Raw genomic sequence first — 72,089 nt, 5'->3', positions numbered from 1 at the left:
AGACCTTTTTCAGACATTATGTTGCCGACTTAGATGCTTTGGGCACTTTGCCACTGCTGATCAGTGTCAAAGTGCAAGTGCTTCCTGTATAAAGTGTTATGGTAATTGGTTAAAATGTAAATGTAAATGTAAATGTAAATGTACAGGAATTTATATAGCGCAAATCACCAAGCGGTTTCTAAGCGCTTGCTTAGGGAACCCGTCCTGGTATTCCCCTGTGAGATAACCCCGGCAGGGTATCCGCAAGGTGAAAGCCAGGCATCCCGCCGCGAGGGGCCGTGGTGGAGATTAAGCAAGCTATTGCCCAGAGTCGCAGAGTGTGAACCCGTGAATCGAGTAGGCACCGGAGCGAGAATTGTCGAGTCCATGGACATTTTTAGGACTCAAGACCCCGCCGAGCCGGGAATTGAACCCTGGTCCCGGGCTGACCTCTGCTTCCAGGTCTGCCTCCTCTAACCAGTGAGCCACACTTCTCCATGGTTGTCCATAACTGGTATGTTTGTCTTATTAGTAAAGTCCCTAGTAAATTGCACTATGTGTGCCAGGGCTGGTAATGCAAATGCTACTAGTGGGCCTGCTGCACTAATTGTGCCACCCACAAAAGAAGCCCTAAAAATAGATCGCAGGCCTGCCACTGCAGTGCCTGCACGCAGTTTGTTAACTGCCTTGTTGTCCTGACAAGTGCACTCACTTGCCAGGCCTTACCTTCCCTTTTTATGCACATCAGACACCCCTATAGTAGGCCCAAGGTACCCCCCCTGGGCAGAGTGCATTGTATGTGAAAGGTAGGACATGTACTGAGGTGTGTACCATGTCCTGACAGTGAATTACCGCCAAATTCATTATTCACTGTGGCAAGTCCATCTTGCCTATAGGACAGAATGGGGAAGGCTGTGTCCCATGTTTCCAGCATATCCTCCCATAGGCATAGGATCGAGAGGTGGCATTTAGTGTGCCTGAACTCAGAATTTAATAACACATATTTTTTGAAGATGGTTTTTAAATTGTGTGCTTAGAAACCACGTTTTTAAAAGTGGCTTGTTTCTTGTCTTAAACCATCCTGTGTGCCTCTGCCTGTTTGTGTATTGACCATCTGGGTTTAGATGTGACAGGGTCTTGGAACTGTCCTGACCCCAGGGAGGAGAAGGTGAGACAGCAACAGGCTGACCTGCATTTGATGTGGGGGAAAGGAGTAGCCCCCTGGATGTGAAGAGGGCTGTGTTGATGCCACAAAAAGATGGCTCCACCTCCTGATGAGCGTCAGGGCCTCAGACCCTGACTATCAAAGGAAGAGGGCGTGCACTGTCAGGAAGATACCCAGGTCTGGCTTGGACTGGGCTTAGAGCCCCCTGAACACAAAGACTTCAAATGCAGTTAGGGCTATAAATGCGAGAGCTGAAACCCCTGAACTCAAGATTGAAATCCAGACTGAAAAAGGACTGAACCTACTTTGTGTTCAAGAGGAACCTCTGCCACAGAGGAACAGCTGAAGAGACTGAAGAGAAGGACTGCCCTTGCTGTGTATTCTGTGGCTGGCCTGCAGTTTGCTGATTTGACTAAGGCGAGGCCAAGGAACTTTGCTGTGTGCTGTGTCCCCCTGCTTGTGAGGACTTTGCTGTGTGCTGTGTCCTGAAGTAGCGTGTCTCCAAGGGCCCGAGGAGGACTGGCCCCTGTTGTGGAAATTCAGGAACATAAAAGTTTCCAACCGTGTCTCAGTGACGCTTGGTGCGTGGTGCTTTTGCATGCCTGAGACTGCAGTGCAGTCTGTGGTAATGTTTACGAGGTGCCCCGTGATCGCATTGGCCCCACAGCGTGAAATATCGTCCACGCTACTGTATTGCTGTTTGTGCCTGAGCCGTCATCGTAACTGAGGCTGTTAGCAAGAATCACCGCCGCTGGCCCAAGCTGCCATGTGCTACAGGATTTCTGGAAGACTACCGTGTGGTTCGTGGTACTGTTTACAAGGTGCCCCGTGATCGCATTGCTCCTGCAGCTTGAAACATCGTCCACGCTGCTGTATTGCCGTTTGTGGCCCGAGCCGTCATCGTAACTGAGGCTGTGAGTAAGGCTCACCACCGCCGGCCCAAGCTGCAACGTGCTAAAGGATTTCTTGAAGCTAAGAAAGCTGCAAGGTGAAAGGGATCGTGATCGCTGTTCACTGAGAGGAATCTGCCCAAGATCGTCAACGCAGGAGAAGGAAGCGCCGTAACCCGTCCGGCTACAGCATCGCCTAACAATGGAGCTGCAACGTCATCGGGGCCGCCCAGCAGGACGTCCGACAAGCGGGGAGAGAGAGAGAGCAAGGCAGCCCACCCCACCAGGTAAGGCTTGGCCTCTGGTTGGGAGCCACAAGTGTGTGTGGCCTGGGGAAGCGTGCAGGAGGAGAACAGGAGTGCTTCGGGCTCTCTCCCGCTGCACCGCGTTAGATGTGCTGAGTACCCGAGCGGCCCGTACCTGCCCAGCAGTACCGGGGCCGCCCCTTTAAGCTTATGACTGTTGTCTCTGCTGTTGGGGCCTAGTGGGGGCCCGAGATGACCGCGAAGATTGGCGTACTGCATTATTCTTACACTATGAACTGCCTGATTCTTGCATTACGAATCTCATTATTTCTTGCATTACGAACAGCCGGATTCTTGTATTACGAATCGCATTATTCCTTGCATTACGAACTGCATGATTCTTGCATTACAAATCGCATTATTTCTTGCATTACAAACTGCCTGATTCTTGCATTACAAATCACATTACTTCTTGCGTTATGAACTGCCTGGTTCTTGCGTTACGAATCGCATTATTCTTGCATTACGAATCACAATAATCCTGCATTATTCCTGCATTAGTACGTGCATTGAGGAGTGTGTTATTACTACATTGCGAACTGCAATCCGAACTGAATAGCATTCCATTAGGACAGCATTAGATCATTGTGAACTTCTCATTAATACCGCAAGAACCTATATGTGATTGCTGGCTTAATAACCGGCCAAGTGAAAGATTACGAATACGCATCTGATGGATTTCTATCGTTTGGTCTCATTGTATTTCTTTTGATAAAGATACCGCTATTTTTATAAAAACCAGTGTGGTGTACATTTGTGGTGTTATCACTGTGTTACTGGGAGTGTGGTTGCAAATACTTTACACCTTGCTTTGGAGATAAGCCTGGCTGCTCGTGCCAAGCCCAGGGGGTGAGCAGGGGTTATCTAAGAGGGTGTCCCTCCTTTCCCTGACTAGAAGCAAGGGTCCCTATTTGGACTAAGGTACCTACCTCAGCCAACTAGAGAGCCCCAGTTCTAACACATAGGAACACAGCAAAAGATACTTTCCAGTCATCGGTCCTTGTAAGGTTATACTATGAAATGCTCATTTGAAGCACATCTCTATAATTCCATTTAAACGACAGTGATATATGTTCTTTAAAAGAACATGTGCAATATCCACTTAATTTACTTAAAATGCTTGCCTTCACAAACTGTTACTAGCTTTGTTTCACTTAATACCTAGCCTTGGATGTGTTTATCCGCATTTGCATCTTTTATCCTTGAAAATGATTTGTTCTTGACACACATTTCTACCTGTTTTCAGTTACAAAGGATACAAAAGGATCTTTCAAACATTTGTAGATGTGTAAATGAGTAATTCCTTCTTCAATGCCTGCTGCGTAAACAGAGACACTATGACCTAGATTTGCAAAACTATCATCCACGCAGTGAAGCAGCCGCAAATGCTGCACTGTGTCAAAAGAAGAGAGCAGGAGAGCACCATATTTACAGAAATATGGCACTCCCCTCCTCTCTCCCTAGGGCTTGCGCAGACGTGCTGCTGTGCACCCCACACACACCTTTGCACCATAGTGCAAGCGTGTCTATGTGAGTCTAGCATAGGTATCTTACTGGAAGGATACTGTTTCAGTAGAAAATACTAAGGGGAGTATTTGTAAGGGGAAACAACCTTTACAACGCAGTCATTACATCGCACTACCTTTACATAGCAGTCATTACATTGCAACATCCTTTACATAGCATGTCATTACAACACAGCCATTACATTGCATGTCACTACAACACATGTCATTACAACACATGCCACTACAACGCAGGCATTACATGGCAAGTCATGCATTGCATACCATTACAGCACATAGTACCCTTACACTATCCAACACTTACCCTACTGTTGCACTCACTGGAGTTAGAATAGTAATTTTTACCCATATACTATCCAACACTTACCCTACTGTTGCACTCACTGGAGTTAGAATAGTAATTGTTACCCCTACGCTATCCAACACTTACCCTACTGTTGCACTTACTGTAGTTAAAATAGTACCTTAAATGTGATGTAATGCAATGTAATGCGATGTAATGGTATGCATTGTAATGGTATGCATCGTAAAGGTATAATGCGATGTAATGGAATGTGTTGTAAAGGTTGTTTCTGAAAATGCGATGTAATGGCATGCAATGTAAAATAATGCGTTGTAAAGGATGTTGCAATATAAAAACTGCGTTGTTAAGGCATGCATTGTAAATGTGTGCGTTGTAATGTCATACATTCCTTGTGCCGCTGGTGCATCACTTTTTATGATTCTCCAGCACACAGAGTGCAGACCCATATCTACGAGTGGCTTTTCATGGTCTCGTAGATATGGTGAAGGCAATGCAGTGCAAGTCACTGCGCTGTCTTAGACTGCGTCAAGGAGACGTTGCATGGGCCTTGCAGTGGGTGATGCATGCAACACTCATTGGCTTTAAAGCAATCCCAGATTTTCAAGGATCTGTAAACCTGGGAATGTGTTAAAACTGTATGCCTTCCCGGGCAGGAAAAACAAGGAGAAATATGTTTTTTTCTCCTCGTTTTTAGGTAGAGCATTCGAGACCTCTTGTATATACTTTAGTATATACTTATATGTGTATGTACTTTGTGGGCTATGGCAATCAGCCCTAGGACTTGCCTGCTTCCGCTCAGGGACTTTTTTTCTGTTCAGCTGCCTCTATTTAACTGTCTTGATAGAAAATGACCAGCAGAGGTCAGTAAAATAACAGAATTGCTTTCTGCTTGTTCAACTGCCTCTATTTAACTTTCTGGATAGAAAACGACAAGTAGAGGTCAGAAATATACCAGAATTGCTTTCCGCTGAGAGACTTTCTTTTTTATATTTTTCTGGCAACTGCCTCTATTTAACTTTCTTGCTAGAAAACGACCATCAGAGGTGAGTAAAATACCAGAATCACTTTAGCATTCTCTAGATTCCAGTCCATAGAAATTGTCTTCCATGAGCACCTGTAGACAATAATATTTGTTTCAAATATTGTATTTTCAGTAATATGAACACCGAAGGCCCTGATTTTATTTTAATAACAGAGCTTTGGACTATACCATTTCCGTCTGGAAGGCAATATTTCTCTCTATGTGTTCCCATACATGGTGTGTCCTGCAGTTTGGTGCTTACTTTCCCTCCATGTTAAAGAACAGTAGATGTTTCGGCACCCAGGCTAATGTGCTGCATAGCTAAATACATATAAAGTCCCAAAGGCGAGACCGGTTGCATTGCAAATGCTTGTTTCCTCTTTCTATTTGTGTTGCAATCTGTCCCTTCCTGCACAAAAAACTATCCTGCCAACAACACAGACACCCTTGCAACATGGTGCAAGGGTGCCTGAATTGGTGCTAGGCACCAAATTGTGCACCAGCTCTGTCCGAAAGGATAGGAATTCACTGTATCTTGTAAATGCAATGCATTCCACGCCAAATATTAGTAACACAGGCCCCCATCTTAGACTAACTTTAAAACTTTTCCCGCCTTGTATGTGTGCTGTACCACATGCAAAGTCAGAAAAAAAGAGAAAAAAAATCATTTCTCTGTGATGGGGCCTGGTTGAAGTGGGCGCTTTTTTTTACACAAAACCCTGTTTCTTTTTTTCAGTAAATAGGCTTTTGTCTCGGAAGGCGGGAAAACTGATGACAACAAATAATAAGGGCTAATACTGCCACGATTGGAAGAGAAAAACTAACGAAGAAAAGGATCTATTTAGGGAAACCAGGACGGTATTACAACAGGCTAAAAGATAACACTGACCATACCGACGAAACAACCCTGAGGAAGTCGCGGCCAACAGCCCACATAGAAGGAGTAAATCGCCTTTAACGATGGTTTATGTGCAAGAAGCTGTCCCTTCCTGCACATGAACAATCCTCCCTGCACTGCAGGTATCCTTGCACCATGGCACAATGGTGTCTTATCTAGACAGCTTTTTTAGTGCCGGTGCAAGAGAAAACACACATTCTGTAAATGACACAGTACCGCGCTGCAAAATTGCTTGCAGCGCTGCACTGCGCCATTTCTTTGTAAATATGCCCCTCAGTATGTTAGGTAAACAGGCATAACCGCAGCTAGGCAAAGCCATTCTATACCTAAATGGTACGGAATCAACTAGTGGCAGGGTCTAGATGAAGACAGCATATCGCTCACATGCTTAGTCCACTCCAATGACTCGCAAGTTTTAGGCACTGGCAAGAGTGCCCAAGCTCATTCACAACCCATTGCCTCCTTTTCTTGCTTCTAAATTTCAGGTTCACTTACCCAGATGCACTTTTCGTTTCATTGGCTAGTTCCTCCTGGAAATACCCAAACGTAAGTGGCTCTCGTTTGGGCACAGAGCTTTTCTGAAACTGCCACAAGTAAATGGAATAAACTCCCTGGAGAACAGTGCACAACCCCTTTCATCTTGATCCTTAAAAAAATTGAAAACTCTGATTTTAAATCAAAAAAGTAGTGCCCACTTGAATTTTACAGTCCGAGGTTGTCTTACTGTCTTCTACAGCACCAAGAAGCCTAGGGTAATCGAGCACTCTACGAATACCAATAACAACGCATGACGCACTTGACAGATATCACCTTGAATAGGTCCTATCATGTAGGCTTTTCCTAAAATCAATTTTGCCACTGCGTGGGCCTTGAGTGTTCCCATCTACTAGTCACAAAAATAAATAAAAGAACAAGAACTCTCACTTGGCATGTGTTACAAGCTCTTATTATACATGCCCCACAAAGATATAATTGCAAGGGGGATATTTACTAGAACGTGTGATAATCATCGCAAAATCAGCATGCCGGAAGTGGGCTGGCTTCTCACAGGAAAAGTTTAATAGTGCCCTTTCTCAGGGTGGGTTACCAGGGGGCATAGATGCCGAAAGTGCTTGCTCAAACTTGGATAGGCGGATTGCGGAGGCACTGGATAGCACTGCCCCCTGGTCACTAAAAATACCGGGAAGAGTACAAAAATCTGCTCCTTGGTATAACGCCACCTTGAGAACGGCGAAAGCAGACTGTAAACGCATCGAAAGCTGGTGGAGGAACCAAGGGAGGAAGGAGTATAAAGATACGTTGAAGAGCTATCATGGGCTCATTAGAAGAGCTAAGGCAGCTTATTACCAAGAAAGAATTGAGTCGGCGGAAAATTCGACAAGGGAACTGTTTAGGGTTTTCAGAGAGATATCTTCCCTAGCAATAATGGCAGTACCTGCAACAGGCTCAGAAGAGTTATGCAACCGCGTGGCAGATTTCATTTCAGACAAGGTGGAAGGAAGCAGTGGTCCTTCCGCTACCCAAGAAACCGCACATAAGCCCAGACCAACTTGGCAATTTGCGCCCAATCTCCTTACTGCCGTACTTCGCAAAGGTGGAGGAGAAAGTGGTAAACATGCAACTTATGGTGCACATTGGGAAATATAATCTCCTGCATCCCACTCAGTCGGGATTGCAGGCCTTCCACTCGACGGAATCTGCCCTGCTTTTCGCCACAGAAACCATCAGGCAATATGAGGATGCTGGACAGACGGTGGCCTTAATCCTGTTGGATTTAAGTGCCACCTTTGACACTGTTGCCCGTCACATTCTGGTGCGGTGTCTGAGGAAAGGAGGTGTGTGTGGCAGCTGGATGAAATCATTTTTGTCGGAGCGCAGTTTTCAGGTGAGGCAGGGTCCCCACTATTCTAAAGTCATCAAACTGAAACAGGGGGTGCCGCAGGGTTTGACCCTGAGCCCGACCCTGTTCAATCTTTATGTGGCTCCATTAGCTGAGATTGCTGATGGATTTGGGATTAGGGTCATGTCCTATGCCGATTACATTCAGCTGGTGGTTTCCCTGACACAGACACAGGCACAGGATACAGAAGCCTCCAATTCCGTGGCATGCTTGCAAGAACTGGCATCATGGATGGCTAACAACTGCCTGAAATTGAATGGCGATAAGACCGAGGCGTGGGTGGTAGGGAGAGCCCCGTCTGTGTGGTCATTAGTATGGTGTCCCCAGAGTTTGGGGTCCACCCCTATGCCCTGCGCCCAGGCTAAGAACCTGGTGGTATGGCTGGACACAAAGCTCTCCTTTGAATACCATACCAGGCGGGTGGCAGGTGCCTGTTTTGTAGTCCTGAGGGGCCTTTGTAAAACCCTGGATATGCTGCCTACTGCAGCCAGGAAGACCACGGTACATGCCTTGGTGACATCACGCCTCGATTATGGCAATATTCTGTACCTGGGTGCAACGGCTAAATGTATGAAAAGACTCCAGGGTGTACAGAGCGCAGCAGCTCGTCTGGTTCTTATGTGCCCGAGGAGGGCATCCTCGAAGGTTGCGCTGGCCTCCCTCCATTGGTTGCCGATAAGTGAGAGAGTCTTGTTTAAAGCACTGTGCGTCCACACCGTATTATGCAGGGGACGGGTCCTTCCTATCTGTTTGATCCATTCACTCCTGATGCCCCAGCACGCCAACTTAGATCATGTGGGACGGGCTTGGTGTGCGTACCTGCTATTAAGAGAGCAAGGATGGGTGGGCGCTCTTTCCGCTTTTTGGCTGCTCAGCAATGGAACAAGCTCCTCCTGAGCCTCCGGCTGGAGGCCTCGGAGGGCACCTTCAGGAAAAACTTGAAAACGTATCTCTTCCCCCAGGGATAGTCAGGACTGGCTACGATAGGGTGGAGCAATGAGGGCAGTTTGCACCGCAGCCCGGGGACACACTGGCCGATTGTAACCATGCGCTTTATAAATGTGCCTATTAATATTATTATTTATTAAAATAAGCTTAACGCAACTCTTCACATCGCAGTGTGTCACGAGAAAATAACGCTGTGTTAATGTTGTATTCTCAACACGGTGGCTACATGTGATAGTCTCACAATAACTCATCAAATGTCCAAATGTCCACAATAAAGTCAACGCGACACCGCAAAAATGCGAAACAGAAACGCAAAAAAGGTTGAGATGAGGCCAATTGCGACCCAAAAACCAGGGAAAACCAGCAACAATTACTATGCGTCAAGAGGGAAAAGGCACCATAAAACCTGAACAAAAACAAAGGGAAACAACAACAAACTGCGTAGCACCATGGATGCACCCGGACCGAGTGCAGAGGTCCACGTGAACCCCACTAGCCACACAGACCACCAGCAGGGAACCTCGGGTCAGGGAAGGCCAAGGAGGAGAGGAAGAGGAAGACGGGATGCAGTCTTCAGGAAAAACCGGATCAGCGTCATGGAGGTGACAGTACACTACCATCAACTGAGTGTCGAGGAGGTCAATGGATGAGGCCAAAAGGTGCTGGCATGATGTGAAAAAACAAAACCAAGCACAAACCCACTGCCAACAGGAAGGCAGCAACAGCGACAGGAGGTAGGAGTCCTGCGCCACAGGAGGAGCTGGAGGAAATGGTGGCCACAGTCATCGGTGTGGAGACAGTGCAAGGAGTTGGGAGTCCAGGCACAGCTTGATAGGACCTGACACAACATCAACAGGGTGACTAACGGCCAGGGACGGGGAGAACAGGGGAGATGGGCCCAATTGCACACATGCACAACAATGTTTAGCACACTGCACACCCACAATGACCCTGGATCATGTCCATGATCCCCGTGGCACACTGCAGCACACATACAAACACAAAGTCAGCCCCATCCACCATGTGCCCAAAGGGGTCCCACCCCACACATCAACAATCCCACAACCAACACAAGCACACATGCATAACCCTGCACAGATGCGTATTTGTGACCCACACTGACACTACATGATGATCAGCATGGCTGCAGGACAATCATCATGACATTGTGCCCGCCATGACACTGAGTGGCTGAGTGTGGACCACATCCGGAAAAGAGCAGGTCACACTCCAACACATCCACGTGCCCAAATAACCCCTGACGTCAACAAGACATCTGCAGACAAACAATGCACTAGAGTACAATAACCGTCCAAGAGCACAAATGACCCAAGTCGGCAACATCTCTGCACCGTAAAAGCACATAAGTCAAAGGCACACTGCCTCAAAGGGATAAGGGGCAGCAAAATCACAGCTGCAGGGGCGACTCCCCTCCAATGCTGCACACACACATAGCAATCACAGCACATCCACATTGACGACAATGTGGCACAAAGTGCAACACACTGCAGAACAGGGGACACAACTGGGTCCGCTCATGCGTAGAAACTGGCCAATCACATCTGACATAGCAGGAAACTGTCAGATGAAAATGTACGTGTACAACCTCACATCCGTCATGTAGTCCAAATGTCCACTGTCACGCATGAAACGTTCAGCACCTCCCAAACTTTCACAATGTACATTGTCATACAGTCTGCATGTAAACTTGAACAATGCACCACCATACATGTCAACACAATGTCAAAATGCATCTCCCCTTCACATTGCAGAGGGACAAACAACACCTCCAGCAGAGCAGATCAGACAACTCATCAGTGATGATGAAGAGGACTTCCACACCTTCGACACCGATGCCCTACAACAGCTCATGGACATCTTAGGAAACCCACCTCCAGGAGCAGGGCAGCCCAGCTGCATCGAGGAGATCCCAGCCCCTGCACAGACCACACAGCAGGAAGCACCCACCACCACAGCTGGCTCCCAGCACCTCACCAAAGCACACATCGCATTCCAATGCCAAAAGGAGGTGGCCAAACAGGTGCGGGTGGGGTCCGACCTCATGGATGACGAACTAGATCACATACGTGGGTGTCTGGGATCACCTACACTCCCCAACGGAGACCCACACTATGACAGAGACACACATGCATTTGCACATTTCCAGTACTGAACCACTCCCAGAGCCCCGGAATAATCATTCACACCCCCACGCTGGACCTGCGTATGACTGACCAGTCCACTACTCTTACGTATTGAGTGGGTGACGACAAAGCTACATGTCCATGGGCTTACCCGCTGGCTGCGGTGACATGGTTGCTTCGGCTGTACACAGCACAATGTACTGTTGTAGGGCCCAGGGCCCTCATGCATACACTATGACCAAACGGACACACTCAGATAGTATGTGGAACTGGCAACGGGCACGTGCGCACGGCACCTTTGTTGCCAGGGTCACACGTACAGTGACGCATGTGCTGGATGTGTGTGGGGTGAGTGTAAGCCAGTCCTCACTGAGTTGTTGGTGCTGGCAGCAACTTGAACAGTGATCACTATGAAAAGGGAAACAGAAAAAAACAGCATAACAGAAACAACTGCGAAGCATTCTATTAGTAGCCGGAGCAACTACAGAGGTCACCCAACATGCTAACAGAAGTGTCCATGAGTTGCAGTGCACTGAGGTTAGGGCACTAGAGCTGAGCGTGCTCATGTAAATAAATTGTATAGGATTGTGTCCTTTCGGATAGTCCTGATGCAGCTGCAGTGGCGTGTGATACACCTGCATCATCTTCCTCATCATCGTACCCGCTCTCCCACACTGCCTGAGGTGACATTGTTGCGTGAGCTCTCGACAGCACAAAACTCAATCAGAAATGGTCCATGGGTTGTGGTGCACTGAGTTAGTGGCATCTGAAGAGATGAGCAGGGTATCAAACATTTGATAGCATCCACGACAGGTGTTAGCAACTCTGATAGTCTGGCAGTAAGACTGTTTCATCTCAGGCCGTTGTTGTTTGGAGCTGGTCCTGGCTGTACCTCCTGCGGTGATGCAACGTCGGGGCCGGTCAGGACTCGATTTGATGTGTGAGCCCTGGTGGCCCGCAGTTGCGGCCGGAGGCAGCGGACAGTGCAGGGCCACAGACACATGGTGTTGATGAACCCAAGGGCATCGACCCGGAGGCCATCCAATATTCTATCAGACAGGGTCCCTGACTTGAGCTGCACAGTTAGTGGCCATGGATGCACTGCGGCCAGCACAGACACACCGCCACAGGACGGTAACTTGCGATGCACTGAGGTAGGGCCACGCAAACTGAGCGAGTCCTCGTCGATATCGAAGGTGAATGTAGCGGAGGGTTGCAGGGGACAGTGGAAGGTGTCCTCCAGGGCATGATGCAGAGGGCAGAAGCCAGCAAGAGGCGGCAAATGGAGGAGTGGAATGCTACAGCCTTGTTATTACCACCAAGTCAGTATCAGCTACATGATGATGAAGACAACCCTCAGGCCATAGACTCATACGCCACCAAAGTTCAGCCAGAGAGTGTCCATGAATGTCGGGAAACAGACTTATTGGCACTGGGGCTGAAAGGGTATGCAGTCTTGGATGAGGCCTGTACAGTGATATAAACTCTGCCATAAATAAATCAAGGCACCGGCTTTAGAAATTGCAACGTTTCCTTTAATTCTTTTGCAGACAATTTTACTTTTTAGTCTTTGCTTGTTTTTTATGGCATGAGAATACAAAAATTGTGAAAAAAACTACTACACATTTACAAACAAACAAAAGAAAACAAACTTTGGTATGTACATAATTCACTCAAACTCACACTCAACACATTCTTGGCCATCCAATCATACAAAAAAACATTCATACTGGTCCCATGGTCATAAACACAGTTTGTGATAATGCAAGGAAAATAGCATTTGTAAATTTCAAACGATAGTCAAACTTTTTACACAGTCCTTTAAAAGACGTAATAATCCATCAATTGAATGACACAACCATGACAAATATGATGACACGGGACCGGGTCAGGTCGACGCGTTTCGAACCCTATCCTTTCTAGGGTTCTCTTCAGGACCACAGTTTTACTAAAAGGGGAAGAGGAAAGCAAAAATCACTAAACCGAACCTGAGAGATCACCATCTCAACCAATGCACCGCTAGACTCAGCCTACCTCAATACGTGGGTCAAAGCTCCTCAAGTGGTATAGGAAGACAGAAGTGTTCCCAGCAAAAGGGAGCGAAGAAGTGCTGCGAAAGAGAACAAGTACACTCAATCATACAGAACTATATCTAGGCTGGTAAAATTAAGCTAGTGAATTCAGAGGATGGATGCGTGTGCTCACCTTGCATGTAGCGCATGTGCGCTCAACCAATGCTTGTCAATTTGGTTACGCTCGGTCCGTGAATTGTATGGATCCGGCGTCTCTGGAGATTAAAAAGTGAAGGTATTCGTTAAAACCCGCGATGCGGGGGAAAACGCATGAGTGGCCGCTGCAGCACCGCGCTGGAAAATCCCAGTGTCCGCTTACCGTGAAAACTAATTCAAACAAGCAACACAGTATCTCAAACGTCCTCGCTCCTCACCCAGCGGTCACTAGCGGGTTACTGAGGCCTCCCTGCAGTTTGACTCAAGAGAATGGTCGCACCCCACGGGGTGTAGGGAGTTGTAGTTTCATCTAATATGTGCCAAGGAGGGTTCTGGGAGATGAAGTCCTATAGGCAGTATCACGGGAAAGTTTTATAAATTTCCGAAATTTCGTTCAATCCATTGACTGCTGTGTCATATTTCATGATTAATAGGGCCTCTCTTTGATTCAATCTTAATTCCAAATCCCCTCCTCTTGGATCTTTTTCGATTTTGGACAAGACGGTCCATTTGAAATTATTTTTGTCATGTTTCTTCGTCACCCAGTGGTGTACCAATGGCGCATTCTCAACTTCTCTGCGCAGTCTGGATTTATGCTGCGTAATGCGTTGTCTGACCTCTTGGGATGTTTTCCCAATGTATAGTTTTGGGCAGGGGCATAGGATCGCGTAAACAACATTCCTAGTTTTACAATTAGTAAAAGCTTCATGCTTCCAGTGAATGTTGTTGAAGGAAAATACTGTTTCTTCCATGGTGTCATTACAACAAATGCAGGTACCACATTTGTGATGTCCTGGGATTTTCCAGCGCGGTGCTGCAGCGGCCACTCATGCGTTTTCCCCCGCATCGCGGGTTTTAACGAATACCTTCACTTTTTAATCTCCAGAGACGCCGGATCCATACAATTCACGGACCGAGCGTAACCAAATTGACAAGCATTGGTTGAGCGCACATGCGCTACATGCAAGGTGAGCACACGCATCCATCCTCTGAATTCACTAGCTTAATTTTACCAGCCTAGATATAGTTCTGTATGATTGAGTGTACTTGTTCTCTTTCGCAGCACTTCTTCGCTCCCTTTTGCTGGGAACACTTCTGTCTTCCTATACCACTTGAGGAGCTTTGACCCACGTATTGAGGTAGGCTGAGTCTAGCGGTGCATTGGTTGAGATGGTGATCTCTCAGGTTCGGTTTAGTGATTTTTGCTTTCCTCTTCCCCTTTTAGTAAAACTGTGGTCCTGAAGAGAACCCTAGAAAGGATAGGGTTCGAAACGCGTCGACCTGACCCGGTCCCGTGTCATCATATTTGTCATGGTTGTGTCATTCAATTGATGGATTATTACGTCTTTTAAAGGACTGTGTAAAAAGTTTGACTATCGTTTGAAATTTACAAATGCTATTTTCCTTGCATTATCACAAACTGTGTTTATGACCATGGGACCAGTATGAATGTTTTTTTGTATGATTGGATGGCCAAGAATGTGTTGAGTGTGAGTTTGAGTGAATTATGTACATACCAAAGTTTGTTTTCTTTTGTTTGTTTGTAAATGTGTAGTAGTTTTTTTCACAATTTTTGTATTCTCATGCCATAAAAAACAAGCAAAGACTAAAAAGTAAAATTGTCTGCAAAAGAATTAAAGGAAACGTTGCAATTTCTAAAGCTAGTGTTCATGTTTATTTTTCATGCACATTTCTAAAAGCATTGTTTTGAAAAAACTGCTCAGCATAGGCAGGTGTGTTGTTTTTCAAGTTATTATTGGCTCAGCCTTGCTGAGTTTTGAGTCAAGACCCTCTATTGTTATTCAAAATAAATAAATCAAGGAGCAGTTCCAAATGTGTGACCTACTCGACCGCAGTGTAGGCCCGAGGCAGCGGTCAGCAGGGGCCCACAACCACGTGTTGTTGGCTTGCGATGCACAGAGTTAGTGACACCATAGCAGTTGTTGGTAGTGTTCGATCACCTCCGTAACGCTGATCCTTTTTCCCTCCGGAAAGGACTGCGTCTTCCTCTTACTCCTTTCCTTGCATGCAATGATATGACCTCTGCCATTGTGAAATCAAGACACAGTTCCAAATGTGTGACCTACTCAACCGCAGTGTGGGCTGAAGGCAGTAGTCAGCAAGAGACCACAGACATGTGTGGTTGGAATGCTATTCACAGATTTGGTGGCACCATATTGAAGGGAGTACAGTGACATCAAACGTTCCATGAACATATGAACTCGGCCATCATGATATCAAGACTCAGTTCCAAATGTGTGACCTACTTGACCGTAGTGCAGGCCGGAGGCAGCGGTGGAGTACGTAAATGAGAAAGGAGCACTGCGGGCCTGTGTCGCGGAGGCTGTGATGGTCGGAGGAGGCTGCCAAGGTCGCGGGCCTCGGGCTTGGAGCTTGCAACACCATGTGGTGGGCCCTCTGACACAAACCGTTGTCCGCAGTTGAGCAGTGAGGCCTGGGTGAGCAGGGGCGGGCAGGAAGGGTTTGGGGACCAGCAACCCGGGGTGCATCCGGCGCACAGGATCGCAGGCAACAGCACTCACGGCGACGGCCTCGTGGTGGGGTGAGAGGCACCGCCCTGGCAGAGACGTTGGGCATTCCGGAAGAGAACCACAACCAGTGCTGCGTGCTTTTTAGTCACACCCCTACGCTGGCCTGGCATACACCGGGCCAGCCCTCTCCGCTCACGCTTACAGGGGGTGACATCACAAGCTACATTTCCGTGATCTTCCCCACTGACTGGGATGACATGGTTGCATCCACTGTCCACTACACTCCAAACACCAGCAGTGTATGTCGACATGGATATGTGTGTGGTCTGCATACTTCGGTCTGGCCAACACATCCACGCCACACTTTGAATTATGTACATTTTCATTCATGGGTCAGTTGCCTCCTTCGCACATGCCTGGTTCCCACCTCTCCCCACAGTCTGCTATTGTGTGGGTGAGGTGCCATGCTTTTGATGGCTCATGTACATGGCTAGCCCAGGTTACCACACTAAGTTGTGCTGTCGTGTCTGGTGGGTGATAATTTCAAAAAGGGGGTGGTGATGGACAGAATATCTGAGTTGATCAGAACACTCCTACCCAGTCAACAGATCAGGGCTTGATCCATCACCGTTTTTTAGCTCACTGCACCATCCCAGTTCAGAACCTGGCTATATGCAAATTAGTCTGTCCCTGGCTTTTGATGGCTCATGTACATGGCTAGCCCAGGTTACCACACTAAGTTGTGCTGTCGTGTCTGGTGGGTGGGCATGTTGTTTGGCAGTGAGTTAGTAACATGTGCATTGTGAGTTGCATGATTGTGGAGTTATGGTGTATGGTGTGTTCATTTGGTACTTACAAACGGTCAGCGCATTTCCATAGGTGCCATCCTGGAAGCGCCGGTCGATGATGGACTGTCGGAAGATGTAGGATTCATGCACACTGTCTGGGTAGTTGGCAATGACATTGGTGAAGAGTCCCCGGTGGTTCACTATTGCCTGCCAAGACAGTTGTGATGAACTTTGATAGGGCTGGCTGTGAGACACCTCAGACTCTGGTAGTTGTTGGTTGGAAGGTCCCAGAGGCCAACAGATGCAGCACAGCCAGCAGCTTTGTCTGGGGAGGGATGTTGGTTGTCTAATGTGTGGGTCCCGTCAGCCTGTGGGCAATGCTTTAAAAATAATGTGGGCAATGATGTTCAGGATGCGGAGGATGGTTGTACTTCTGAGCCTGTGGTGGGCAATGACATCCTCTGGTGTTAGTTCTGTGAGGCTGGTGCGTTTTCTGAAGGTCCCTGTCTTTGTCTACGCTGCCTCTGTGGTAGTCCAGGGGAGGTGCGGGGGTTCCAGGGGGGTATTTCGGGCCTGGGTGGTGGGTGTTGTGGCCCTCTTGGGGCTCCGAGCTGCATGATCAGTAGCTCCATGGCATCAGTTGTTCTTCTAGTGTGGCTCTGGGCTGGGCTCACTTTTCTGGTGCAGGTTGTCGTCAGACTTTACACCCGGTAGGAGCAGGTGTTAAATTCCTGCTGTTAACGTGCCTTATCACCTGTTTTGGGATCTTATTGCCAATCTGGCTGGTCGTTGAGAATGTTGCAGGGTGGTGTTCTCGCAGCTGTTTGCATGGGAACGCCTTCTCTTCATCTCATTAGCGATAGTTGCCAGGGTCATCTGTGGCGATTTGTTTGCGGCTGCTATCGCAATTAAACTGGTGATAAGGGCTGTTAGCTCCAGCTTGTGAATCGGGAAAAAATGTATTGCCACTTTGGCTGCGATAAAGTGCCGATAACTCGGTGAGAAGTCCTTTAGAATATGCCCCCATGTGTCTAATATTGTTACTCTGTTATTTAAACTTATTGTGTACATAGCCTCATCACGTTTACATTATACTAGAACAAAATCTAATACTGGGCCTAAATCGTACATACAGACATATAACATAGAAACAGTTTTGTAACAATGATAAATTATACATGGATATGTTTTTGGACAGTGTCCTAGAGCTGAAAGATTTGTGTTAAAGTTATTTGCAAAGATCTAAGTGCTTTTAAGTTCAGTTCATGAAATCCCTTAATGAGGGTTAGAGTCTTTCAAAACCCCAGGATGCATCTTCAAAACCGATTTTTGTCACATCTGAGAAAAAATCAAGAACACTGATTATGCTCCTCAGTCATAGTATACGTGCTAACGCATTTTGCGGCATATTTATGAGAAAATGTCGGAGTGCGGGGCTGCGCCAAATTTGGCAGCGCCACGCTCCAACTTTTTTGAAGCGCAGGGATTTGCCGTATTTACTACAATACAGTGCACCCCGTGTTTTCCCTAGCACTAAATTTCCTTGCCTAGTGCCAACGTAGGCAGTGCCTGCCTTGCAGAGAATGCTTGTTTATGTGCAGGAAGGCGTCTTTTTTGCACATTATCAATGACTAATGGTAATTTGTTACTTCTAGTGTGCTGCAGAATGCAGCACACATAGAAGTAGCAAATTGTCATTATTTAATGACTGTTTATGTGCAACAATTATTAATGGCATTTTGCTCTTTCTATGTGTGCTGTGCAGCACACATAGAAAAAGCAAAAACGAGGAGAAAAAAGAATTTCTCCTCGTTTCACCATTCTAATGCCTGCTCTTGCATGGTGCTAGTTTTTGGTGTTGCTTCATATTTACACCTACCTGTAAATCTGGGGCAGCGTCAAAATCAATGAGGGTTGCGATAAAACGCCCACAGCAACCCCCATTGTGTGCCCCTTTCACACAAAGTGATGCCTGTAGAGGGGCCTTATTTACAGGGCAGCATTAAGCCACTTAAAGTGGCTTACCGCTGCTTAGTAAATATGGAGAAGGGCATATCGCCACCAGAACATCACTAAACGTGAAGTTCTGGTAGTGATATCCCCTTGTAAATATGCCAAGTTCGTAGGTGTTCATGAAATGCTCAAGTCCTGCCAATGACTGGATATTTACTTCAAAGAATTGTTCGCAAAATGGCAGTTTGTCCGCAGAAGTAAATTGAATCAATGGCCACAAATGCTTACAGGTCTTACCCTTAACAATGAATCAGGGTAGTTTCACCAACAGAACCGTTTCTTGTACACATACAAAATAATCTTCAAGAATCTGGCCTCAAGAGATTATTCTGAAATGGTGTAATTTAAAGGCTAGTGTTGGTTAAAGAGATTTTACTTATGAAAAGAGTGGGCAAGCCGCGTAAGAGATGCTTAAGAGGTCGTTAGGATACCCCCACGTAGGATATGGAATGATCCAAGTGCCGGGGAAGGGCCATGGAAGGTACAGACAAACAAGAAAACCTCTCTTTAAGTGGCTATTTTTGCTATAAACACTCTATTTCTCGAAACTCTGCGTGATGAGGACAAAAAAAAGTAGTTTAAAGGCTTAATGAAAAAATTGTTGAATGACTAAGTAAACATAAAAATACAGGTTAGCTGACCATTGCTCTGAATTTAATTTTAAAACTATTTATTTTGTCATTAAACAACGGTTATAAAAGATGAAATTTGGTAGATTGGTTCGTGAAAAAAGTGAGATAGATTTCCACTAAATGAAGCACTGCAACTGGGTCCACTTGCTCAGAACCATAAGGTATCCACCCTAAGAGTCTGAGCATGACCTCGTGGTCAAAGGTTCAAATTCTGCCATTTCCACTCAGCGAATCAATGTTCTGAGGTCGATAAAATTAGCATAAATTTCTCTTATTCAGTCAGCCCAAAGTGTTGATTGTGTGATTTACAAATGCACATAGGGCCCGATTCTGATGCAGTTAGGAATGGATCCGATCCTCCGTCTGAGCCATCCTGACCGCATCAGACCTGCCCGTACAGATTCCTTTCTGACTGGGCCATTCCGATGGGCTCAGTCAGAAAGGAATCGGACTGGCTTCAGAATGATTCCCGCCCACGTTCCGGAAACCCATCAGTACTCCCCCTGCCGGGTCTTTCCGGCAGAGGGAGTATGATGGCACATTGCCACTGCCTCTCTGTGCCGGCCTTTCCGACACAGAATGGCAGTGGGAAACTGTCTTTGGGGGCCCCAGCGGATACCCCATGGGTGCGAGGTCTAGGAGCCCCCCTGTTGATCCTCTGCACTTAACAATGTGAGCGTGCCTTCTGTTCGGAATGCATGCCCCCATTGTTAAGTAAAGGATTGCGGCCAAACAGGGTTTGGTCGCATTGTGGAAAAGTAAATTTTGCCATGTTCTGTGTCCCTACGCCTCATCCATCATATGTTATGTGTGCATGACCAATATGCATATGTTATTCCCCATGCCTGGTTAATGACGCAATTACAGTTGTGTCCACCTCTGATATGTCAGTTTCCAGTCCTCGTGAATACTACGAATATCAGGCCTATGTAAAGTAATGTTGCCACGTTTCCCAGTGTGCACGTTATTCCATTATAAAGTCCCCGTTTCCAGGCCTCAAAAGGGCCCAGACATCAGATTCAGCTCCTGTCTCCTGAAAGCCTCGCTGAGGAGCGATACAGCCCCCACCTGTCTCCTTGACCCTTCACTTACTTCCTGCCTCGCAGTGCCCGGTGCAGCTTGGCTCTGCCTCTGAGTCTGCCAAAAGTATGTTATAGTTCCAGCTATCAGTTCAGTCCTCCTCCTCTGCATTCCTAAGCTACTGAACTGCATCAATAGTTTCCGTCATTGTCTAGCCTTCTCGTCTCCAGGTTAGAGAAATACTGTATTTAATGGTCATTTAGTATTCTTCATCACGCACTACATGTAGAATAATGCATGATCCAGTCTTAGAGTCAAGTTAGCTTTTCCCCTCATGACTTCTAGTTTATATCAATATGTTCCCTAAACATTAGATACCAGATAGGGTTTAGGTACATGTCGCTCCGACCCTCCAGACTCTAGTCTCTGCTCCTAGCACAGAGTTCATAGCCCCCAGCTTCTCCTAGTAACACGTCATTGCCAGTTTTCGCGCACCATCAGGTCAGAGGTCCCGGCTCCTTAGGTAGCCCCCTCCTATGTTTCCGCCCATTCATGACATATTCTGTTACGTTTGCATCACATGTCTCTGTATACTCCCAGTTACACCTCTTTTTACTGTTATCTTTCGCGACTGCTACGCGTCACGCTTTCTGCTCCACCCACTGCTACGCCTACTGCAATGTAATGCTATGTGTTCGCGCTATGTATATATGCCTGTGTTTTGTTATTGAATGTTAGCGCGCTCATCCCAGACCTAGCCCCAGCAGCTGCTGGGCCTCTTTTCCCCTGTTGGGCCCCAGTTGTCCTGCTGGGCCCTGTCATTCTGTTCCTATGCAGGTTGTCCTGATCCTGTCCTTATGCTGTAATAAACCTGCAGAAACTCCTACTACCTCGAATCTTGACTCTTATTTATTGAGCTATCTGTTATGCTATAAGTCTAGTCAAAAATAGGGTATTATTTATTTATTTACCACATAATGGCGCCCGAATAGGGACTTGCCCTTTCCCCACGCGTCGGTGAAGCCACGCCGACCCCCTGACCCTCTGCAGTCGTGACGGAACCATACCGTGCACTGGCAGATATTTCTGCTCCAAGTATCCCTCAGGCCCACGGAGGAGACGGAGGAGGCGGTCCAGCATCCAAACGAGACGGTGGAGGAACGCGGCGAGTCCCGACCAGAGCCCAAGCCGAGAGTCCAAGGTCCGAGGTATCCGGAGGCCCACCCGTAACTGAAGTCCGAAGTCCGTCGTCCGTCGTCGTAGCAGTCCAGTCCCGTCCGAGGCCTTCCGTTCCGTGCTGCCCGGTGAGTACCGTTGCTGGGGTAGTATCTAGACAGGACCAATCTAAATTGACTCCTGGTCCGTGGGTTGGTGGTGCCCAGACTCACAAACGAAGTGTTCACCTAGGTGGATACGGGTCCTGATGCGTCCCTTTATGGGACCGGTATGTTCCGTACTGTTACAGCAGTGCATCCAGTAACTCTAGTCTGTTCCGTTCTCAAGAAAATCTGTTCTATTTCTGTTTTCAGTATTTTCAGGTAGTATTCTGTTCGAACTGTTATGTTATGATATTGTTTAATGTATTTCCAATGTCGTGGTATGCCTGAATTGTTTTCCCAATTGTTATTGTTTTTCGTGTATTGTATTGTGTTCCGATTCAAGTTTAGAATGCCGCTCTTTTCCAAGTTACGTCAGTTAAAAACTAGAAAGGGTCTGTTAGAGGAAGCAGTTCCTGTCCCGCCTAGGGACAGTCCAGGTCACTTTATGTATCAGAAACATGGCATAAGCGCCATAATGTATCTAGATTTATGGGTAGAGTATACCAAACAGTTAGAAGAAAAGTATAGATGGCCCGTATCGGGTACATGGGATGCCGAATGTATCATGCGAGTAGAAGAAGCATTATGGAAAAAGAAAGCCAGACAGTCACAGAAAGATGCCATCGAGTTATGGCGTAAGGAAGCTCATAAAAGAACGGAAAAGGAAGTCAGAAAGTCAGAGTTAAGTAGAGAATCCCAAGAACGAGCCCAAGAAAGAGAATTAATCGAGATAGGTGAACAAGTCAAAGCCGAACAGTCAGACAGACAGAGGCATGCCCTTATTAGGGGTATGTATCCTCTTCTTGCCGAAGGTGTGCAAAAAGCGACCCCAGAGGCATCCAGTAATTTCCCGCCACCATTAATTCCGACCAAGCTACGTCACAAACCGACCGCAGCTGATATTTTTATTCCGTCCTATTTGGACGACACAGTCCCCGAATATGCAAATCCTGTTCACGCTCCGCTAGTCCCTGTAAATCAGGCACTTCCCGCTCCTCCAGACACCGGAGTACCTGTTACGGTACCCCCGGTCCAGCCTACAGTTCCATTTCCCACTCTGCCAGGACGTAGAGCCTCAGTAGACGACTCCAGTTTAGGGGCCGCAGGAGGAGCTACTCCTCAAACCCCGCCGCCACACAAGCGTTTATCAGCACTCGAATTACATGCTCAAGCATCACAGCGTACTCCTAAAAGTAATAAGTCTGTTACAGAAATCAGGCAAGCCCTTAACGAATGTGTTTATGATCCAGTTCCAGGCGAATATACTATGGTTTTATATTCCTTACGTGTAAGGAGAGTGACCGAGTATCTAGTCACCTTACCGAATATGAAAGAAGATCTAGACAGAATATATCGTTTCATCCGTACAGGGGATGATCCAGAAAGTATTGGCGAGATTATGTCTCAAAGGAAAGCCGAGATTCAGCTTATGATATTAAAGTTCCTGATCAATTGTCTAATAAGAGAACAAGATTACCCGTCTAAAGATCCCGCCGAAATGAGAATCTTGACAAGGTGGAGTGATAATATAGCCGAGGGTAAGCACAAGACCGTCAGTGCCATGGAGAGTATGTACAAGAAAATTCGTAAAGAAATAATAAGGTTACACGACCAGCGTAAAGCAGCACAAGTAAGCGAGAAAGAAAGTATCCCTGATCCTGAAGAGGAAGAGAACGAGAATCCCGCCAGAATAGCGTATGTAGGAAAATCCAGATTTCCAGATCGCCATTTACGTCTAGAACCCAAGTCTATTTTTCATCTAGCACCAGAACAAGGTTCTCTAGAACAAGTATTTCAAGTTACCGACCACATTCTGAAATCACGAGTCGGTTACAGTGAATTAAGTACTATGCATGAACAAGAACTAGCCCGATCAGCAGTCCGATGGATTACTGATTCTACCACTTTTCCAGACGAAATAGTGGCACAAATGTTTCTGAAACTGCCCCCAGCCGAGCAACGACTGGTGGGTATGTATATGATCCAGTACCTCATTACTCTGTATGAGGGTCAACACTCTGATCCAGGTCCGTTACATGATATCCTGAACGAGTTACTCCAGTATAGATGGAGAGGTCTAGGTACCAATTTAATTAGTGTCATTCTAGAACAGCGCCACAAATATGGAACGTTTCTGAACCCGCATTTTGTTCATGTCTCACCCCCAGAAAATAAATCATTCTACATAGACAGACAGAATCCGTTACGAGAAGTCCACCCAGTCCAAGGGGCGGGTGGCGTAATGCAACGAGTGTTTGTATACACTCCGATTTCAAAGATGGAACTTCTTGAAATGAAGAAATTAATTCCCTGTCATGACAAAGATCCAGCAGGGTTCCATAGAGAATTAAAAGACATGCTCCGTATGGGAGAATACACTTACCCAGATATCATTAAAATGTTAAAGGTCCTGTTACCCGCAGGGGTGTATGAAAAGTTAAAGGAAAAAGAATGGGAGGTGGGAGAGAAAAAGATCGATTGGGCAGCTCTAGAAGCTGAAGACAAGGCACGAGTACCAGGTACCGGTCTCGGAGATAAATGTAAAGAATTACCAGAATTATTGATTCAAGTTTTACCCAGATTATTGACAACTAGGAAGGAAGACTGGGATGCAATCTCAGCCTGTAAACAGAAACAAGATGAAGATATTAGTGATTTTTATTCTAGATTTGAAAAATGTTTCAGTATTAATAGTGGTCTCAAGACAAGTAGTGAGTCGTACCCTCATCTTTTCGTCACCAAATTAGTCGAGAATTCAAGCCCACAAATTAAAAATCGAGTTTTGAAAGTCGAAAGCACCTGGCAAGCGAATACCCCGTCCCAGATGCTCCAGATGCTCCAGTACCACCAGAATAGAATCAGAGAAGAGCAAGAACATGAAAGAAAACGTATGAAAGACACGAAAATGAAAGTGCTAGTTGCACAATCTGTTCCTCAAGACAGTCAGAAGAGGGGTCCGAATCAAGCCAGTCATCCTGCAGCTCCCGTTAAAGGGAACTGCAATTATTGTAAACAGCCAGGTCATTTTATAAACGAGTGTGCAGTTCTGAAACACAACATAGCTACCGGTAAGACTAAAGAAAGACCACGTCCGCCTAGACAAGAACAAGTTTCACAGATTCCTCAGCCACAGAATGCACAACAGACAGTTACAGTACCGCAGCCCATTGCTGCAACACAGCATGTCACATCACAGATGTACCAGTATGCACAGTCCGAGTATCCAGAGTACCAGTCATATTCATGAAACAGCCTAGAGAGGGAGGTAGGCTTGCCTCTCATCGAGATACCTGTAGATCAAGAAGGTCCTTATGTTCACAGTCAAGTATTAGGGAAAGACAGAAAGTTTTTGATCGATACAGGGGCAAGTAGGACCACAATTAGTCATGCCGAAGTTCCAGGGGCTCCGCTCTCAGGCTCAAGAAATGTTTCCCTTGGATTTTCAGGAAAACCAATAGTTAATGAGATATCTAAGCCAGTCACTCTAGAAGTAGGTCCATTGTCCCGTACTACTGATCTGTTACTTACTAAGTCATGTCCAGAAAATCTATTAGGTATTAAGACACTGAAAGAGTTAGGTGCAGTTATTTGCTGTTCCCCAGAGGGAATACGTCTGTTCCTACGTGACTTTAAGGGTCACTATGTATTACGAGATTTTGATTCAAGATTGTCTAATGTTCCGCAGCATTTATGGGCGCAAGGTCCAACTGATGTAGGTTACATGCAAATCACACCCCATCGTGTGACTCTCAAACCAGGTGTAGTGTTACCCCGAATCAGACAGTACAGATTGCCACCTGAGGCTGTAGCAGCCTTATCCAAAATTATTGACGAGCTCATGGCTCAAGGAGTAGTTGTAGAAACTGACTCCAATGTATGCAATTCTCCGATCATTCCAGTCATGAAACGTACTGATCCGAATGCACCCCCAGTATATCGATTAGTGATTGATTTACGAGAGCTTAATAAATGTATTATTCCTCAGTACCCAGTTGTTCCAGACATTTCTTCCCTGTTAACAGCCATTGATTCCGAAGCCATGTTTTTCACTGTCATAGACCTCAAGAATGCATTTTTTAGTGTTCCAATTCATCCAGACAGTCAGTTTCTTTTCGGATTCTGTTTAAATGGAAGGAGCTATATGTTTACACGCGCTCCTCAAGGTTTCACAGAAAGTCCTAGTATTTATAGTCAAGCACTCAAGAGACAACTAGACAATATTCACATGCCAACTGACACTGCCCTGCTCCAGTATGTCGATGATCTACTGATCACAGCCCGTTCTGAACGTGACTGCGAGCGAGCATCACTTACAGTTCTGTATTTTCTAGCCGAGATGGGGCACAAGGTGTCACCTTCGAAGCTTCAATTCTGTGTCCAGCAAGTGGTATACTTAGGACACTTGCTGTCCAAGAGGGGTAGGCAGTTGACACCAGACCGTATCCAGTTAATAGCGAGTCTTCCCCAGCCCAGAACCCAGAAGGAGGTACGTGCCTTTATCGGCCTTACTTCTTATTGTAGACAATGGATTCCCCAGTATGCATTTCTAGCCAAGCCACTGATACAGTTAACGACACAGGAGGCAGCCGTATCGACTGTCCTCCATTGGACATCTGAACATACACTTAGTTTCAACGAGTTAAAGAAAGCCCTATGTCAAGCTCCAGTTCTAGCTACACCGAACTACAGTAAGCCTTTTACACTTTTCGTTACTGAACGGGAAGGTACAGCATTATCTGTTCTCACACAAGATCAAGCAGGTCAATACAAGCCCTGTGCTTATTTTTCGAGCACATTAGATCCAGTCGCCCAGGCATTGCCTGCGTGCCTCAAGTCAGTTGCAGCCACAGCACTAGCTATCAGACAAAGTGATTCCATAGTTTTAGGACATTCTCTGACAGTACAAGTCCCACATTCAGTAGAAGTTCTTTTAAACCGAACACAAACTCAGCACTTGACAATTGCACGTTTAACGGGTTATGAATTAACACTGTTCCAGCCACACATAGACATTAGACGCTGCAACGTTCTGAATCCTGCTACACTGTTACCATCAGTTAATTCAAATTCTGACCCACATGATTGTGTGGAAGTAGTTAACATTACGACTAAGCCAAGACAAGACCTGACAGATATTCCGTTATCAGATCCTGACCTGACACTTTATGTGGATGGTTCATGTATGAGAACTAGTACAGGAGAACTAGTAGCCGCGTATGCAGTGACTACTGACACTGAAGTTATTGAAACACACCGTATTGACACCCTGTCCGCTCAAGCAGCAGAGCTAGTCGCTCTGACACAAGCCTGTATACATGCCAAGAACCTGAAAGTTAATGTTTACACAGATTCACGTTACGCATTCGGAGTTGTACACGACTTCGGAGTGCTCTGGCAGGAGAGAGGTTTCATGACTTCTCATGGAACCAAGATTCAGCATGGTCTCCTTATTCAAGCCCTGTTAGATGCCATACATTTACCGACATCTATTGCTATCATGAAGTGCAAAGCACATACGAAAGTCACCGACATTATTTCCCAAGGTAATGATCTAGCAGACCGCACAGCCAAGCTTACAGCACAGACTCCAGACATTCCAGTAAACATGACACGTACTCCAGATCCGATTACATGCATGACAGTTAAGGACCCTACACAAGACGTCATAGATATCCAGTTACATGCTACTCCTGAAGAAATCAAGAAATGGTCTGAACAAGGAGGGGTCCAGACAGATCAAGGATGGTTAACGAAGGGTAGAGCCACATGGTTTCTCCCCGACTCTATGGTTCAAGTCATTATTAATACCGCACATAGTCCAGCACATTTAGGAGAAAAAGCTATGTTAGACAGTATCCAGAACATTTGGTTCAACAAGCATTTACGAGCTGCAGCCAAGCAGAAAGTCCGTACCTGTATGATATGTTGTCAGTTCAATCCAGGTAAAAGTGTCCCGGTGGAACAAGGTGGTTTCCAGCCCCCTGACCACCCTTTTGAGGTCCTCCAGATGGATTATATTCAAATGGAGCGATGTCGAGGTTTCAAGTATGTCCTTGTAGTAGTATGCGCTTTGTCCAGGTGGACAGAAGCATATCCAGTCCCAGATTACACAGCCGCGACCACTACCAAGCAGTTGGTTCGTGAATTCTTCCCTAGATACGGACTCCCTAGAGTCGTATATTCTGATAACGGCCAGCCATTCTCATCTGAACTCATGAAACACGTTTCCCTTTTGTTAGGGTACCAGTGGAAGTTCCATTGTGTACGCCATCCTGAAGCAGCCGGTCTCGTAGAGAGACATAATCAGACCCTGAAAATCCGTATTGCCAAAGTCTGTAAAGAAAAAGGTGTGGACTGGCTAGTAGCTCTACCAGTCGCTTTGTTTTATATGCGCATGGTCGCACATTCCAGATCAGGTCTGTCCCCGTATGAGGTCGTATTCGGCCGCCCCCCTAACATGTGGGGTACTCCTAGACCCCGAAGTATTACCGATGTTTCATGTAATATGCTGACAGATTACCTAGCTTCCTTGATGTCTGCCCTCAACTCATGTCGTTCACAGGTTGCCGCCGCATTTCCAGACAATACCGAGGTGGCACCGCACGAGATCGTTCCAGGCTCCCTTGTGATGATCAGAAATTTTGACAGATCAAGTCCGCTGGAACCACGTTGGAAGGAGCCACGTCAGGTCCTCTTGACCACCCGTACTGCCGTCAAGTTGGAAGGCAGGAAGGGGTGGATCCACCTTTCTCATGTAAAACTTTTCAATGGATTGAAATCAGTCTCCAAGAACATTTCCAAGGATGTCCAGGATTCGAAAGATTGCCAGAACATTGTTTTAAAGGACTGTCCCGCACAAGACATTATTACAACCCCTCCCTTGTTAGAGAAAACTCCGCAGCAGGAGTATAAGCTCAAATTAAGGTCTAGTAAAATAAGTCAGTCAGTTTGATTGTATAAGTCCTCCCCTAGGTGAAACGGTTAAATTGTTTCTGACATGTATAAAATAGACCCCCATAGTGAGAGAGTCAGTCGAAGTTCACTTCAATGTATCGTTTTTCTGAGTTTCATATTATTTCTCAGCATAATGATTTCTTGCACCAGCTATGCACTTTTCCTGTGTTTTCCAGTTCCTCATGTAAATATGTCTACTAATGCTACAGTAGAGCACACGTTTAGTGATCTGCCTCCTCACGAATATTCTTACCGCCTTGCTATGCGCAACAACACATTCATCCGTATGTTACATTATTCACACCAGACCAGCAATGCCACTAATTGTTGGGTGTGTGGTCGACTCCCCCCTTTCCAGACACCGAAGGGAGTTCTGCCACTGTTTCCTTATCCATTCTCACATAATGGTTCGTGTGGAGCATGGTCCACGTTAACGTCATCCTCAACAGATATGTCTTTTCTTAACAGTACATGTTTTCCAGACAAGCAAGGTTTTCCCCACAGAACAGGTTTAGATCTAGAAAATGAAGTTTATAATTTAGGTAATTATTCGTCGAATTTCATGGTCCTGAATGTTCAGTCTGATACTACTCCAGACTTACCTGCTATTTCAGTACTACCTGTCAAAGGCGAATTATGTGTCCGTAGTTATGGTTCTGTACATATAGGTCATAGTGAATGTACTACTATTATCAAGTATAGTGACAGTGGGAAATCTATTTTCAAAGCTTCACGTCATTCTTATTTTATTTGTGGTCAAACTGCATATGTCCGTCTGCCCCTCGATTGGGAGGGAACTTGTTACATTGCTTTCCTACTGCCACCTGTTTTTCTAGCCCCATCTGATTATCACAGAAACACACATCTAGTACACATTAGACATAGAAGGGAGTCCCCAATTGTCGATTATACTGAAACTACTCTAGAACAGTATACAGATTTCAATAAAGGTTTCTTCTTCTTTGTAGGACCTGTCCAGAATAGTAAACTGATCCGTAGGTTAACAAGAACCCTTGAAGCTGTAGTTAATGAGACTGCCTCTGCTCTAGGTAACCTAACCGAAGAACAATCTGCTATGAGATTTGTCGTTTTGCAAAATCGTCTCGTCCTTGACGTCATACTGGCCGATAGGGGCGGGGCCTGTAGAGTCATCGGATCTAGTTGCTGCATTTTCATTCCAAATAACGCGCCGTCTGTTTATTCAGCTATAACCAGACTCCATAAAATTGCCCATCTGTTACATCAAGATCCAGGCACCTGGACATGGTCCGGTTGGTTCTGGAATATAATTTCCGCATGGGGATGGAAAGTCCTGTCCTTTCTAGGTATTGCAGTAGCGATCATATTTAGCTGCTGCCTCTGTATACAATGTGGCCCTGCGATTTGCAGCATGTGTGCTACCTCTTGTATTCCTAGTCCCAAGCCCCGTTCTAAATCCCGTTCCCAGACAATTCGAGACGAGCAAATGGTACTGTATGAAATGATAGATGGTATCATGAAAATTGATGTTTCCTGATGGAAACGTAGTGACAAGGAGGGAATGTGGAAAAGTAAATTTTGCCATGTTCTGTGTCCCTACGCCTCATCCATCATATGTTATGTGTGCATGACCAATATGCATATGTTATTCCCCATGCCTGGTTAATGACGCAATTACAGTTGTGTCCACCTCTGATATGTCAGTTTCCAGTCCTCGTGAATACTACGAATATCAGGCCTATGTAAAGTAATGTTGCCACGTTTCCCAGTGTGCACGTTATTCCATTATAAAGTCCCCGTTTCCAGGCCTCAAAAGGGCCCAGACATCAGATTCAGCTCCTGTCTCCTGAAAGCCTCGCTGAGGAGCGATACAGCCCCCACCTGTCTCCTTGACCCTTCACTTACTTCCTGCCTCGCAGTGCCCGGTGCAGCTTGGCTCTGCCTCTGAGTCTGCCAAAAGTATGTTATAGTTCCAGCTATCAGTTCAGTCCTCCTCCTCTGCATTCCTAAGCTACTGAACTGCATCAATAGTTTCCGTCATTGTCTAGCCTTCTCGTCTCCAGGTTAGAGAAATACTGTATTTAATGGTCATTTAGTATTCTTCATCACGCACTACATGTAGAATAATGCATGATCCAGTCTTAGAGTCAAGTTAGCTTTTCCCCTCATGACTTCTAGTTTATATCAATATGTTCCCTAAACATTAGATACCAGATAGGGTTTAGGTACATGTCGCTCCGACCCTCCAGACTCTAGTCTCTGCTCCTAGCACAGAGTTCATAGCCCCCAGCTTCTCCTAGTAACACGTCATTGCCAGTTTTCGCGCACCATCAGGTCAGAGGTCCCGGCTCCTTAGGTAGCCCCCTCCTATGTTTCCGCCCATTCATGACATATTCTGTTACGTTTGCATCACATGTCTCTGTATACTCCCAGTTACACCTCTTTTTACTGTTATCTTTCGCGACTGCTACGCGTCACGCTTTCTGCTCCACCCACTGCTACGCCTACTGCAATGTAATGCTATGTGTTCGCGCTATGTATATATGCCTGTGTTTTGTTATTGAATGTTAGCGCGCTCATCCCAGACCTAGCCCCAGCAGCTGCTGGGCCTCTTTTCCCCTGTTGGGCCCCAGTTGTCCTGCTGGGCCCTGTCATTCTGTTCCTATGCAGGTTGTCCTGATCCTGTCCTTATGCTGTAATAAACCTGCAGAAACTCCTACTACCTCGAATCTTGACTCTTATTTATTGAGCTATCTGTTATGCTATAAGTCTAGTCAAAAATAGGGTATTATTTATTTATTTACCACAGCATCCTACTTGCAGGTCTGGAACAGATGCCAAGAGGTCGCACAGTTCCAGTTCCTGCCCGATGTCGGATGGACTGCGGTCTGTCTGACTTCTGATTCGGCCCCATAGTATGTAAATGACTACAGTTATTTGAACAGTATCAAAAAAGGCATGTGAGGTTACACAATTTGGAATACATTGCAGGTGTTTATTTGCCTTTTCAGAAAGTTTGCAAAAGTTTTGAAATTTGAAACTGTTTCATACAATTGTTTTACAATTAGTAGTGGTTAGGCCATAGCATATGGTATTTCCGTTGAGTGCTCCATTTCCGTAGACAAAACCATCAATGGTAAAATTTACAGAAGCAGTAATCCTGGTTAGGATTAAAGGATTTCTTTAATTAAATGTTTGAAGATTGTGATTGGCGAACACTATTCACTCTAGGATGAGAACTGCTGGAAACAACCACCCAGAACCCTAAACGGCCATGTGGATCCTTTAGGTTCTGTCTGAATGCTGAAATTGATTCCAGCGAGGAAGAAATTGGGGGGCATATTAGCAAGAACCTCATTAAAATTGTCGCCGTTTTAGAAGTAGGAAACTTCCGCTAAAACAGCGATAATGGGCTTGCTATTATGCTTTATAGAATTCCAATAGCAACCCAGGTTAGATGTCCTGCACATATAACCTGGGCTTCTATTGGAATTCTATAACACATATTAGCAAGCCCATTATTGCTGTTTTAGCGGCAGTTTCCTGCCACTAAAATGACGATAATTTTAACGAGGTTCTTGCTAATATGCCCCTGGGTGCATCATTATAACATCTAGTGGTGCCTTTTCGTGAGTTATGAATGGCCAACATTCCATGGACTAAATGGGTGAGATTCTTAATTCATACGGGGCACCTTCCAAGCCCAGGCTATAAAAAATGTATGGCTCTTGCTAGAGTGATTATAGGGGACAATTTTCTGGCTGAAGCTGAGCTAAAGAAAACGTTTTATGAGTTTTGCTCATGACGGGGAGGTGTTAAGGTTTATGGTTCAATCTCGTTGGAGTTCATTGCACAGATTGCACAGATGTGTGAATGCGCCTTTATATATAGATAATAATTTTTTTAAAGTCCGATTATTTTTTAGTCAAATTTATTAGCTGAATCTTTAATGATTGTGTGAGACGCCGCCTGTAGCCACACCGATTGTATGTTTGCTGATGACCTCGGTTCATATTTACTAAAATTTTGCATCAGGGTTACATCACTTTTTTGGAGCAGTCCCAACACAAAATCTGTTTTGGGATTTACAAAGCCACACAAATTACTGTTTCCATGGCATTTCGTGTCTTTGTAAATAAAAAAAAAATAACTTTGTTGTGTATCTAAGATTTCACTGATATATATAAAAAAATTGTAGTCAGTGAAATGGAGGTTCGACCTTTCTGGCAAAACTTTCAGTTTCGCCTATGCCACACTGGCCAATATCATAGCAAACTTACCCTTTCCCAAATACTGTAGTTCCATCTCTTTAGGCTAGACATCTGCCCTAGCATTTTCAGAATCTCCTTTTCAAGTTGTACATCATTTGTGCTGGCTGCCTTTGTCTTTGGCCTGTCGAATAGCAATCGCCAAGATGGTTGTGCTCCCGAAATTTTATATCTGTTCGTAAACATTCCCAATCACCTCATCGCCCACTTTTTTTGCAAAGTCCGCTCTTTGCTCATTTCTCTGGTCTAGGCCGGTCGACAGTCTAGGATTGCCTAGGATTGCGCATAACATTCTCACTCTTCCGATGTCGCGTGCCGGACTTTAAACTTTATGCCCTTAGTTCTCAGGCCAGTTTACTTCATTTTTGGTACAAAACCCTTGGGAGAGCCATTCAAGTCACCCTACCCTAGATTTTACAAGGTGTCTACTTTAAAAAAAGATGCAGGTTTGCTAGGTTTCCCTAGGTGGGACTTTGCTAGGGCCCAAAATCCACAGCTACTTACATTGCAAAAAAGGGTCAGCTTGGAGAGGTAAAATGTGATGTGTCCATGGGGCGTTTTGGCTCATGTCCTGTCACTGGCACTAGACCTACCGCAGAAATGAGGTAACATTTTTATCAGGAGACTTGGGGGAATGCTGGGTGGAAGGAAGTTTGTGGCTGCCTGTAGATTCCAGAACTTTCCATCACAGAAAAGTGAGGAAAATTAGTTTTTTTTTAGTTAAGGCTTGATGTTGCATGGGATTCTCAGTAAGAAAACCTTGGTAGAGCCATGTAAGTCACCCCACTTTATATTCCTGTACGTGTCTAGTTTTAAAAAATGGGCAGGTTTGCTAGGTTTCTCTAAGTGCTGGCTGAGCTAGGCCCAAAAACCACAGCTACCCACATTGCAAAAAAGTGTCAGGTTTGGGTGTGAAAATGTTGTGTTTCCTATTGAGTTTTGGGCCCTTTTCTTTAATGGGCACACAAGAGGGGTGCCATTTTTATCGAGAGACTTTGGGAAATGTTGGGTGGGAAGATGTTTGTGGGTTTTCATAGATACTAGATCTTTCCATCACTGAAATGTTTTTTTAGTGAGAATCTGAGTTTTGCAAGAGATTATGGGTAACAAAACATTGTGAGAACCATGCAAGTCACCCCAAAATGGATGTCCCCAGGTGTCTAGTTTTCAAAGATGTGTGAGTTTGCTAGGTTTCCCTCAGTGCTGGCTCAGTTAGGGGCCCAAAATCCACAACTAACCACTGTGGAAAAAAGGGTCAGTTTTAAGTGGAAACATTTGGTTTACCTATGTTGCTTTTTGGGCCCTCTCCTGCCGCAAGTGAGGTACCATTTTTATTGGAAGACATGTGGGAGAATAGAATAGTTGAACATTTGTTATTACAAATTTCACAACATTTTTGCCTCCAAAATGTAGGCCAGTGTGTAAGAAAGAAGGCATTTTAAAAAATACTCTCTAAATCATATGCTAGTGCAGGTACCCACAAATTCATAGATGTCCGAATAATCACTGCTCCTAAACTCCATATCTTGTGCCCTTTTTAAAAATACATAGATTTCCTTGGTATCCATTTTTCAGTCTACATATTTCACCATATGAATTGGTCTGTACTCGGTACCCAATGAAAAACGATTGCACGGTGCAGCTCAGTTGTTGACTCTGGGTACCTCAGGTTCTTGGAGTACCTACAAGCTCTAAATAGATGGGTCTAGTGGACATAATATTGTGCTTTTGTAAATCAGCTATCGTGACAAAAAGTTACAGAAGAAAACGTCCCAAATGGCTGTTTTTTCAGCACTCATTTCCAATATTTATTTATGTCAACAGTTAGGGGTCTATTATAATAGCGGGCGGATAGCCACCGCCCTTATGGTGGTGGTGATCCGCCCGCCATTATCTACCACCTGCCTCCCATTCCCCCCCCCCCACCATATTACGATGGCGGGGGGACCCCGGCGGATGGAAAGACCGTCCGCCGGTTTTCCGCCCGTCGACGATTTGGCCTGGCGGAAAAGGGGCTGAATATGGTGGAGGTGTCTGCAAGACACCGCCATCCATATTACAATTCAGGCGGAGATGTGCCTTTCCATGGCGGCGTTGTGGAAAGACATGCGGTCCCTGATTGTGGGGGCCTGTTGCGGGCCCCAAGGCCCCTGTTGGAAGGGTGGGAGTGCACATGGGGGTACCAATGGTACCCCCCTGCATTTGCATGCACAACGTGGCAGGCACCGCGCAGTGCCTGCCACTTGTGCATGCAAATGCACAACATGCCTTTTTTGCATTGCGCTGGGTGCTGCTGAAAGCACCGCCCGCCGCAATATAAAAAATGCTGGATGCGCCCGCCATTGTGGCGGGTGCATCCTAATCTGCATGACCGCCGCACATATGGCGGGCGGTCCCTTTTGCCATTAAGGTGGCGGGCGGACAAATTGTAATAGACCCTTCGTTCCTTTGGGAAAGCCTTAAGGGATCTACACATATGACCTCTTTCTGAATTTGGACTTTTGTCTAGCTTTTAGAAATCTATAGCTTTCCTGAATCACCCCTGAGTTTCATACTGGTTTCCCCCACAAACTGGAAGTAGGTTGAAAGCACAAAGAAATAGAAAAATGGGCAACCTCTTTAAAAAATGCCAAAACTGTGGGAACCGTGGCTCATGACAAGCTCAGCTCATCATGAGCATGGGAGGGGTTAAGTCTTTTGAAAAAACTCCTGTTAAGGAATGATTAATGATTGTGCTGACTGGGGGGGCAGCAGAGGTTGTTAAAAGGATGTTCTAGAGGATGTGTGGATAGATAAGAGTTAAAAGGGCAGTCAGCTGGCCTGCTTGTTTCGACAGGGCCAGAAATTAAGTTCCTGGTAGTTGTGTGAAGGAATTCAGAGGCTGGGTTAACTTACCCTTGGGTAGGATTGTTGGAACAGGGCTAGTGTTGGTGGTTTTCTTTTGGTTTAAATAGGAACCCAACATTTCTCCTTTGGTTCTGTAATAATGTATCCGTTTGTCAGTAAATTAATGGGGAATAGGATGGTTTCCTTCTGTGCATTTAGGTTTATGAAATTTGGTGAGAAGTATAAAATTCTTTATTGCCATATTTTGCATTCTGACTTCTGTTTGAATAGTAGCTTTTTTAGCTTTATTTGAACAGATGACTTGTACATTCTGCTGTGTGTCGTATAGCAAACTTTGTCTTGATTATTGTTTGTATTGAGCCCGGTGCTTCGCAGCTTTGCAATTTGCTGTTTATTCTTTTTAGTTCTGCATTCATCCAAGGTGCTTGTTGTCGTTTCGCATGTTAGATTGTTTTCTTGTGGAATTAGGGTATCAAAAGCTTCCAGGAGCCACTCATAGAGCTTTTTAACTGAATTTACTGTGTCCAAATCTGTGTTGAATATTAGTTGTGTTTCTAGATCAGTAAAATTCAGTTTGTTCCAAGGTTTTTATATACTTGCTTGTAAGGTGGCCTTTGGTGTGGGGAGTTGTGGTGTCTTGCACTGGACAGTTACTAGATGGTGGTCTGACCACGTGACTGGAGTAATCCTTTGGAAAGTGAGAAGTTCTGGATTGGCAAAAATGACATCTTGGATGTGTGTGGGTATGGGGATGATCTGATATAGGCTCATTGTGTCGAGGCATGTGCTGATAGTTCTGGGAAAGGTCATATTAGGTTTATCAAGCCATATATATATATATAGGATGCATAGGTTTAAGTGTAGTGTCAGAAGGTTAGAAATTGTGTCTAGAAATGTGTCTATAAATGTTACATTAGTATGTGGTGGTCTGTAAAGAAGGAGAAGGTTACAGGAGATAGTTAGTGTAGAGTTGCACCCTGTGAAGAGGGCCTCACAACCTTGTATGGACACGTCCCCAGCTTTAATGAGATTTAATGTTTCCTTGAATATAACAGCTAGTCCGCCTCCTCTTTTGTCTATTTGATTATGTGTGAGAGTTTGATAGGCTGAAGGAAGAGCTTTGTGCAATACTGGTACCATGTCATCCCCCAACCGTGATTCTTTTATGAAGAACCAGTTTGGAAATTGTGTTTTGGTGGTTGTGTGGGTTTGTTTTCTTTAAGTACAAGGAGTATTCTTTGGGCTTGTAGTACGTCGACTATTGGTGATTTTGTTATCTGTATTACAATAGTGTTTGTCTATATCGTTATCCTCGTCCAACAGGCTTAGTTGGCATTTTCTTGGGTCTGTGTGTGTGCAGGTGGTGGGGATAGTGGTTAAGCGTGAGGTGGTAGGCTGTACAGCTGTTTTGTGATTTTGACTTGTATAATAAACAAGTAGATGCAAAGTTGTGAACATGGGTGTGTTATTTATGTTGTTTGAGTATGACTGTGGAAGGTGAGTATGTGTGTGAAGGTGGTAATGGAGCATGTAGGTCAATTTTTAAGGGTCTAAATTGTGCCCTGGATAGAAGGTGAGTGGAAGAGTATTGTGTATTTGAGGAGCTGGTGTGTGTTGTTGTAAATGTTTGAAAATGTGTGTGGAACGTTGGTGTAGGTGTGGATTGTTTGTGTGGGCATGAGGGAGTGAGTGGGTGTTTATATTGTGTGATGGAAGGTAGTACGAAATTGTGCATGTCTGATGTTTGGGTTTTGTGGAGTAGTCATATGTAATATTGGTGCAGTGAATTTGTGTGTAGGGTTTTGTTCTATAGTGCTGGTGGTGAATGTTTGTTGAAGGGTAAAGGATGTGGTGATGTGTGTTAGAGGAGAGTGTATATGATGTTTGAGAGGAGAAGAACAGGGGTGACTGTTTGTAGTTGTTTTGGAGCATGAAGAGGGAGTATTTTAGGTGGAGGTTGATGTAAGGAGTGTTTGTTCGCACACTTTTTGTTAAAAAGAGGAGGGGGAGTTGTAGGGTGATGATACGAGAGAAGGTTGAGTAAAGGGTTGCTGGTGCTGGAATGGGGCCTGTTAGGAGTAAGTAGAGAGTGAAGCAATTGAAATTCTTGGTTTTGATCCTGATGTGCTTGTTTTTGATCCTGGTGTGAAATTAATTTCATTATTTTAGGTGACAGTGGTGGATTCCCTATTACAGGCTTTTCACATAAACTCTAACTTTCTTTAGTTATTTCTTGAAATTGTTGGAGTGCTAAATAATCCCATTGTATTTTATGTGATTTTGTGTTTTTTTTACATAAAATGGGGTGGCGTGGATCAAGGACACAACAACTAGTTTCCACCAATCTATTCGGCATGATAATATTTCCCCAACCACTGTTTTAAAATTACGTTCACTTTGATTCAGAATTCATTAACCAAGATGGGTTTGTTAGATACAGAATGAAAAATTGTCTACTCACTATTGCATCAAAAACTTTAAACTAAGGGGCATAATGTGAGTTTGGCAGTCCATGGACTGCTGTCCTGGTGGTGGCGCTCCGACTACTGTGAGCCATCCGCCGAATTATGAGTTGGGCGGATTGGCTTTTCGAAGACTGCTGCCCAACCGCCAGCCGCCGCCACACCGCCGACTGCAGGGCTGCGGTCGGGGTTAGGCAGCCTTCATAGAGCAGTACAGTGTGACAACACCCCATCCATATTATGAGTTGGCTTTCCCACTAGCCAACCGTGACAGTCAGACCGCTGCTTGAAGGTCGGCCGAGAAGAAGGATTTGAGTGCATACTTACCCCTTTCTAGTTCTTTGCAGCAGATTTTGAGGTGGATCCCTTTAACCAGGTCCCCCCTAAACAGCACCATCTTCACCCCAAGGAATGGTACCCCTTGTGCGACAAAATACAGATAAGTGCTTTACCATATACCCATTACGGGGACTGCCCAGATATGGGTCGAAGTCCGGCAATGGGTAGGTGGTAGATTTCTACATATATCATGCATATGTGTGCATTCAACACATATGCAGTCGGAATGCACACACAGGCATCGATATATATAGAAATACATTGCCCACCGCTGCAGCCACACCGCTGGCCCCTCATCAAACTCATAATATGGCGGTCAGAAGGCCAAAAGAGCAGTGGTCTCCTATCAGTAACAGATGCGGACCTCCGTACTCAGAATAAGGCACTTAGGGGCCATATGTAGGTAATCTCTATTTACTGGTTCTTAAATACCGAATCGGTAAAATTCGGTATTTAAGAATCGGTAAATAGTATGTAGGTAAAAATTCTGTAAATTTTATCGATTCCGTAATATTCGGTATTACCGATTCGATATTTACCGATTCGGTAATTCCCATTCATTCCTATGCGTTCCAAACGACCAACTACGGCTGACTAGGGTTTCGCACTAAAATTTCAAATGTAGGCAGGTCCTTTAGGAGTAGTGCACAAGCCTGGAGGCCCATAGGAATGAATGGGAAGCCATTCACTATTACCGATTCGGTAAATACCGAATCGGTAATAGGGGGAGCATATTCAAGGGTTTTTTGGGGGGTTTTTCTTTCCTCATATACCAATATGGGCATTCTGGGTGGAGAATCCCAACCTCTCTCCTCTATCCGAGATATTACGGCTCTGTTGTTTGCGCCCCGAGGAGAGAGAAACAGGGAAAACCCCTCCAGTAGCTACTGTTTTCCTTAATCCACCCCATTCCCTTCTATCTGGATGACCATGTGGTGGTTTGGAGGCAAAGGACCAACAGTGCCCAGGTGAAATCATAGGCATACCCTCATTTGTTCCGCCATGCCACAAGGGCCGCCCAGATCTTGCCATAACTTGTAATATCACAGGCCATGTTGTGTAGATGATATATTTCAAGCACTCTGAAAAAATGGAGGCATTCTCATCCTTCCAGGCCCTGCATATTTCTCGCCTTGACAGTATAATAACATAAAAAATAAACTTAGACGTCAACTCCTCTAAATGGTAGTCTATGGCCAACCCAGACATAATCAATCCCGGGGTAACCACCAGTTGTGTACCTAATACGTCAACCAAAAAATATTGTATTTTTGACCAGTAATTTTTTTACATAGGGCATTCTACAAACATGTGGACATCGTCCGCGGCCAGCAGTTTACATCTTGGGCAATAATGTTCTAAACTCATCATTTTTACTAGTTTTTTTTGTGATATATACACTCTGTACATTATAAAAAGATGATTTCTTTTAAGGGAGGCTGGCTTAACCACTGCATTTAGCATCGTAAAAGAACCTACCCAAGGGTCTTTCAAGTTATTAGTGCTTAGATCCATAGCACTGCCCCACAATCTTTGAAGTTCGGGTTCAGACACTACCTCTGACTCAATCAGGGCCAGTACCAGAAAGATACCTCTTTTTTCCATCCACCCTTTCTACTTACTAGATCAAACTTTGGGTTTGATGCGTTAGAATCCCATAACATAGTTGCCCATCAACCTGACAACTGATAGTACTTAAACCTAGTAAGAGTCCCGCCTGTCAATCCGGCTAGGGATTCCCAATCCAAGAGCAATGAGTCCTTTTGCAAGTCCCGCCAGAGTGTTATTCCTGCTAGTTTAAGAGGGCGTAATAACAAATCATTGAAACACTCTGGCATCCCTGGAGAGTCCCATATCGGGGCCTGAGGCGCATAGTAGGGGATTCCCAACCTTTTCCTAATAAATATATTAAAGGGTGGCAGGGTGTCACATTGACACCCTGTTGCACCCCTGAATCGTGCATTTGTGCACATGTGGCGCACATACATGCCCTAAGGGCAAGTATGTCTGCCACATGGCCCTTTTAGAAAAGCACAAAATTGCTTTTTTAAAGGTATTCGATATTTACCACCAACTTGTAGTTGGTGGTAAATAACGAATCCTTAAATCAAAAATGCACTCACTTGAGTGCTCCCTACATAGAATTTAAGGATTCAGTAATTTACCGATTCGGTAATTTACCGATTCGGTATTTTACCGATTCCTTAAATTACCGATTCGGTACATTTCTGAATCCTTAAATCCAGCCACCTACATTAGGAGATGCTAAATACCGGTCGGTAACGGGAAATTTACCGATTTACGGCTGTTACCAACCGGTATTAAGCTACCTACATATGGCCCTTAAACTCTAAAAGATTTTATAGGTCACAATGCATAAGTTCATATGCATGTAACGTCCCTCTCAGTGATGTTGAGGAATGAGTACCAAGAAGACAGTTACATCAAAATTCCAAATGTTTTCTTTTGGTATGCAACATAACATCTTCACTAAGTAAACATTGGCAAATCTAATAGGTCTGACCTTGTCAACTGTGCAATATATATTTTTATTGCAAACATATGCAATAAATTATACAAATATAAAAAAATATATAGAAGTATAGGAATGTCCAAGCAGCTAAGGCGCAACAGCGCTGTCACTAGTGCATTCCTTTTTAGGTAGCCGTACACATGGAATAAGGCACTATGCCATCACACACACACACAGTGGAAGATAGCCGATGGATAAAGACCCATGGCCCATGCTCTATGCTGTGGTGGGCATGAATAAAATGTGAATGACACCTGAACCAACAAATGAATAAAGCGGACTTGCCAATACCACCTCCAGTGGTTTGTCACATCTAAGAGATCTATTTGATTAGTCAGAATTGTGTACAAATTGTTTTCAAGAGGTGCACCTGGCACAGACCGGGACAGTTTACCATATTATTAAGAATGCACTGCCCTCGGGTCAGTCGTGAACTTGTACTTGCTCTGGAAGCAAAGCTTTCAGTGAAACAGGGAGCAGCTGCTTACCATCTGCTCCACGTTTCACAGAGCAGGCAGCAACCCTTCACTTTAACGAGGGGACAGAGATCCTTCTTCAGTCAGATACATTGGGTGACTGCAGCCGCCTGTCTGGAGGGGTCCTGTGTTGCAGGGATGATTGATTTTGTGCTGGTAGGAACACCTTCCTGCACAAAATCAATCACAAGAGGCGATTTCCCTTTTCTATATGTGCACATAAAAAAAAAGCACAAGGAGAAATAAAAAAATTCTCTTCATTGCGCCTCCCTGGGGTGGGTTTAGGTTACGACGTATTCCCAGGTTTCTGATTTCTCGTAAATCTGGGAATGTGTCAGGTTCCATGGGTGTTGCGTGAGAACAACCCCAGCAACACCCATGGAATCCCCTTTCACGCAGTTTTCTGCGTGAAAGGAACACTGTTGTAAACAATGTTGGAAGCGGTACACCAGCGTCGTGTAGTTCAGGGTAATTTATTTAAGATGCGAAGCAGAAAACCCAACCATCGTGTACAAGATGAAACGGGCAACTGCCAACCGTTAGATAGAACACAGGACATGTCATAAAGTGAAGCAGCGCGAGTGCAGCGCGCGACATGAATCGTGACACAAAGCAAAGGGCGAATATAACACATCTCCTTTCCTTAAACGGAGAAAGAAAAGGATACAACAGTATAAGTAAGTCAAAAGCTCATAGTAAACTCTTTACAAAGAAAAGGTGAAACACAAGGAAACACAGCATCATTGAGCACATCACTTGGCTTTGGGAAATGCAGAACAAAATAAAACAAGCCATTCAACCCCACATTCTCCCTTAAACAGACGAAGTTACACATAGTCCTTCAAATATGCAGGAGCCACCTTGCAGCGAAGAGGTCTGCAAACTCTATCAGTAATCACATCCTTAGTAATTTGAGCTGAAGGAACAGACTTAAGCTTTCTTTGGTAAAGTGCTACCCTGCGGAGATTCCACGTCTGACCATTTTGTAGCTTAACATAGTTGCCAACTACAGACCTAACCTGGTAGGGTCCCCTAAATTTGTTGAACATCCTTTGATTGCCCCCAGGTTTTACTTTTACCAGGTCCCCTTCAGCTATTTTGGAAGAGACAGCTTTCCCCATGAAGTCGCCTCCCACACCCTTTTTTTTCTCATGTAGCCAAGTGGGAATGAGTTTAGTGCCTGGCACCCTCCCCCTCATGAGCTCAAAAGGTGTTACAGACATGTTGCTGTGAACAGTAGTGCGGTATGCCCACAGCATTTCTTTGATCTCCTTCTGCACAGGGCGACCTGACGCTAAAGCGAGCTGCATAGTACCCTTAACAAGCCTATTTATTCGCTCACAAAGTCCATTCCCTTGTGGGTTGTAGAGCGATGTACGCAAGTGCTTCAACCCAAGGAAAGCAAAATGTTCCTCCATAATGGCAGAGGTAAGCTGCGTACTTTTTTTTTTTTTTGTTTTTTTTTTTTTGTAGTTCAGGGTAATTTATTTAAGATGCGAAGCAGAAAACCCAACCATCGTGTACAAGATGAAACGGGCAACTGCCAACCGTTAGATAGAACACAGGACATGTCATAAAGTGAAGCAGCGCGAGTGCAGCGCGCGACATGAATCGTGACACAAAGCAAAGGGCGAATATAACAAACACATATTTATAAGGCCATGAAAAGCCACGTAAAGTGACTTTATGTGGCCTTATAAATATGCTGATTCACATTGCGCCAACGGTACTTCAAAAAAGTGACATTTTGGTGGTGCAAAAGTGCCGGTATGGTGTCTTAGTGGCTCATTTATGTTTTTTTAACCCTAGGGCAGCGCAGCAGGCCCTGCTGCTGCACTGCCCTACGGCAAAAGAAAAATGTAGCAATGAGATGAATCTATTAGATACAACGCATTCCTTTCCTTTTCTCCTGCAGCGGTGAATAATGGGCTGCCATGCACCAACACAGGCACCTTTGCACTATAATGCAAGGGTGCCTGCGTTGCGGGAATGAATATTTTTCTGCAGGAAGGCAAACCTTCCTGCACAAAAACAATCACAAGAGGCTTTTTCCTCTTTGTATGTGTGATGCAGAAGACAGCACACATAGAAAGGAAAAACAAGGAGAATTAAAGATACTTCTTGTTGTGCCTCCCTTACGCCTCCCCTTGGAAGGCATATGTTTTTTGAGCTGCCTCAGACTTACAATTTCTCGTAAATCTGGATCAATGTCAAAAAGCCATGGATGTTGCTGGGAACGCCCCCAGCACCACTCATGGAAAGCCCCTTTCATGCAGTTTTCTGCGTGAAAGGGGCACATATGTTTAAGGCCATGAAAAGCCAAGTAACGTGCCTTTATGTGGCCATATAAATATGCCAGTGGCACATTGCGCCACTGGAACGCCCAAAAAAAGTGACATTGGCATTACGTCAATAATGTTTTGCTGGTTGTGGTTGCCCCTGGTGACAGATCCCGGAGGTTTGTCGGAGTGATGCTGTTTCCTTGTTTGTTAGTTTACTTTAAGTGCACTTGAACCCACGACTGGTGGGTGGCCAGATATAAACAGCGAGGCTCAATGCACCTGTGAAAAAGATCCTTCCTTTGATCTACTTATACATTACCTGATTCTTTCCGTTTTACAGACCTAGCACTGATGGGTCGTTCAGACCCTCATCCTCCTGTATCCAGAGAAGGTATCTCGCTTGTCACGTCATAGTGAGGACTGTTGTGCTGCCTATTTAGATCACTCCATAGTGAAAGAATTATTAAAGGGCTAGATGACGTGAGTTTGGCAAACTGTTGATGTCATCAATTAATTAAATTAGCAGAAATCTAATGTAGGCCTCATCAGAGGACTTATGAAAGTTTGTTTGTTGTGATATGCGTTAAAACATCGAAAAAACAACGAAACAAGGCTTTTGCCTTCGATGACGCGACTATAGCATTGGTCACAGCTTCTTGAGGCTGTATATGCTAAACAAGTGCAACTGCTGGGAGGTCTAACTTGTCTGACACTGCCCTCTAGTGAGCAGACAGGCTACCCTGCACAACAAGATTAATTCATTCTAAAGGCAAGCCATCTTTTACTGAGCTTTGAGAGAACATTGCATCACTCAAGAGCTCCTTACAACATTAGAATCATAATGAGATTACGCTTCCCTTGAGAGCACGGGGATCGTAATCCAGTCCAGTTTATATATTCCCCCAGTAGAAAGAAGATTTTAAGCAAAATAAAAAACAAATATGACACATTTCTCATCGAAATTTCTCATCGATAAATAGTTTATACAAATGGCAGATACATAATAATTAATTCAATTCATTAATTCAATTGTTAGTAAAAAATGAAATCAACTCACACTTGCACTCAGAAATTCATTTTATAAACATGCAACCCAGTCAGGTGCATAAAAACATCACCACTGAAAGATTGTCAGAATTTAAGGGCAGGTTAGAAGTCAGCACAGACTACTACAGCCCATGGCTAGAGGTCGGAGGGTTCCAGAAAGAGTAAGAAGTCATGGGACTAATGGCTTTGGCAACCAGAACATAGCTGGAGATTGAGGAGTCCTGGAGAATGTGGTGCACATCATTCATGTTCAAAGATAAAAGGGCATACTTGAAAAGTCACTCTTACCACACTAGTACCCAATCAAAGATGGCGGCCACCACTACAGGATAGGACATCACATCCTTGTGTGAGTTATTGTAAGCACAACTTCAGTCTTGTTGGGCTTCTCTGGCTCTCACATTAGTTTGCATCGAGCTCCCTCCCTAACTGCATCTTTGTTGTCTTCTCAGTTCCCCTTTCAGTTCTCCGATATTGTATGCCTGCTTTGTTGCATCTCCTACCTTTAGCCCCTCCGCCAGAATTCTGGACGCTCTCTCTGAACCAATCACCATGCCTACCCTAGAACCATTTCTGTGTTAACGATGTCTTGAACGCAATATCCACACTACTGTATGCACATTGAGAATACATGATTCACCTGTTTCCCAGGTTTGGTGTGTTCTGCTGTGTGTATCCCAAGTTTCACTACTTGTCCTTATACTGCTCTCCTTTGCCCCCGAAGCCAATCCACTACAACATTGTATTCTTCTCACAACAGTCCTTGAGGGTTTAGGTTCAGGGATGCTGGGTGATTAAGGTTGATGGTCCTTGTTAGTACTGGTGGTCATGACAGGTACGACCCTGCCCCTGGAGTGAACCTTTCACTTCTCTGTCCCAAGCTATTGAGAATATACAGAAGCATGAAAAGTGCTCGAGCAGTAAGAGTTATAATGCTGGTTTGTGCAATTCAATTGCAGAGCCGGCAGTTACTATTCCTTTAAAACACAAGAGGTGATGGGAGAAAATGCAATAAGTCTTACCACTGGCAATCACTCGGGGTAGCATACCAACCCATCGTTCTATTGCCCACCATGACACCTCAGATTAGACACAGTCATTTGCAAATCAGTCTTGACCCTGCGTCAAAAGGAACAGTCCAGCCCAAACTTCCCAGTCTAGTCCTCTCTAAAGCAGAAAACAAGCAGCCCAAGACCTGTTTCACTCTGACTGGGGCTCTTCAGTCGGGTGTAATTTGGTTCCAGAGGCACGGTGTGCAAGGGACCCATGTCTGGGCATACCCTTGGCAACTTACAGCATTACATTAAACATACAAAAGAAGGGTGATGGGAGGATGTTTGCAATAAGTCTAACCACTGGCAACAGCTCAGGGTAGCATGTCAACCCTTCTCTCCTTTGCCAACTATGCCCCCTCAGATTAGACTCAGCCATATGCAAATCAGCCCTGACCTTGCTCCAGTAGGAACAGCAGTAGCGGCTGGTATTTGAAGGCGGTGGGAGGTGGGTCGCGGAATGGGAGGGCATAATGAAATAAAAAAAGAAATACACACCTGTCTGCCGATGCCGTCGCCTCCTGTCAGTCCTCTTCCCCGCTTCCAGGGCAGGAAGCAGGACGCACCTGGCTCGCAGCTTCCCGATAGCCAATCACAATGCTGCAATGCAGCGTTGTGATTGGTATGAATGCCAGGGAATTTGAGGCTGGGCATGTTCTCCATGCATGCCGTCGTGCAGCCTGCATGGAGAACATGCAAAGTGCACATGAATGTTTGTCCGGCCCCAGAGGGCTGGCCAAACATTCATATGCACTTTAGGGAGTGTAAATCACTCCTCCTCTCCCCTGCTCTGTCAGCAGAGCAGCTCTGCATTGTCCCACCCACAAAGCTGCTGCAGCAAGGAAAAAATAAAATGCTAATAACTTAGAGTTATTATCATTTCATTTTTCCTTTAGTGACACTGCTTAAAAGCACTGAAGAACAGTACAGCCATGGATACCAAAACAGAAAATATGCCCCACAATGTTGTAGTTCCTTTGGGACCGTACACCGTTCCCTGCACACTTAGGAGCATATGATGCAGCACATGTGAGAAGAGGAAATTATGGGGCAGATTTACAATAACTGGCGCATCCCCAGAGATACGCCAGTTATTGTGTGCCGCAGCTCCGCCACCCATGGTGCGCCGCATTTACAATGCGACGCACCATGGGCCAAAAACGGCATAGATGCGTGACGCATCTGTGCCGTAAAAGCGGCGCATTGCTGGAGTTGCGCCGCAAGCGTGACGCAGCTCCAGCAATGCTCTGGGGGCCCTATCTGTCCAATGCTGCGTCAAGCCTTACGCCTGCTTCAAGCAGGCGCAGGGTTTTGACGCAGCATTAGCCTATAAAGTGCCTGCCTGAAATCTTGTAGATTTCACGCAGGCACTTCTGCGAGGCGCACCTGCCCCGGAACGCCCACCCTGCGCCGGAACGCCCACATGTGGCCCAGGGCTTTACAACGTGACGCATCTGCCTAGATGCGTCACGTTGTAAATGGGTCGCAGGGATGCGCCACGTTTACGCTGCTGTTGCGTGACGCAACGGCGGCGTAAACGTGGCGCAAGTCCGACATAAATCTGCCCCACAGAGTGGAAATGGCTTTATTTCTGTTCGTCATTTCCTCTTTTCAAATGTGCTTCACCTCCCTGTGGAAGTCATAGCATTTTGACACATTTCCAGGTTTACTAGCTTTAGTAACTCTGGGAATGCACCACAATTCATGGGTGGATGTATGGGGACACCCATGCTCCACCCATGGAACACCTTCCAAGTTGAATTGAAACATAATGCAGCGCAAGCAGCTGCATTTCTTTGAAAAGCCATGCAGGGCAGTGCAAATCAACCCTTGGGATGCTTTGTAATTATTACTGAAGCCTTTGTGTTGTTCTTGCGGCACCTGGCATGACAGAAGGACAACAAAAAGGCATCATAAATCTGGGCCTTAATCCACACTTTAGATACATGGTGCCATATTTACAATATTTTGACACACAGCAGCGCAGCAAGCCTTCCTTCTGCCGTGTGTTAAAATAAAAGGGCAGGAATGCCCGTATCTACAAGATACATCGCATTTCTGCCCTTCTCCCCTGCACTGGCATAAAAACAGCAGCAGTGCGGCAGCACAGACACCCCTGCATCATTTTGCAAGGGTGCCTGCACTGAGGGAATGATTCTTTTTGTGCAGTAAGGGACACATTCCTGTACATAAACAATCATTAGATGCATTTTCCTCTTTCTATGCATGCTGCTGAATTCAGCATGCATAGAAAGAGGAAAAAACTAGGAGAAATTAAAGTATCTCTCCTCGCAGTGCTTCCTCACGCCACCCATGGGGGGACATAGGATTCTGACGCACTCCCAGTTTTACAAAATGTTGTACATCTGGGAAGGCGTCAAGTTCCATGGATGTTGCGTGGGAACACCCACAGCAACTCCCATGGAATGCCCTTTTCACGCAGAGTCATGCATAAAAGGGAAACATATTTACAAGCAGCCACAACCCATGTAGGTAAGAACCGTGGTGCCAAGTGGGGGGGAATGTTGACAGACGACAATGAGGGAAAATTATTTATTCATTTAATTTTGTCTTGTGGTTGTCTGTCGAATCCCCCCCCAGCCCCCAACTCCTCCCCACTGCCCACCGCTCTTACCTGCACTGGCCATGGCTCTTTACAAGGCCATGAAGCATCAAGCAGAGTGACTTTACATGACCTTGTAAATATGAGTAAGTCATTGCACTGCCGGTGCATCAAAAAAGTGATGCCCGGTGGCACAATGATTCAGAAAAGGGGGTGGTGATGGACAGAGCATCTGAATTAAGCAGAACACTCCTACCCAGTCAAAAGATCAGGGCTTGATCCATCACCGTTTTTTAGCTCACTGCACCATCCCAGTTCAGAACCTGGCTACAATGGGCTTGTAAATAAGCCCCATGGTAAATAAGACAGTCCTTCAAAATGAGGTACCCGAGGCATGGCAGATGAGTGAGAGGATGCATTGAGGAATGCCATATGTAACACTTATTGCACCATTAATTAGCGAAGAAGCTAGTATGAAAAAGTACGTTTGAGATATGAAGTCACCTATTATAAAACTGGAAAGGTGGACGCAGAGGAATAGAAAAATGTGAAGCAGCTCGGATGCTCGTTCATTGATGCAGAGATACAGGTGGGGGTGTGAGATGGTCCCAGTTACTCACCATCAAGCATGAGTTGGGCAGAGGGAGGACGGTATCAGATTAATTAGAAATACTTTAGATGAATATTATTTGGCACAGTCCATAAGCATATACCTGATCACAAAAATTAAAAGATTTTATTGTAGATAAAAAGAGTTTGACAAATTTGTGGTACACATCCCCACTGTAGCCTTGGAAAAGAAGTGAGAAAGCGAGCAGTCACTAATCGTTCTATGGGAGTTAATAGGAAAATGCTGGGTCTCTGGAAACAGAGGCAAACAGGTTGATGCAACTAGGATATAAACCCTACAGCTACAACGCTTTAGTGGCACCGGAGCCATTTGAACAAAGTTTGTTGATGCTGTTGTTCCTGCACCTTCGGAGCAGCACTGAACTACAGACTCAGTGGGGAATAACATGACACAGCACCTGTTGTCAAGGACAACTGCCTTTTAACAACATGTTTTAAAAGCACATTTTGCTTCCCACAAGTTAAAAGTATTGAGAAAAAAAAAACAGAGTTTGAAATCACCAGACAGCAATTAAGAGCAGCATCTACCCTTAAACTATAAGGGCCTCATCTACAAGAAAATGATGCAGCGCCGCAAGCCATATAGCTGCACCGTACTTTATCATTTTTAAAGCACATGGATGCGTCTTATTCACAACAATACGACGCATCCCTGAGCTTTCCCCCGCACTGGTGTACAATTTGCTGCAATGCGCCAGCACCGGCCCCCTTGCGTCATTTTGCTAAGGTGCCCGCACTGCGGGATGATTGTTTTTGTGCAGGAAGGGGCACCTTCCTGCACTAAACCTATCATTAATGGCATTTTCCTCTTTCTACGGATAAAAAGAGGAAAACATGGGGAGAAATAAAAGTATTTCTCCTTGTTGCGTCATTCCTAAGCATCTCCTGGGGTGGCATAGAATTCTGACGCATTCCCAGTTTTACAAAATGTTGTAAATCTGGGAATGCGTCAGGTTCCATGGATGTTGCATGCGAACACCCTCAGCAACACCTATGGAACGGCCCTTAATGCAGAATAGTGCGTGAAAGTAGCCCATATTTACAAGGCCATGAAAAGTCACACAGGGTGGCTTTACGTAGCCATATAAATATGGGCAAGCCCATTGCGCCACCTGTGCGTCAAAATAAGTAATACACCGGTGGCGCAATGGGCGTGTAAATAAGCCCCTAAGTACATGACCTAGGAAGGTCCCATGCTCCTATTTTAGTTCCCTGTTATTTCACAGTTCAGCACTAGAATAATGGTCATTTGATAATTTGGTGCCAGGCTGCAACATGCACAGTACAGGGTGGAGAAAAGTAGCACAGGCTGTTTCCTGTACGTGTTCTATGCCAGCCTCAAATACCGTCCAGGCGGAATGCCCCTTTAAGGGCTTGTCTTACGGCTAAGTATGTATGCTAGGCTAAAAATTAAAATGGACTCCTACTTTTTAAGTACCACAGTTTAATTTGGCAGAATGAGAAGCATTTGACTCATCTGGAGATCAACTTTTATTTTATGAGGGATGGCAGCTAAGGGAGCTCAGTCTGTAAAGGCCAGGGCCCTTTTTAAGTAATGAGTCTACTGTTTCAGTTTGCAGCATGGTGCACCTTTAACCCCTTCCATGCTGATGACGGCCCCCGTCCGTCATGCATCACAGTGGGCGTGTGCTGATGACGGCTGGGGGCCGTCATGAACTCGCCCACTCATTAAAACGGCCACACAGGCGCAGAATCGCGGCCGTGCCCAAGGGGTTAAAGACAGTGCACCCTGTGACAAACAGTGCGCGGCCCCATGGGCCGTGCATTAGTTAAATACAGAACGCCTGTTTGAATCAGCTGCTCCATCTTTCCCTGTGCATGCGACATCTGCCTGCACTTTAAATAGGAGACAGAGATTCCCCTGCAGACAAGTGCAATGACAGACCATACCCACCTGCAAAGGGTTGTCTGGGGCAGTCACGTGACATCCATCCTCCCTTGCAAGTGTCGCACTCAAGGCACGCAGTGACTGTGCTCCACTTTTTTGTGGCACAAAGTCATTGCACCTCCTGACTGCTTCTTTGCCTTTGCACCCATGTCCAAAATAGGGCATGGGCGCACAGGTGCAGTGTTTCCCTCATTACCCTAGGGAGCTCTAGCCTCTGTGTCTTCTTCTGTAATACTACAGTGCCCTGGAGGTGCAGAAAATGGCCGCCCTCGCCCACTAGGTATTTGGGGAAATGTTTGTAAAGCAGCTCCAGGAGCACCAAGGAGCAACTAAAGGGGCTGTTAAAGGTAATAGAAGCATGTCGCTATCAGCCCTAAAGGGGGAGGATTGACAGGCCAAAGGGTGGGCAGGAATTGTTTAAGGTGATGGGAGTTATAGACATTGATGCATTTGTTTGCTGTTTAGCGGGTTTTGTGTGTTTATATGGCAAAAGGCAAATTGCACCGCTCTCTCTCTCTCAATTAAAGCAACCTTTCATCAACCTAGAAATAAGCCTGTGAATATTTGCCATATTCCTCATGGTAGATGCCAGCAAGTATGTTATGTTATGTTATGTTAATTGGGCTCTTCTAGAGCGCAACGGCTACTCGCAATGGAGTGTCCCGGCGCTTTGGCGAAGAGGGCCTTTATTGGAAAAGAAGACATAACAGAGAATAAAAGACATCACAATTCCTAAATAAAAAGCCAAGTTTTTAATGTTTTTCTAAAAGACAACAGACTAGGGGCCTGTCTAAGAGCAATCGGGAGTTCATTCCAAGCACATGGGGCCAGGTAATGAAACGATCGCCCCCCTTGTCTAGCTCGTTTGATGGATGGAACGAGCATTTTGGACAAGGAGGCGGAGCGAAGAGCTCTGCTCGGTTGATACAATGCAAGGCGCTTTCTGATGTACCTAGGGCCTACATCATGGAGGGCCTTGTAGGTTAGCGTCAAGCTTTTAAACAGCACCCTTTTGGCTATAGGAAGCCAATGCAATTCCTTCAGCAGGTTTGAAGCGCTAGCTCGTCTTGGAAGCCCATAAATAGCCCGCGCAGCTGAATTTTGCACAACCTGGAGTCTCCTTACAAGATATTTAGGAAGACCTAAATAAAGGGCATTAGCATAGTCATAGCATGTATGTGGTTGTCTTACCTGAACTGAAAACAACCAGCAGCTCTTAATAAATATGGCCACACCTAGTTAAGTCTTACTACATAGAACTATGTTGGCTTACAGATGACTTCATATGGGCTCAACACAAATTAAGAAGTGTGGCAACAGTGTTGGCTCGTGCTATTTTTTTTGCCCAAATTATTTGCATTTTTTAGTTGGTGGTCAATGCGACCAGTAAATGGGATTAAATACTATTAGTTTGACTTTTTTCTGCTAAATGGTTACCACTAATTTCTAATAGAAGCGTGCTAGCCTGAAAAATAGCAAGGAGAGGTGTGCCCAGGGTCAAACTTGGCTTCTGGAGCCCTGCATGAGCCGAGTCGTGACAATATTTGGCCTGTAAATCATGTAACGCACATTATGTAACTATATCATAAAGCCACCTCAAAATTCAAAAAGGGTAGTTTTCTAACATGCAGAACAATTTCCCCTTAGAATATCAGACTATATCACTGCATCGAGATGCATTTATTAAAAGTGACAGATTTTAAAGATTGACTTAGAAAAGTAGTTGCCATAATGACACTGCCATTAGTGAACTAAGAGGCAAGTAAATTGTCATGTTCACCTTATATGTGGCCTGGGCTTAGACTATACAAGGAGCAGCTTTAAAGTCATTGCCAGGCACAAGATTGTGCAGCCTCAGGATTTATACATAATTCTTGATTTGCCACATTTACCACATGATCTATCATCTACTGCATAATCTGCAGATTTAATATAAAAAAATAGTTTCTACCACAAATGGGTCAAAGGTTGCGAAAAAGGTAGTGACGTGTTGCTGCACTGTGGAAGGCCCTTTGCAAAGGATGACTGGTTACCTTTCCGTTTCGTATTGTTATACTTGGGTATTAAACTGGTACTAAGCAGTTGCACCCAATGCCCAAACAGTGTTAAGTGTAAAAATTACTAGATATTGTAAGTAATACCAACATAAAATGTGTTGCATTATTCAGCATCATTTGCCTTTTCTTGCCACATCATTTGGCCCTCCCCTGACATATAATTCCAGTGTCCCTGATTATGGTCTGTTAAATCAGAAACAAGAGAGGTTTTTACACAACACACATCCTGAACTCACACATTTGAAGGTGCTCTCATATGTGGTAATGAAGAAAAAGGAGACAGTTGTGATAAAATATTTGCCTAGATCAGAGGCGGCTCCTCCGCTAAGGCGGTGGAGAGTCACCCCACTGCTTTAAGAGAAGTGCAGATGAAAAAATAAAATGATAATAACGGAACGTTATAATCGTTTTATTTTTCCATTCCTAGGTGCGGGTAGGGGCGTGGCTGACCAGCCGTCTTGGCCCGGCCAAACTGTCATGTGCACTTTGCATATTCCCCACTAGGCTGTAATATATAGCCTGTTGGGGTTCATGCACAGGCTCCCTTGTCCCCGTCTGAGCACCGATCCAAGGCGCTCAGACCAATCACACAGCATTCTATTTTGTTTTTTACTAAGACCCTAGGCCCCCTGACACCCCCTCCCCCAACATTTCCTACCAGCCACCACTGGCCTAGATTAATTAACCCCTTCCATGCTGATGGCGGCCCCCGTCCGTCATACATCACGGTGGGCGTGTGCTGATGACGGCTGGGGGGCATCATGAACCCGCCCACTCATTAAAACGGCCAAACAGGTGCAGAATTGCGGCCGCGCCCAAGGGGTTAAGCGGGAAGCTGGTACTGAGTGCAGGTTTTCTGGTTTCACATTGCGCAACTTAGCCACTAGATGGGTATCGATTTTTCTCGCCAGTTCTACATCAGTGGTGAAATTCTTGGCGTTTGAGGCTAGAGCGTGGTTGGCATGAAGGTTGGGCTTCTTTTAGGACTTGATGGTCCAAGAGGACCCCAGCCGAGCTACAACCAAGCATCTGTCTCGAGCCTGGTTCCACCTTTCAGTCACCTGTACTGCTTTAACTTTCAAAACGTGTTTTACTTATCAGGTACGTTTATTTTGACAGGTGAAGCATACCATTTTCTTTCACAGCTTCACTCCCTTAGATGCAAAGCATTCCCTTGTAGTTCTGCTGAAAAGGGTGGTTGCTAAAAATTAGTCTAAAAAGACAATAAATAATAAAACCTTTATTTCCCTTCTTCATGTGCGCCATTGTGCGCTGCCTGTGTATTTGCCTATTTAGAAACTGTACTTTATGCTTCTGTACTGTGTATTCTGTTCTTCAGAAAAACTCTAAAAAGATTTGAATAAAAAGTCAATAAAAAAGATTAAGACAATAAATATACCTTTCTCTGTTCCTTTTACTATGCAAATGAGACAAAGGCATCCCCGTGCCTTGCTAGGCTGATGACGTCAGAAGCACGAGGACGCGAGTGTCCGAACTCACTACTTGACTTCAGCACACTGGCTTAAAGTGTAGATAATTGATTGCAAGACTTGATTTTTCCAAGAAATAGGCAAATTGGCTATAACGTGGTGCGTGCGTAATGAAGTCAACCCTTGTTAACAGGCAGGACGTGAAATGCGGGAGCTACACCTACGCTCTAGAGGTCTCCTTCGCAGCCACGCAAAGTCGCAATTATTTATTTTTAATTAGATTAATCATGTTGTGTTGCTGTGGAGACAATGAAATGTCCCAATGAGAGTTCTGAGAGGTAAAGTTGCTCGTTTGTTAGAAGATTATTAGCAACACTGATTGTGGTGGTATGGTTCCCGCCAATGAATTGCAATCTCGGCTGTAGGAGCTTAGGGGCAGATTTATGATAACTGGCGCATCCCTGGGGATGCGCCAGTTATCTTGCGCCGCTGCTCCGCCACCCATGGTGCGCCGCATTTACAATGCGGCGCACCATGGGGCAAAAACGGCACAGATGCGTGACGCATCTGTGCCGTTAAGGTGGCGCATTGCTGGAGTTGCGTCGCAAGCACGACGCAGCTCCAGCAAGGCTTGGGGGTGTCCCATCTTTGCAATGCTGTGTCAAGACCTACGCCTGCTTCAAGCAGGCGCAGGGTTTTGACGCAGCATTGGCCTGAAAGTGACTGAGTGAAATCTTATAGATTTCACTCAGCCACTTTTGCGAGGCGCACCTGCCCCGGAACGCCCACCCTGCGCCGGAACGCCCACAAGCGGCGCAGGGCTTTACAACGTGACGCATCTGCCTAGATGCGTCACGTTGTAAATCGGTCGTAGGGATGTGCCACGTTTACGCCGCCTTGCGTGACGCAATAGCGGCGTAAACGTGGCGCAAGGGCCTCATAAATCTGCCCCTTAGTTTACATTATCTCTTAAAGGGCCCATGTCACAGATTTTTTTTACATATGTGTACAATGTACAAGCAAAAAAATGATGTGTGGGGCCAAATTAGCGACAGATTACGTCTTCTCATGAATCAGGCTTTCTATGTGATCTTATGTTGCAGTTTGGTTTTAAAGCTCTACTATTGCCTACTAATGGCCTATTGGCACTCTGTTTGCAATTCGCACCTTTTCAGAGAAGTGTGGCTCACTGGTTAGAGCAGGCAGACCCTGAAGCAGAGGTCAGACCCAGGAGCAGGGTTCAATTCCCGACGCGGCAGGGTCTCGAGCTCAAATGTCCACGGACTCGATAATTCTCGCTTCGGTGCCTGACCTAATCATGGGTTCACACTCTGCAACTCTGGGCATTAAGCTTGCTTAATCTCCACAACGGCCCCCCGCGGCGGGATGCCTGGCTTTCACCTTGGGGATGCCCTGTAGGGGCTATCTCACAGGGAAAAGCCAGGACGGGTTCCCAAGGCAAAGCGCTTAGAGACCCCTGGGTTATAAGCGCTATATAAATACAAACAAACAAACAAACCTGCTTAGTGTCAACGATGTTTAATTCCAACAGAGTGCAATGTATCTGAAGCAGTAATGTTTTAAGGTCTCCCTAAAATGAGGTGGTCCTTCACCCCTTTTAGATTAATTGGTAGGTTCCAGGTTAATACGGTCAACCCGGAGAAGGCTGTCCTTCCGATTGCTCTGCATTCTAATGAGAGCATGTTTTACTGATCATGGTTTTTTATACAGGGTCTCCAGGCTAATTCGCTTCGCATAGATAAAGGGCCGTTTTTGTGAACTGTTATGTGCACCAATCACAGGGGCATATTTACAAGCCCCTTGCGCCACTTTTGCATCATTTGTCCCATGTTAAAAGTGATGCAAAAGTGGCACAAGGGGCTTGTAAATCTGCCCCACAGTGTTTTAATTATTTCCCTGGTGGGAGGCCAGTGCAGGGCCCTTCTGTCTGTTCCCAGGTGGCCTTACCTTTTCAGCTACATCATCATTCTGCCTGCCACGTTCTGAAGAAACTCCGATCTGTGCACATCTGAGTTATACCTTATTGTAAACTAAGGGGGCTTTAATCCTCTTTGTAATTTGATATTAAGGAATCCTGTAGTTCTTAAGTTGCCTACTTGTATGTTCATTCGTTGCTTGGAATTATTAGAGCGCGATTTTGCTCTTTCATTTGTAGGGGTGCATTATAATCATGGGTAGTATGCGCCCGCATCTAATCTTTTATTATGTTAACATTTTTAAATTGTTTGTTGTAATAACGTGAAAAGTGAAGTGTTAAAGGTATTTCAGTGTAAACGTGAAGAAATCAACATTGCAATTACATGTGGCTAGATGAAAACCTTAATGAGTAGAACTGTACATGTGGCTAACAAATGCTTTCGTTATTCGTGTGCTTATGCAATACATTGATTTAAATGTGCTTAGTAACAATGTTCACTTATACTTGTGCTTTATGCAATTAGGTGCCATTTCTTATGTTGGCCGATTTCTGTAGGCCTGAATTGTATTTTTCCCTGGAAGCTCTCGTATTAGAGTTGCTAGTGAATTTCATGTGTTTGTGGAATTTGTTCTTTCTCACATTTCTTTTGCAGGTGGAGAAATTCATCCTTGTTATTTAGAAGTAGCTTACCCGTCGCGCGTTGCTGCGATCTCCGAAGAAAGGAAATTCAAGGAAACTCATTATGATAACATTCAATTTACATTGTGTCATTTTTATTGAAACTTATTCATTTTAATATGGAAAACATTTCAAAGTGTCGTTTTAATTCTATTTATTTATTCGAGTGTTTGTGGATACACGATTTTTTGTTTTTCCGTCTGGTGCATACATCAGTATTCAAAAGATTATGAGGGCCCTGGGGGGGCCAATATTTAAAAAAAAAATGTATGCCAGAAACCTTCGCGGGAGTGTACTCAACAACTTGGAGAAGCGTGGCTCAATGGTTAGAGCGGCAGACCCTGATGCAGAGGTCTGGCCCGGGACCAGGGTTCAATTCCCGCCTTGGCGGCTCTTGGACTCAATCTCCCCGGACCTGATAATTCTCGCCTCGGTGCCTAGTCTAATCATGGGTCCCACTCTGTGATTCTGGGCAATGGCTTGCTTAATCTCCACAAAGGCCCCAGCAGCGCTTGGATGCCTGGCTTCACCTTGGGGGTGCCCAGGAGTGGACATTTCACATGAAAAAGCCAGGAAGGGTTCCACAGCGGTATGAGTGCAGCGCTGGGACGCCCCGTCGCGTGGGCAGCCGTGCGCTTTACAAATACAACATTTACATTTTTTTTACTTCTCAAAGTTTCCTGGCGATTGGATGAATGCTGTTTTAATTCTATTTATTTATTCGATTGCTTGTGGATACACAATTTTTTGTTTTTCCGTCTTGCGCCTACATCAGTATTCGAAAGATTTTGAGGGCCCTGGGGGTCCGATATTTAAATTCTTTTTATGCCAGTAACCTTCGCGGGAGTGTACTCAACAACTTCCCAAAGTTTCCTGGCGATCAGATGAATGCTGTTTTAATTCTATTTATTTATTCGAGTGCTTGTGGATACACAATTGTTTGTTTTTCCATCTTGTGCGTACATCAGTATTTGAAAGATTATGAAGGCCCTGGGGGCTGATATTTAAAAAAAATTATGCCAGAAACCTTTGCAGGAGTGTACTCAACAACTTCCCAAAGTTTCATGGCGATCGGATGAATGGTGTTTTAATTCTTTTATTTATTTGAGTGCTTGTGGATACATGATTTGTTGTTTTTCCATCTGGTGCATACATCAGTATTCCAAAGATTATGAGGGCCCTGGGGAGACGATATTTAAAAGAAATGTATGCCAGAAACGTTCGCGGGAGTGTACTCAACAACTTCCCAAAGTTTCATGGCGATCGGATGAATGGTGTAGTAATGCATGACAGACAGACAGACATACATTCGTTTTTATATATATAAATAATGTCTTTGTTTTAGGAGTTAGGCTTAGGGAGGATAAGATAAATGTAACACAGCAGCGGCCGGCTCAGCTAATCGTAGTGAGTCAAGGCAGGGAGCGGCAGGAGAAGGAAGCCGACGGAATAGGTGTTATTTATAAATTTAATTATACCTATTCCACCATCTGTCGACTTCGACCCCTCCCACGCTGCCACACCCCCACCCCGCCCCACCACCTGCCACACCGCGTTTACCTGTGCCGGCCGCCACTGAAATAGGTATTACTGTATATACTCTCCCATATCGGACTGAATAAATATGGGGTTTGAGGTGCAAGAGGAACTAAGAACATTATCAGAAACCCAGTTAAGACAATTAAAAAAATGCTCAATATGATCTACCTATTCATGATCATGTCCTTGATGTGGCCCAGAGCAAATGGAAGGACTCAGAAAAAAATCCATGTCTAAATTCATGACAAAACTTAATCCTTTAGAAAAGACAGAGGAGGGTATGCCTGATGTGGTGCACGTGGACTATATGGTGGGGAGTCGATTGGCAGACCATCACTGGCAGAAGAATCTATTTTAAAGGACCAGACTGGAAAGAATATAGATTTCTCTCTTAAGAAGTCTTATACTGGAATGAATCTTGCAATATGGTCTCTAACTTTGAAGAAATGTTTAACGTGATTGGAAATGGTACAGAGTGTTCCTCATTACTGCAAATATTGGAGAAGCAAGTTTACTTTATGACGATATTTCATTTAATGTCGATAGTGCAACTGATTTGGCTAGAGGGGCCACAATCACAGCCCCAATAGACGTGTTATTAAAAGAACGGCACATCGACTCTGCATAAAAAAAAACAGTTTTGAAAATTCCATTCTTATGAAGTAGGCTTTTTGGATCAGAGCTAGATGAAAAAACCCTGCAAGATTTTCAAAGAAAAGAAACATTCTTCTTCATTCAGGAAACAAGAACAATCTTCCAGCTTTTCCCCAAAAATATTTTGACAGCCCTCAAGAAGAAACTATCTTCATTGAGATCTAAGACATAGCCTGATAAAAGCTTCCAGAAGGTGAGATTAGGATCTCCAGGAAAGTTGTGATTTTGCCAAGGAGAAAGAAGAATTACTGGCTGGAGGGAGAATCCAACATTTTGTCAAGGAATGTCAAGAATCCACTTCAAATTCTTGGTTCTTCCAAGTGGAGAAGGAAGTTACAAGATAGAATTCAAAACTCATACTCCAGAATCTGGAATCAGATATACAATATGGCCAAGGTGTCAAAAGAAGAGGGGAGCTCTGTATGAGGCCGTCCACTCCAGGTTGCAAAAATATGCTTAAGTCCCATTTCTGAGGTAGTACCGAAAGCATGTGGGGACTTCAGGGCTATAATAGACTTGAAAATCTTAAGTCAGTTAATTGTGTCAAGAAGTTCATGATAGAAACTGTGCAGTGGATAATGTTTCTAATACAAGCAATAGATTACATGATCACGATAGATCTGCATGATGCTCATTTTTATATTCCCATGTACAAAAAGCATTCAAAATATTTGAGATTTTCATCAGCATTTTTAATTTCAAATGCAGCCTTTTTGTTTTTAAAATGGCCAGATAGGTTCACAGAAAGGGTGGCAGTATTAGTAGTATGGGTACATTTACAGGGTCTGGTTTGAGCATACTTGGACGACTGGCTACTTTATACTTCAGCAATACAGAAGGTGAAGATTGGATTGGAGATCCTGAAATCATGTCTAAAAAGATATGGGTTCATGTCCAGCGTAAAACAATACGAGCAAACACAATCTCAGGACCCGACTTTTAATAAGAGCCGGGTTCAGAACAGATGTTCACAAAATCTTTCTTCCCCAGGGCAGAGATGAAAAGATAAGATCTCTAATTCAGGATGTGCATTGAATGTAGCTCCAGCCAGATTTTGGCTAAAGATCCAGGACCATATTGCAGGTTGCAGTTTTACAGTGCCCTGGAACTGCCTTCAATTGTACTCTGTCGTGAATTACATGCAGAAGTTATTGAACCCTTCATCCCAGAACTTAAATACATTGATTCCAGTAACAGAGGAAATAAAGGCTATGGTGAGATGGTGGTTGCATCCACCCTATTTGGAGTAAGGCATTTCTCTTCAGACAGTTACCCTGAAAGTCATCACAACAGATGCCAGGGTGGGGGTGGGGTGCATGGTTGAACAACATGTTGATTTAGGTAAAATGATTAGAAAAGAGCAGTCAAGATTCATCAAATTGGAGAGAGTTAAAATCAATTTTCAATGCACTACTGTTTTTTCTTCCTCAGCTATAAGGCTGTCATGTATTGAACAGATCAGACAACAGGACAGCTGTATCTTATGTAAACCAGCAGGGGAAATGACATCTGTGAAATTAAGATGTCGTAGTCTACAGATTATGCAGCTGGAGGAGTATTGGTTACTTTTTTCTGGCAGCATTTTATGTGAAGGGGAAAGATAATGCTCAGACAAACGTTTTGTGCAAAGTTTTTCCAACTTCACAGTCTGTTTTTAACACAGTGATTCTGGAGGTCATATTTATGAGCCCCTTTGTTTGGCTCTTGCACCATGCAATGTGGTGCAAGAGTGACGCAAATGAAAATTGAGATTCATGAAGCCACGCAAGGCCACCTCGCTTAGCCCTGAGTGGATTCATAAATCTCGAGTAATGTAACTACATTCTGCACCACACATAGAAATAGGAAAACACCTCTTAGAATTATTTTTGAGCAGGAAGCCCCCCTTCCTGCACAAAAACAGTTCTGCTTGCAACGCAGGCAATCTTACTCCATGGTGCAAGGGTGCCTGCGTTGGGGCTAGGCAGCCCATTGTGCGTCAGTGCGGGGGAAAAGACAGGAATGAACCATATAGCCTTAAATACGGTGTATTCCTGCCCTTTTCCAGTGACGCGGTGCAGCAAGATGACTTGCTGAGCTGCACAACTTTTCGATAAATATGGCCCCATGTTTCTTTTCTAGACATGTTTTTGTCTAATCATCAGGTCCAAAGCTTTTGTTCAAGCGTTTGAGTTCAGGGCACCTACGGAGTGGAAGCAATGGCATTAGAATAGCTTCAGGAGTTACTCTATGTATTCCCTCCAATCCCATTAAATTCAAAGGTTCTAGCAAGGTCGAAAGAATCCAACAGGTTGATGATTCGGGTAGTTGCATTCTGGCTGAGGAGCTCATGGTTTCCACTTCTCTGAAGATTATCAATAACTTACTTCTGAAAGTTCCTCTCTTTCCCTCGCCTCTGCTTCCTTCGCTGGAACCTTTGAAACCACTAGTTCTTTCGGTTTGGAAATTGGAAGGAGGGGGTTAGAGAGGAAAGACATTCTGTCTCACATAGTGGAGGCAATCCAGAATTCCAAAGGGCCATCCACCTAAAAGTCCTCTGCTTTTTCTGAACAATCTTTACTCCTATTATAATGTCAGATTTCTTGTATCTTAACCTCTTCGGTGCTTATGACGAGCCCAGCTCGTCAAGAGTCACAGTGGAGCTGTGCTCATGACGAGCTGGGCTCATCATAACGGCTCCGCGCCACCCACCCGCGATTGATTTCCCGCTTGTGCAGGTGAATTAATCAGTGGGCGGGGCCGTGACGAGACCAGCTCGTCATGAGCACAGCTCCATTGTGACTCATGAAGAGCTCGTATTGTCATGAGCAACGCGGCGCCACGCTCACCCCCCCGCACCGTGGGGGAATTGCCGCCGCAGGGAAGGGGTTAAAGTATTGGGGGGGTGTTTTGGTTTAGCAGTATTAACCGTTAAAGCTCAGTGACCAGCAATAAAAGCCTTGAGGCATTCTTGAGAGAGCCTTAGGGAATGGGAAGAGATGATAAATAGGTTGTTAAAAAGATTCACGTTATCACAACCTAGTACACATAAATGAATCCCTGCTTGAAACTTACTTCAGAATCTTAAAGTTTGACAGCCCCATCCTTTTGAACCACTGGAGTGTTTGATCTAAAGATTTTGACAATGAAAGTTATCTTTTTTATTGAAATGCCTTCAGCCAAAAGGATTGGAGAATTAGGAACATTAATTTGTAGACCACTCTTTTTAGCCATTCTTGATGATAGCATTGCTTTAAGAATTGACAATGCATTTAAACTCAATTTACCTTCTATTAGTCAAGCAAGCCAAGAGATGTTCTTACCTGTTTTTGCCCCCACAGCTGTGAACAAAAGAAGAAGAATTCTGACATATATTGGATGACAAGAGAGAAGTCTGGATGTATCTGGAAAGAACTAGATGTTTTGGATTAACAGATAATTTATTACTACATTTTGGTTCCTTCAACAAAGGGCATAAAGCATCACATTTTCCCATCAGTGGATGGATAATTTCTACATTTGCTTTAGCCTTCTCCTTATTGGGATTGGACCTTCCAGAAGGAATTCAGGGAAGTCAACATTAGTGTTAACAGCCTCTTGGGCAGCGGTACAAGGATGCTATTACATAGATTTGTAGAGCTGGAATATGGTCCTTTGGGAATACCTTCAAGGGACATCACAGATTGAATAAGTGAGATTCAGACAAAAAGACTTTTGGTGTGGGGGTTTTGAGTTCGGTTATTTCTTAACATACCATATGTATTTGTAAAGCGCACGTTCACGCCCAAAGGGGCATATTGGCGCTGAATAACAGATGTTTGTTGTTACCCAACTCAATGGTACTAATTTTGGTACTCAAGTCTTAGGACACTTGTATGCTTAATATTAAATCCCAGTGGTGTTGCATCAAGTGACCTGAAATAATCTATTTTGTGTTGAAACCCAAGAGGAAACGCGTTGATATCCTCACAATCAGTGACTGCTATGAGTACAAGGGACGTAGAGATAATGGCCTGATTCCTAACTGGTAATCTTCATAACTCTTATTCTTCCTTGTACCAGTCATTACACCCCTCCCCTTACTTAGCACTTGGCCTTTGAGAGTTATGTTTGGTATTTACAGAAGGATACTGGGAAGTCATCCTCTTTTTATCCCAGGTGGGTGAGGTGAAGGTAGGGTTTTTTAAGTATTCTTTCTGTGTTTTTGATACTTTCCTGTCTCAAGGGATGTGGTATTCATCACTTAATTAATGACTGATACAAGTAGGATTAAGAGTAATGAACATTACCAGTAAGTAATTGGGGGGTCTCTTTCTTGGCCATCTGATGACACTGACACCGGAGTGTTTTCCTGGTCTTTGGTGATCCGGTTCCTGCAGGGGGTGTGCAACTCTGAGGTGCAGCCTCAGGGTCACTACATCGCCCACAACCCCCTGTGTGCCTTGACAGCTGATTTGGATTAGCCCTATTTAAGGGCTGTAGAGACCCGCTGCACGGGGGACTGGTTCCTGATCATTTGACGTACAGCAAGGGATTGCCACGACAACGCTGACACCAGAGGGTTTTCCTGGTCTTTGGTGATACAATTCCTGCAGAGGGTGTGCCGCTGCGAGGCGCCGGCGCAGGGGCACTACATCGCCCACAAACCCCTGTGTGCCTTGATAGCTGATTAGGATCTGCCCTATTTAAGGGATGCAGAGACCACGCCTGTCAGAAACAGGAAGCGGCAGGGCTGCCCCCTTCCCTCCCCCCTTCTTGGCTGGTTGGCACGGAATTCCTTTTTTGTGCTCCTCCTGGCTGGGCAGGTACAGCAAGTATGCGGAGACTGTTGTACCACTATTTTGAGAAATTGCCTTTAACATTTAACTTGCCTTCATTGGGTCCTTGGGGTAGCAGCGGATTTTCTCTATTATTTGCTACTGTTCGTTAATGGCAGTTAGGTCACCTGGTCTTTGCTTATAATCCAGTTTGCTTCACTTTCTGGTCCCCTCTTGTTTTCTATGTTTTCTGTGCTTATTTGATTTAAAAGAGGCTACCTTTACTTATGCTTCCTAGTTATGATATGCACTAGACTATGGGGAAAAGGAAGAACCCGAGTTCCACTTTAGCTAAGAGCCCCTCAAAACCCAGTCTGTCCAACATAAACTATATCACCGGCGCAATGGGGCGATAGGGAAGCATTAGTGTGGAGGAAACATTAACTCCTGCACTGAGGGGGTTCCCGATCTGGTAAATTTGAGCGAAATGTTATCAACTGCTGTTCAACGCAGCCCTCACTGTGGGCTGAATTCTGGTATACCCAACACAGATGAGAGCACTTTGAACTCCACCTCACTATGCAATTTAAGTTCTCATCCTCCAATGAAAAGCCCAAAAAATAGAGTACTCATACTGATGATCTCTCTGTGGTTCCATAGACTGGAACTGTATGGGCCAAAAAGAAAGCAATCATGCAGAAGCATGCAGCTACCACTAAGTCCCCTAGAGTTTGCAATAAGAGTTTGCCTACCGTATCCCAGGACCATACTTCCTTGGTGTCATCGGTACAGGATTTGACAGATTTTATTAGGGCCTCTTTGAGTGCCCTTACCGATAGACTAAAATTAATCGAAAGCGCTATACTAACCTGTGTAGATTTACTGGGGAAGGTAAATTCACACCCTGGAAGCTATTCCCCACTGGGGGGCAACACAGATATGCTGCAAGAACACTTTGATAATATTAGTTCAAACTTTAGGCACTCTGTTAGCCTACAACCACCGTCCTCCCCGATTGGTTTACCTGACGCTCCACTGAGTAATACTTTATCGAATAGTACTCTGGTGAACCCAGCTTCTCAGCTTCCGCAGGCTCCTGTCTTGACAGCTAGAAAGTCCTCTATCTTCAGCGCCCCACTGCCTTCCCCTAATACCAATTTTTATAAAGAAACCGCCCCTAATAATACCCTCTTTAAATCCGATTTATTGGATCTACCCCCAGCTGCGACTCCTTATGTGGTTATCCTGGCTAATGTTCAGATTCTTTCCACACCTACTTGAGAATCCTGGGATTCTTTGAGAAAGAAATCTCTTAATTGGCTAAATACAAGATTGAGGATAGGGGGAGCTCTTTTCGCTTATATCAAGATGGGTAAACTGGGTTGATATGGGTCACAAACTACTTCAGGGAGATTGTATTGTGTTATCTTTTAAAACCCCTGATTTACATTAAAACCATATTAGGTAGAGCCAGCTCAGAATTGTGAACACAGACCAAGTTGCTGTTCTACCCCTTGTTTTTTTCACCCCACCCCCCTCATAACCTTTTATACAATTTCACTTGTTGACTCAACCCGCACTTTCCAAGCTGGTTCAATCTTGTCCTTTTACATTACCCATTCCGACTTTTAACAGGTTTTACGGTCTTTCTCCTCTAACAGGAGTGGACTGACTGAGGGTAATTGTTAGTAATGGAGACGATTATTGTGCAGAACCCTCCAAAACACCTACTTATGTTACCAGTCCACTGAGTGACTGCTGATTATTAAACCCTCGGACAAGTGGCAAACTGGTTCCTCTGAGCAGTACGGTGAATACCTCCCCTACAACTTCAACATCATGTCCCACCCCAGTCCTGTTTTGGAACGTGTCTGGGCTACGTAGTAAGCATAACTTGATAGAGTGGTTAGATTTTATGACTCTTAATTGTACGTCTTCAAGAAACATGGACCGTCAAGCCAATTCATCTTAATGGTTTTAAAACATTTCACACCCCAGCCGTTCCTTCCTAACAAGCTGGTCTCCTCAAACATAGCATTTACATCTACAAACCCGTTTTCCATTCTAGATCCATTGTCAATATTGCTAGATTAATACATTTTTAGAATATCGCCTGTGAATTAGATATACTATCTGTGTTACCCCAACTTGACACCGACCTGGAATCACTAGTCCCCAATGAGTCAGGAGATAAGATCCTCTTATGGGTGGGCGATTCTAATATTCAACTGTGTCTGTTGCCAGCTAACAAGGTCTGAGGCATGGTCACTCCCACGAACGATGATGTGACCCATTTCTTACATACAGAGTATGGAGAGCTACTTAATGCTTAATGAATTACTTTTTAAATATGACCTGGGTTTTGGCAATGAATTTGGGCACCGCCCAGTTGATATAACCTGCACATTTAATGGGAGCGTGGGAACAGTATTATTGATTACTTCCTGTTTCCAAACCGCTATTCTGCCTAGGTAACCAAATTTATTTTACACGATTTTGCAATAAGTGATCCTTTTCCCCAGAGCTAAGAGCTGGACATTAACCTAATTAAAACTCAGGGGGTTAATCACTACATCTCATCAGTTGAGAACGTTGAACTCTGTCGCTTAATTGCCTATACCTTGCGTTGGTCCATGGTTGACCCTAATATATTTTTTAAACAGCAGAGCGGGGCCGTTGATACATGTTTAGACGAAAAAGCAGCGGCTAGTAAGTTATAGAAGAATTTGATTTGATCACTAAGGACATTAAGGCAGGGCTAACCTCCTATCAGAATAATAGAGCTGTAAAAATCAATGGCTGGTTTGACTTCACTTGTACCCGGGCTCACAAGATTCTAAACTTGACCCTAACCAAGCAACCCAGGAATATTATTGAAGCTCAGAATTGTAGACCGGCGTACAGGCTTGCCCTAAAACTCTGTAAAAATGCCTAAAAGAGGAGGCCCGGAAAAAACAACAAGAGGCTTGTCATAATAACGACAACACAGCCTTCTGGTGTGTTATTAGTTCCCCTTTCTTAAGAGACGACGGCAGACCTTGAATTGAGATTGCAATCACAGAGGAAGACTGGTTAGCTTACTACTCTTAAGTATATTCCAGTATAACTGAGTGCGTTAGCAACTGCTTTCCACCTATGCCCGTGGCTGATTCCCCCAAACCATTCTTTCCCACAACCAGACTGATCTTAATTTTACCCTTGAAGAGGTTACATCGGCTCTAAAGATGAGTAAAAGAGGTGAAGCACCTGGCCCAGATGGTATCTAGATTGACCTCTTTAAAGCTAACTTTGATCTTTGGGGCCCCCTCCTGAATCTTGTTTTTAGGACTTGTCAGACAGAGTGTTTTTCTTTTTTAATTCCTGGTCTGAAACCCATATTGTGCCAATTTTTAGGAAAGACGATCGTAACTGCCCTGCTCATTATAGACCCATTTCGCTGCTAGACTTTCTAGTTAAACTGGTTGGTCGCATGCTTTTAGGCAGACTACAGGATTGGTCTGAATTCTAATAAGATCATTTTGGACCAACAATATGGATTCTGACCTGAAATTGGGACTACAGAGCAGGCTATTAAGTTGAATTTATAAATAGGAAAATGTGTGCACGTCAAACGTGGCAACTTGTTTATGATATTTGCCGACCTGTCCTCTGCTTTCGATTGTGTAGTACACGATAAAATTTGGACGGTCATGCTTACAATGGGAGTGGATTTCACTATAGGTAATTTTCTTAGATATTTATATTCCACCAGCACTGCAAGGGTACGTTATTGCCTGAAAGGTGAATGTACTCCACCATTTAGCATAAAAAGACGGGTCCGACAAGGCAGTGTACACGTGCCTTTTTTGTTTAATTTGTACATCAATAGTCTGGGTAGTACTGTTGCAAATACATTTTTAGATCTGCTGCAAGTTGGGCATCGACCCATACCGGCCCTACTCTATGCAGATAGCACAGTGCTTACGGCCCGCACCCCGCTGGCCCTACAGTGCCTACTCGCTGAATTTGTCATTATATGCAGAAGAACAAGTTACTTACCTTCGGTGACACTTTTTCTGGTGGATACAGTATCTGCCTGTGGATTCCTCACCTTGTGTGTGTGTGTGGGTGTACTTGTAAAGCGCACTGTGACTCCAAGGAGTATCCTGGCGCTGAAGACCGCTGGGGAACCCGTCCTGGTTTTCCCTGTGAGATGGTCCCTTTCTGGGTATCTCCAAGGTGAAACCAGGCATCCCCGGCGTCTGTGGGGGGCCGTTGTAGAGATGAGGCAAGCTTAATGCCCAGAGTTGCCGAGTGTGTTCCCTGGTTAGAGTAGGCACCGAGGCGAGAATTATCAAGTCCGTTTTGACCCTGGTCCACGACCCTGCCGCGTCGGGAATTGAACCCTGGTCCCGGGCCGTTCTCTGCTTACGGGTCTGCCGCCTCTAACCAGTGAGCCACACCACTTGTGAATATCCCCTGTGCCAGCAGCATTCGGAAATTTTTCGTAGGTCTCCACGCCAATGAGGACGACGTCACAGAAGCATGGCTCCGCTCACGGCTCCGCTGATGTCACCGGAGCCATAAGAGAGCCTCGTTGATGTGATGACGTCAATTCCACCCTTATTTTCTGTTCCTTCGAGGCACACGGACAGACCGACACAAATATATACAGCATACATAGTACACAGTATTCAAACCAACACACACAGTGTGAAATCAATGCATTAAAGCAAAAAGAATAATACAATCCCACTTAAAAGAAACAGATAGAAACTATCACCATTGCAGGTATACAAGGGTGGACAACGGGGAGGCGGGTGGGTCAGTGACGAATCCACAGGCAGATACTGTATCCACCAGAAAAAGCATTACCGAAGGTAAGTAACTTCTGATGGATACATCTGCCAGTGGATTCCTCACCTTGTAAATAGAGTCCCACAGCAGTCCCCACTCCCAGAGGAGGGTGTCCACCCTTTTATGCCAAAACGTCCTGTAGGACGGAACGCGCAAAGTGACCGTCCCTCCTCACTTTGGAATCTAAGCAGTAATGCTTTGCAAAAGTGTGGAGGGAGGCCGCTCTACAAATGTCCTCCACAGGAACACCTCTAGATAAGACAGATGTAGAAGACTTTGCCCCGGTAGAGTGAGCTCCTATACCCTCTGGAGGTTCCTTAAGAGTAACAGATCTTGATGCACAAGATAATCCATATGGAAAGGGTGTGCATGTGCACCGCTCTGCCTTTCCTGCAGCCAATGAAGCCCACAAAGAGCTGGTCATCCACTCGAAAGTCTTTAGTCCTATTGAGGTAAAAACTCACCGCCCTTTTAGGGGCCTAACGGTGAAGCCGCTTCACCTCCTTGGAAGTGTAATGGACTGCCCCAGATGGAAGGTAGTTACCACCTTAGGCAGAAGAGCAATCCTCGTCCTGAGTACCATTCTATCAACATGAATGGTCAAGAACAGGGGGTTTCGAACTCAGAGCTTGAAGCTCACTTACCCTCCTTGCCGAGGTAATGGTAATAAGAAATACTGTCTTAAAGGACAACAGTCTCAAGGGACACATGTGCAAGGGCTCAAAGGGAGAACTCATCAAGTAGGTTGGGACAAGATTTAAGTCCCATTGAAGCACAATAAATGGAGTGGGCGGATATGTGTTGGTAAGGCCCTTAATGAACCGTAACACAATAGGTGATTTAAACAAGGACAGATGATCCGGCAAGCAAATGAACGCCGACAAAGCTGATAAATAGCCCTTCACAGTAGCCACAGCAAAGCCTTGCTGTGCTAGAGAAAGAGCAAACTGAAGGATGTTGGATAAATGAGCCCTCAAAGAGTCCATAGACTTCTCCCCACACCAATGGACAAGTTTGGACCACCTATAGGAATAGATAGACTTGGTGGAGTGATGCCTGGCAGACAAAATAACGTCCACCATGTCAGGCGGGAGAGAAAAAGAATTCAGGTTGCCCCGTTCAAACTCCAGGCATGAAGGTGTAAGCTCTGGAGGTGGAGGTGTAGAACCTGCCCCTGCGAGAGGAGGTCTGCCCTGAGAGGGAGATGGAGGGGAGGGCACAAGAAGAGGTGGAGAAGATCTGTATACTACATCCTTCTTGGCCAATCCGGGGCGATCAATATGACTTGGGCCCGGTCTTGGCGAATCTTCCTCAGAACCTGAGGAATCAAGGGCATGGGAGGGAACACGTAAAGGAGTTGTGAGTCCCATCTCAACTGAAACGCGTCCCCCAAAGCTCCCTGCATCGGATACTGGAGACTGCAGAATTACAGGCAGTGAGCGTTCTCGTGAGTGGCAAACAGGTCCACCCGAGGAGTTCCCCATGGAGATACTTCCTGTGCGACTTCAGTATAGGCATATGAAAACACGCATCCTGCAAGTCGATCGACACCATTCCGTCTTCCTGTTGCAGCGCCTGAAGAACCTGCGCTAGGGTGAGCATCTTGGACTTCTCTTGCTTGAGAAAAAGATTCAAGATGCTGAGATCCACGTAACCTGCCCTCCTTTTTGAGAATCAGGAAATACCAGGAGTAGCATCCCTGACTCCTTTCCTGCTCCGGAACCACCTCTATCGTACCTTTTTTTTTAGTAATGTAAGGACTTCCTCCTGCAGAAGAAGAAGGTGGTCCTCCGAACATGCCCCTTGGCAAGGAGGGTAATTCGGAGGGAATTCCTGAAAGGGAACAGCATACCCGTTTTCCACTAGATTTAGAATCCAAAGGTCCTTAGTGTCTGATTCCCAATCTTGTAGAAAATAGGTAAGCCGACCCCCCACAGGACCTACATGATCCAGAATGTTGGATCTAAGGCTGCTTTGCTGTGGCAAGAGGGGGGAGGTAGAGGAGGAGGAGGGCTGAGGACCTCAAGGACGACCTCTTTTCTTACCCCTGTAGGTCTTATACAGGGTATTTTGCTGCTGCTGTTGCTGCTGCTGAGGCTGCCTGTAGGTTTGAAAGAACTCCTTTCCAAAACCTCTGTACCTTCTGTAAGAGGTACCTCTTGGCTGCACCTGTAGGCCCAGATATTTAGCTGTAGCTTTGCTGTCCTTGAATCTTTCGAAGGCCGCGTATGCTTTTTTCCCAAACAACCCAGAACCATTGAAAGTGAGGTCAAGAAGCGTTGCCTGCACATCCGGAGAGAACTCCGACGACTTGAGCCAAGCACTTCTCCTTCATAATCCTGGCAACAGAGTCCGCAGTGTCCAAGCCACTCTGAATAACTTGACTTGCAGCTGCTTGAGTGTCCGATAAAACCTCATTAAAATTCTGTCTGTCCTCCTCAGACAATTTAGGAGAAAGCTGTTTTGCAGAGTCCATTAGAGCCTGAATGTAACGGCCCAAAAGACAGGTGGCATTTGTGGACTTCAAGGACATACTTGCTGAGGAGAACACCTTCTTAGCCGACTGGTCAAGCATTTTCGAGTCTCTATCACCAGGGACTTGAGGAAAAGCCCCAGAAGATTACTTCGAACAGGCAACTTGAACCACCAGGCTCTCAGGAGAAGGATGAGATGTTAGGAAGTCCGGATCTCCTGGAGCCGCCCTGTACCTCCTAGCCACAGATGTTGATACTACTGGAGCTGAAAAGGGCTTACGCCAAACCTACATAACTGGCTCAGTGATGGCACCATTAAAAGGCAGTAACGGCTCTATTACAGTGGAGGGAGAATAAAGAACCTCGGTCAAAATATTGGACTTGAATACAGCTGCAGGTCTAAAAGCTCCGCTGCCTTCCTTACAACAGTGTGGTAAGGAACCACATCCTTAGAAGGAGCATCTGAAGGATGAGAAAGCTCCCATTCTGGGGACATATCAAGGCCACTTGCCACCCTCAAATCTTCAAATAAGTTCTGTGACTCCTGAAGTTCACTTACTCCATTTCTTCCTCTGCACGATAACGCTGCTCCTCCAATATCCTCTGTGCCTCCCGCCTGGATCTTATCCTCAGAACCGGCGTCGGCAGAGCCAGACACGACTCAGACGGATCTGGAGCCGGCATCGAACATGGATCCGGAGGCACAGCCTGAGTCGAACGAGGCAGAGCTGACGGCACCGGAGATGAAGGGAACGGCGTCGACGTTCTCGCACCGGGAAATGCCAGGACGGCGCAGCTGGAAGAAATGGCATAAAGGGAGCCTGAGCATAAGC

The sequence above is a fragment of the Lissotriton helveticus genome, chromosome 4_1 (assembly GCF_964261635.1).
Source record: "Lissotriton helveticus chromosome 4_1, aLisHel1.1, whole genome shotgun sequence".
Taxonomy (NCBI): Eukaryota; Metazoa; Chordata; class Amphibia; order Caudata; family Salamandridae; genus Lissotriton; species Lissotriton helveticus.
The sequence above is the reverse complement of the archived record's forward strand: the minus strand, read 5'-3'. Positions refer to the sequence as shown.